This window comes from Sorex araneus, chromosome X (assembly GCF_027595985.1).
Source record: "Sorex araneus isolate mSorAra2 chromosome X, mSorAra2.pri, whole genome shotgun sequence".
NCBI classification, from domain to species: Eukaryota; Metazoa; Chordata; class Mammalia; order Eulipotyphla; family Soricidae; genus Sorex; species Sorex araneus.
In genome coordinates this window covers 9626443-9697899 of record NC_073313.1, presented here as the reverse complement: position 1 = coordinate 9697899, position 71457 = coordinate 9626443, and the positions used below count along the sequence as shown (strand labels likewise).

Sequence of the window (71457 nt, the reverse complement as noted above, 5' to 3'; positions counted from 1 at the left end):
TGAAATAATTGTGATCTATGAAAACAGGTTCAAAGAATAATGCTTCAGTTTAAAATATTATTTTCTAGAGTTGCAAAATTGGTTGAAAAACTTATTGTACCTGGCCACTCAACACCTCTTTTGCAAATCACAACACCTAATCAGAGAGAGAGAACAAAAGGGAATTCCCTGCCATAGTGGCAGGGTGGGGTGGGGGGAGACGGGTCTGGGGAGGGGGGGAGGGATGTTGGGTTTACGGGTGGTGGAGAATGGGCACTGGTGAAGGGATGGGTTATTGAACTTTGTATGGGGGAAGCATGAGCATAAAGATGTATGGATCTGTAACTGTACCCTCACGATGACTCTCTAATTAAAAATAAACTAATAAAATTAAAAAAAAAGAAGAAAAACTTATTGTACCTGTGTTTTATTTGATCTCCGAGACTTCTGGTAACTAAAATTTTTAAAGCTACTTATTTTAGGATTATAAGGGGTTAATCTCAGATGTCAGCTTGGGAGTTTTTAAAGATTTTCCCTGGATCCGCCCATCCCCCTGCATTCCCAGCTCAGCAAGCTCTGCCTCAGTCAGACTGGATATGCAGACCCTCCCTAACCTCAACAGTGAATTCTAATCACACTTTTGCTCAGCAGATAAGACTTGCTAATTTAGTTTGTTAACTCTTCTAGGTATCTGGCTCTTGTAACTTTGTAAATGAGAAAGGGCTTGGGAAACAACTGATCCTTATATTTGCATTAAAGTCTGACGAACACATAAAAAAGAAATGGTAGGAAACCTCCTTGTAGGAGGAAAGGTCTCTGCTTATATTTTAACAGATGACAGACCTACTTATACATTCTGGATCCTGCTACGGCCTCATCTAGAGTAAAATTCATCCTCCTGGCTCAGTCTCCAGACCACCTGAGACTCCAACCCTCCAAACTTCAGCCCAGAGCAGATCTCAGCTGGAAGTCACAAGAAAATCTGAAGAAGACTCAGCAAAACAGAACCCGCATGGGGAAGCACAGGCTGAACTGGCCTGAGGACTTAGTCTGGGATTTACGGTACCAACCTAATCCTGAACCTCAGAGAATTTTGTACACCAGTGTAGAATTCTTACTTTTTCATGGTAATCTATGAGTGTTTTAATCCTTAAAAAGTGTTCCTAGAAATCAGAATTCTAAAGATGTCTCCAGGTTAATATATGTTGTAAGAACTTTAGTTGTGAGTATCTTTAAAACTTTTTGAAAATCTATAAGAACTGATATAATGTTTGTGACTGCAGAGTAGTTTTGCCATGTTAAATAAGATGATTGTCAACTTGTGTCCAAACTTGTGAGATCATGTTGTACCAATTTCAGTGAGTTTAAACTTGTGGGATGACTATAGATGTATGTCTTAAGTCAGAAAGATAATGTATGGAGATATCATCAGTGAAAAGTAGAAAAGCAAAGTGTAGTTGGTTTTGAAATGGAAAAGTTACAGGATGTAATGGATGTAAAGGAAGTTTGAGGTTGTGTTTGGAGGAAAAGAAACTAATCAATCTATATTGTTGTAAAAACTCTAAATATATCTGTAGAATTGTTCTAGTATCCAGACTCCTGTTACAGTGCTCTTAGATAATGGAAAATCAATGTTTTCAACATGAAACTATATAAATTTTATGTGATGGTCACTGTGCTTCCCTGAATCCTATATTATGAAGGAGACTCTTTATCCCCACAGGTAACCCATCATCCCATTCAGGAGAGGAAGTTGATATCCACTCTAACCATAGCCATGCTGTTTGGAATTGGACTGGCAGCTGTTTGGAACTGGAATCAATTCTCTCACAACTCAGTGGAGTGGATTCTCATCCCTTCGAACAGCTACTGATGAGGACCTGGAGAGGATCGAAACCTCCATCAGTCATCTCGAGACATCCCCCAGTTCCTGTCTGAAGTGGTGTTGCAGTATAGGAGAGGACTGGACTTATTATTGTTGCAACAGGGGAGGATTATGTGCTGCCCTAGGGGAGGAATGCTGTTTTAATGCTGTTTTTTTGCAGATCACACAGGAGTGGTCAGCGATTCCATGACTAGCTCAGAGTAGGTCTTAAGATTACTTACTCCCCTTGTTGGGTCCACTGCCAGCTGTATCATTGTTAGTTACTGTTGGCCCTTGCGTTTTTAATCAAATCTTGGCTTTTATTAGACAACAAATTCAGCAACTAGAAGCCAAGCCTATACAGGTTCATTATCATTGGCTTTGATTTGCAGAACACTGACGCCTCTGTTCAGATTCATACCTCATTCATTTATATCCCAGTTCTCTACCTTGAAGGACGCCGGGCTCCCAGGGATTTCTTCTAGTGGATCAGGTTGCCAGGCAAAGCACTGCAAGGGAGGGCTGATACCCGGGCCCGGCTCCCTGTGAGGTATTCCGGTATAGCATAGAGGTTACTCCAAGACCAGGGACTGATGGGGCCTGTGAGGAGCCCCCTGCATAGACCCGATCATCACTTCCCTCCTCTCCCTGCAAAAATGGAGTCTTTTTGACACAAGGGATACCGGACAATGCCTCCCCTGACCACAGTTAATTTAAAACAAAACAGGGGGAGATGTAGGAAGCCAGATGTAGGAAGCCGTATTTCAATCCTGGCTCTTATCTTCAAGTAAGGCAGAGCCTGGCACTTCTCAAACAGGGGCCTAATTAAAATTTCTCTAACAAGGTTGCCGTTACTGACCTTACTGACCTTACCATTCCACTAGCCGAGACCCGTGCCTGACATGATAGATGATTGACTACTGCTTGTACGGGGTCCGGGCACACATATCATACCACTGCATGCCTCCCAGCAGGCAAGTATAAATACTGTAGCTGCCAGTGAATAAAGCTCTCTCTCTCTCTCTCTCTCTCTCTCTCTCTCTCTCTCTCTCCTCTTTCTTGTTGCTTTCTGTTTCTGCGTCTGTTCATTCGGCTGCGTCCCCTCCTCAGCCCCACAAAGGGTCCTACGTGCTGGACAGGGCGGGGCCCTCACATAGATGTACCAGAGATTCTTTAACCAGTCATCTGTTTTGGGGCACTCTGTTTTTTCCAGATTGTGGCTATTGTAAACAGTGTTGTAATGAACATAGAAATGCAGATGTCATTTCTACTATACCCTTTTGCCTCTCCAGGATATATTCCCAGGAGTGGTATTGCTAGATCAAATGAAAGCTCAATTTCTAATTTTTTGAGAATCGTCCATATTGTTTTCCAAAAGGACTGAACTAGTTGGCATTCCCACCAGAAGTGAAGAAAGTCCCCTTTGTCCCCACATCCACGCCAACACCTATTGCTTTTTTTTTTGGTGTGGGTCAGTATCTGTGGTGTGAGATGATATCTCATTGTTGTTTTGATCTGCATCTCCCTGATGATTAGTGATGTTGAACATTTTCTCATGTGCCTCTCAGCCATTCGGAGTTCTTCTTTGGGAAAGTTTCTGTTCATTTCATCACCCCATTTTCTAATCGAGTCGGCAGTTTTCTTCTTGTGGAGTTCAACCAGTGCATTGTATATCCTTGATATCAACCCTTTATCGGATGGGTACTGCGTAAATAAATATACTTTCCCATTCTGTAGATTGTCTTTGTACTTTGGTCACTGTTTCTCTTGAGGTGCAGAAACTTTTTAGTTTGAGATAGTCCCATTTATTTATCTCCGTTTTCGCTTCCTTGGCCAGTGGTGTGTCATCTTTGAAGATGCTATTGGCGTCAATGTCATGGAGGATTTTTTCGGCCATGTCTTCAATGTACTTTATGGATTCTGGTCTGCTATTGAGGTCTTTAATCCATTTTGATATGACTTTTGTACATGGTTATATGTGGAGATCTAAGCCCATTATTTTGCATGTAGCTGTCCAGTTGTGCCAGCACCATCTGTTAAAGAGGATTTCCTTGCTCCACTTCAAATTTCTTGCTTCCTGATCAAAGATTAGATGATCATATATTTGGGGGTGTATGTCAGAGTATTCAACGGTGTTCCATTGGTATGCAGCTCTGCCTTTGTTCCAGTACCATGCTGTTTTAATGACAACCGAGTTGTAGTAGAGTTTGAAGTTGGGAGGTTGATTCCTCCCATTTTCTTTTTCCCAAGAATTGCTTTAGCTATTTGTGGGGTCTTCTTGTTCCATATGAATTTCAGGAGCGCTTGCTCCATTTCTTTGAAGAATGTCAAGGGTATCCTTATAGGGATCACATTGAATTTGTACAATGCTTTGGGGAATATTGCCATTTTGACAATATTAATTCTTCCACTCCATGAGCAGGGGATGTCTTTCCATTTCCTCTTGTACTCTTTTATTTCCTGAAATAGCGTTTTGTAGTTTTCACTATGCAAGTCCTTTGCCTCCTTAGTTAAGCTGATTCCGAGGTACTTGATTTTTTGACGCACAATTGTGAACGGGATTGCTTTTATCATGTCACTTTCTTCTCTCTCATTATTAAGATATAGGAAAGCCATGGACTTTTGGGTATTGATTTTATAGCCTGCAACTTTACTCTACCAGCCTATTTTTTCTAGGATTTTCATTTTTTATTTTATTTATTTATTTATTTTTCTTTATTTATTTTTAATTAGTGAATCACCGTGAGGGTACAGTTACAGATTTACTCAACTTTGTGCTCTTGTTTCCCTCATACAAAGTTCCAGAAACGATCCCTTCACCAGTGCCCATTCTCCACCAGCAGTAAACCCAGCATCCCTCCTACCCTCCCCAATACCATCTCCCCACACCCTGCTCCGCCACTGTGGCAGGGTATTCCTTTTTGTTCTCTCTCTCTAATTAGGTGTTGTGGTTCGCAATAAAGGTGTTGAGTGGCCACTGTGTTCAGTCTCTAGCCCACATTCAGCCCGCATAACACTTGAGGTTTTAGAGTTCTATAAGTATAGTATTATATCATCTGCGAATAGTGAGAGCTTAATTTCTTCCTTTCCTACTTGAATGCCCTTAATATCTTTTTCTTGCCTAGTCGCTATTGAAGTACTTCCAGTACTATATTGAACAGAAGTGGAGGGAGTGGGCATCCTTGTCTCGTCCCTGTTCTTAGAGGGAAGGCTCTTAGTTTTTCCCCATTGAGGATGATTCTTGTAGCTGGATCTTCCTTGAACAGCACATATGGTTATATGTCTGCAGGCTGCAATACTTACAGAGTAAGTAAGTTCCACTTTCTGGACAGCAACCCAAATGGCTGTACATTTCCTCTCACCACTGCGTTTTATGTCCACTACTCACTACTTACCTCATCTCTCCTCATTCATGCCACAGCAAAATATTTGCTGCTTCTTTTCCTCCACTTGCCCCTTAATTGTTTCTGTTACCTGATTGGTATGCCCTCTTAGTGCATCTGATTGGAACAGCCAATAAGACTGAATATAAAAATGAAGGTGTGTGGTCACTATGGAATGACCAATGACATCACTCAAACCCTAGATGTTTTGAAAGATGATCCAATGCTCTTAAACAAATAAGATTTGCTGGCTGACCAGTCCAATTTTATTATGCAAACTAGGGTGTATAAGATGCTTCATCTGAATTCTGACTCCTCTGTCCACTTACTGGTCCCTCCCTCTTCCTTTCCTGCTAACAAAAGATTTTCAGTTCAACCAATGAACTCCAGCATTATTAAAATACCTGGAAAAAGATTAAAGTGATGAGTCACTGATAATTCCATACCTACTACTAACTCATCACTCAGTCAAGATGGAGGGGAAAATGAGGACATTCTCAGAAAAAAGAATGAAAGGAGACACTTTGGCAAGAAAGTAATTGGGCCCGAATCAAGGAATTGGTCCCAGATATAAGGTAAACAGAAACTTGTCAGCATGGGGGTAAGTGAAACTGGTTCTAATTTTTAAATTTCTATATTATGAAGGGCCTAGGGTACTAGCACAGCGGGTCAGGCATTTGCCTTGCACGTGGCTGACCCGAGTTTGATTCCTCTGTCCCTCTCAGAGAGCCCGGCAAGCTACCAAGAGTATCCCGCCCGCATGGCAGAGCCTGGCAAGCTCCCCGTGGCTTATTTATATGCCCAACATAGTCAGACCAAGTCTCACAATGGAGATGTTACTGGTGCCCGCTCGAGCAACTCAATGAGCATGGGACCACAGTGCTACAGTATATTATGAAGTTCACATATACCATGCAAGGTGAAAGAAGAATTAGGGTCAAGTGTTTGTTTTATGGGGGTGTGGGGTTACACCTGGCTGTGTTCGTGGCTTATTCCTGGCTCTGTGCTTAGGGATCATTCCCAAGGGTCTCAGTGGACTCCGTAGGGCGCTGGGGACCAAAAGCGAAACAAGTGCCTTCCCGACCTCTCAGGTCCTGGGTGAAGACTTTTCATTTCATTTATTTTTGGTGCCATGGACAAAGGCAAGGGTATATACATATGAACCACACACGCCAACACCGAGCTACAGCCCCAGCGCAGAGAGTAAAAGCAATGCTTTGTTTATTTGGGGAACATATCTGGCAATACTCAGGGGTGACTCCTGGCTCTGCTCTCAGGAATCATTCCTGGTGCGCTCAGGAGACCATACGGGATGCCAGGGATCAAGCCTCAGGGGGCAGCGTGCACAGCAAGTGCCTTCCATGCTTTCCTATACCTTTGGCAGTGCCTTGCACTACTCCCAGCTATGTGCTCAGAGACGACTCCCAGTCCGGGACCTTGTAGATCTGGGCATTGAACCCTGCCCCAGCATGTGAAGCATACACTCAGCCCTGCCCTTCGGCAGTCTCTGTGCTCCATTCAGTTTCAGGTTAAATGAGTGTCTGAGTGAAATGGTCAGGGTCACATGTGAAGAAAGAGGATGCAAAGAATTGAGAGGACCGGAAGAGAACACAGTCTTCATAGTTCGGAGGCCGCACAGTTGTGCAGAGTGTGAGAGGTGATGGCACGGGCATCCTGCGACACTGGGGGTGAGAGGAAGCAGCCCAGAGCAAAGGCTGCCATTGGGGCCACTCCACAACCGCCAGATCTCTGGAGAAGCAGGTTTTCCTTTCCTTCCCTGCCCCGGCTCCTGTCTGCAGCCCGCTTAGCTCATTCTTCCAACGCCCAAGGCCCTGTGGTAAATCTCTCCTGTCTGAAGCGTTGAGGCTTTTCCTGGGCAAGTCTGAAGCATGTGGTATTGGAATCCCGCATGATGCAGCCACTCTTCCGATAGCTGGCACAGCTGCACTCCTGCTGCCTCTGCTGCTGTCATCCCTGGCCCCACAGCAAGTGTGCAGCTCCCAGCACACGTGTGTGAGCCAGCCCCCGGCACGGCAACAAGGAAGGGAAGGCCAGGGACTGGGGGAAAAAGAAACGTGTTGGACCTGGAAAGAATTTACACCGGGGAAGGTACTTCCAGCACTGCACAGGGTTCTCAGTCCAACCGGGAGTGAGCCCTGAGTGCAGAATGAGGAGGAAGATTGAGCACCTGCGAGTGTGGACCCCCAAGTCAAACAGACATACAAATAGGATGTATGTTCCCATTCTATGTGGAACTCACTCACTTGAAACCACTGGCTGACATGAGCCCAACCCGGGTTCCATCCCCGGCGTCCTTGGTGGTCCCCCGAGCTCCTCCACGAGTGATCCCCCAGCACCAGCCAGGACTCGGCCCTGAGCACTGCCGGGCGTTGCCGCAAAGAATAGTTTAGACATTGGTAGGTGTCGCTTTGCGCCCCCGGCCATGGAGGAGAGGCAGCAACTCAGACCCGGGAATCAGCCCCCGCCCGCCCCTCCGCGCGGGTCCTGGCCTGTGGCAGCGGGTCAAGCGCGAGGCCCTGGGCGCTCAGCGGCCTCCCTTGGGCTCACACAGCACTCCCTACGGGAGAAGCAGCGGGTCCTCACGCAGCAGCACCGGGACGCCAAGGAGCTGAAGGAGAACCTGGACCGCCGGGAGCGCACCGTCTTCCACATCCTGGCCGGCTACCTGGGCGCCGACGGCCTGGCCGACTGCGAGCACTTTGTGAAGATGCGGTCGGCGCTGCTCATCGAACAGCGGGAGCTGGACGACAAGATCCACCTGGGCGAGGAGCAGCACAAGTGCCTGCTGGACAGCCTGCCGCCCGAGCGAGGCAAGTGACGGGCAGGAAGCTGCGCCTGCCCCCCGCCTGCCATGCACGCCCGAACCCCGACCTCTGCACCCCTGAGTCCGTCCCCGTCCCCTCAGCCCCGAGGGAGCCCCGCCCAGAGACGACCTGGCTGGGAGGCAGACAACCACCAAAGAGCAATAAGTCCCTGTGCGTGTGGGGCTGAGTTTGTTCCGTGTCCCCCTCCTCCCGAAGGCTCGCAGTGCCCCTCGTGCTCCCTAAGGGGACAGAAGGTGGCACGGGCTGTCGCAGGCCCCAAATCCAGCTGCCCACGGGGCCAGCAGCCTCTCCCCCACGGACTCTGACGCCCAGGAACCCCATCCTTGAGCGCCTGTTTCCAGAGCCCAGCCGGGCGTTTCCTGGGGTGCCTTTTCCTTTCCCTCTACCGGTGGGACGGGCTGGTCAGAATCCTCTGCTCTGCACGTCACTGCGGGGTCCCCCGCAGGGGGCTTTGGCGGTGGTTGGCGAGAGGGGCCGGGGAAGTCATGCCCACTGTACAGCCTGGCCCTGTGACACCAAGGCCCCACTTACATGGTTCTCGTGGGTTTCTCCAGCAGGCAGACCACTGCGTCACCCGCAGGGGTTCTGCTGCGCCCACGATGCAGCAAGACCGTCTGCTTGCCCGGCGGGGGGAAAGCGCTTGCACCCTTCGTCCCTGGGCACCTCTGTGTAGCAGAAGGCTCGGGAAAGGGGGTCCAGCTGCCGGGCTCCTGCACAGCCCCAGGGGCCAGTGTCCTCTGGGTGCAGAGGCCCCTGTGGTGGCCGCTGGCCTCTAGGCTCAATGCCACGAGGGAAGCGTTGAGGCGTGATTGATTGCGGGATCTGTTAGGGTGAAACTTCCCTCGCCCTCACCCACACAGCTCGGCACTGGCCCCCTCTCTGGCAGGGAACCCGGGCCAAAGCCGGCCACACACAGGTGTCTTAAAGGCCATTGGTGCACTCTGTGGACTCACTAGGCAATAAACACCCTTCCCGGCAGCCCTCCCTCACCACCACCAACCACGACCGGAGGCTGTGACCTGTTCCTGACACCAGTCATGTCACACTCAAGAAGCCCCAGAGCTGCCCTCCTGATTGTGACGTCCGAGAAACATGTTGATCTGTGATGATCCTGCCCTGTGGGACAGTGGCACACTTCTCATGCCTGGCCCCAATCTCTGAAATGTGAAGATTAGAATCTGTGTCCATCCCTGTCCACTCTCCTCTGTCTCTTGAGAACTTTCACCCACGGTGTTCTGGGATGGTCTTACAAATGCACAGCTGCCCTGTGCTCCCTGCCTCACCCCACTGTCGGGCAGTTTCCTTCTCGCTGTGTGGCCTGCGGGGTCCACAGATTCTGTGAGTCTGTGTCCATCCCTTTGTGTAGAAGCGCTGTGCTTGCCTAGGGAGGAATCTGGTGCTAATGATTCATGCGAGGTGTTCTGGGGTGGGCGTGTGTCCAGCTCACGGCTTCCCCCTGCCCCATCCGCCCGTCAACCCCTCCGTCCACACAGACTGTAACTCAACTCCGGAATGCCTCGGACAGCGAGATGGCCGTCTGCCGTGACTCCCGGGGCCCTTCTCCTGCATGGAAGGGGCAGAGTCTCACGTCCACCTTCGCCCTCAGCTTCTCATCCCGCTTGAACTTTTAACTAAATAAATAGTGTTTTTCATATCCCCTGCTCATGGTTAGGGAGAATCAACATTGTCAAAATGGCAATACTCCCCAAAACACTGTACAGATTCAACGCAATCCCTATAAGAATACCCATGACATTCTTCAAAGAAATGGGTCAAGCAATCTTGAATTTAATATGGAACAAAAAACGCCCACGTATTGCTAAAATAATTCTTGGGAAAAAGATGATGGGAGGTATCACCCTCCCCAACCTCAAACTTTACTACAAAGCAGTAACAATTAAAACAGCATGGTACTGGAACAAAGGCAGAGCCTCAGAGCAATGGAACAGGGTGGAATATCCCTACACACAACCCCAAAGGTATGACCATCTAATCTTCCATAAGGGAGCAAGAAATGTGAAATGGAGCAAGGAAAGCCTCTTTATCAAACGGTGCTGGCACAACTAGACAACCACATGCAAAACAATGGGCTTAGACCTCGACCTGACACCATGCACAAAAGTCAGATCAAAATGGATTAAAGACCTCAACATCAGACCACAAACCATAAGGTACATTGAAGACAAGGTCGGCAAAACCCTCCACGATATTGAAGATAAAGGTATCTTCAAAGGTGACACTGAACTAAGCAATCTAGTAGAAACAGAGATCAACAAATGGGACTACATTAAACTAAAAAGATTCTGCACTGCAAAAGATACAGGGACCAGAATACAAAGACTATCTACAGAATGGGAAAGGATATTTACAGAATACCCATCAAATAAAGGGTTGATATCAATGGTATATAAAGCACTGGTTGAACTCTACAAGAAGAAAACATCCAACCCCATCAAAAAATGGGGCGAAGAAATGAACAGAAACTTTACCAAGGAAGAGATACAAATGGCCAAAAGGCACATGAAAAAGTGCTCTACATCACTAATCATCAGAGAGATGCAGATCAAAACAACCACAAGATACCACCTCACACCACAGAGGCTAGCACACATGCAAAAGAACAAAAGCAACCGCTGTTGGAGAGGATGTGGGGAGAAAGGGACCCTTCTACACTGCTGGTGGGAATGCCGACTAGTTCAGCCCTTTTGGAAAACAATATGGACGATTCTCAAAAAATTAGCGGTTGAGATCCCATTTGACCCAGCAATTCCACTGCTGGGAATATATCCCAGAAAAGCCAAAAAGTATAGTCGAAATGACATCTGCACTTATATGTTCATCGCAGCACTGTTTACAATAGCCAGAATCTGGAAAAAACCCGAGTGCCCTAGAACAGATGACTCGTTGAAGAAACTTTGGTACATATACACAATGGAATACTATGCAGCTGTTAGAAAAAAGGAGGTCATGAATTTTGCATATAAGTGGATCGGCATGGAAAGTATAATGCTACGTGAAATGAGTCAGAAAGAGAGAAACAGACATAGAAAGATTGCACTCATCTGTGGAATATAGAATAACAGAGCAGGAGACTAACACCTAAGAATAGTAGAAATAAGTACCAGGAGGTTGACTCCATGGCTTGGAGGCTGGCCTCAAATTCTGGAGAGAGGGCAACTCAGAGAAGGGATCACCAACTATAATGTGGTCGGAGGCCATGAGGAGGAAGGGTGATGTGGGCCGAATGCAGACTAGAGACTGAACACATTGGCCGCTCAACACCTTTATTGCAAACCACAACACCTAATTAGAGAGAGAGAACAAAAGAGAATATCCTGCCAGAGTGGCAGGGTGGGGCGGGTGGAGATGGGATTGGGGAGGGAAGGAGGGATGCTGGGTTTACTGGTGGTGGAGAATGGGCACTGGTGAAGGGATGGGTTCTCAAACTTTGTATGAGGGAAACATGAGCACAAAAATGTATAAGTCTGTAACAGTAACCTAAGGGTGATTCACAAATCAAAAATAAATAAATTTTAAAAATCTAAATAAAAAATAAATAGTGTTTTGGGTGAACAAAGCCTGTCTTGGTGTATGATTTCAGTTTTGTTTGTTTTTTGTGGTGGGGGAGCGGGGCCTTTGGGGCCACACCCAGTGGTGATCAGGGACTGTGACCAGGGACCCTCTGTGGTCCAGGGATGAATTTGGATTGGTTGCATGTAAGGCAAATGCCGAACTCCCATCTGCGCTACCTCTCTGCCCAGGGTTTGTTTTTTCTTTTTCAGTTTTGTATTTGTTTGTTTTTTTTGGGGGGGCGGGTGCTGTTCATACCCAGTGAAGCTCAGGGGTTACTGCTGGCTCTGGACTCAGGAATTTCTCCTGGCGGTAATTAGGGGACCCTGTGGGATGCTGAGAATCAGATTCGTGCAAGGCCCATGTCTGTGCCCCCCACCCCCCATCCCAGCTGCCCTCTTGATAAGCACCTTTGTAGGTTGGGTTGTTGAAGTTTGGGTCTCTGGGTGTTGTTGACTGTGTGGCTTGGTTATTTGTCCCTATCACTTTCAATAAAAATCGTGGCACTGAAGCGATAGTAGAGATGGTAACCGGGAGAAGCCCTGAGCTGTGGGGCATTCACCCGCCACCCCCACAAAGGCCTGGGACACGGTGTGCAGCTCTGTGGCTTCTAGACTCCCAGTGTGCACAGGATCTCTGTGCCCTGGCTCTGCCCGTCTGTGCGTGAGCTCCCCTGTAGCCGGAGATGTGAGAGCAGCTGGGCGTCCGCTGGTGACATCTGCAGAGCAGGGTATGTCCCGGTGCCCCGACAGCCGGTCCCCGCAGCTCCCTGTGTGAGCTCCAGACAGGTGTGTGGGCGACTGGTTACCATGACCACCACACACCGAAGCTGAGTGGGTGTGTGGGGGGGACAGGGGGCACATCCCTGACTGACAACATTTTGTTTGGGGTGGGGCTCTGCCTGGCAGTGCTCAGCGCTTGCTCACAGCTCCGTGCTCGGGATCAGTCCTCATGGGCTGGGGGGACTCGAGGGGTCTGCCAGGGACTGAGCCCAGGCTGGCTGTGTGCACAGCCTGCGTGCCTTCCCTGCTGTGCTGTCGCTCTGGCCCCTAACCTGACATTTTGTTTTGTGGTTTGGCGTCATCGCTAGGGGACCCCTGGGCCAATGCGCCCGCTCAGTGTCGGAGGCCACTCCTGGTGGAGCTTTGGGGGGAGGGACCAATCACTGCTGGAATTCCAACTGGACTACCTGCACGCAAAGCACGTCCTGCCCTCCCCACCCCTCCGGCCGCAGCATGACAGATTTTAACAGCCAGGGAGATTGGGCCCTTGTGCAGAGGCACAGGCACAGCTTGGGCCAGGATGCACATTTGCACCCAGCACCAACAGTGCCCCTGACAAGCTGTGCTGGGGTGCAGAGAGGCACCTGCACGTGAGAGATGGACTGGGTGGGACAAGCAGTGGATGGCCCCGGGTGGAATTCCAGGGCAGCAAGTGGATGAAACGGGAGTCCCGGCACTGGGCCCACGAAGCTGACTGCAGTGCCCCCGGCCTCTCTGCTGGCGCTCCCTGGGACAGCTGGTGGCTGACACACAGGCATGGTGAGGTGGGTGTGGGGGCCAGCCCTGAGCAGCGAGCCCCACGCTGGTGTCACTTGGGGGCGGCGACGGTGGTGGCCCTGGGCATCTAACAAGAGTCCAGCCTGCCAGGCCGACAGTGCGTCACCGAGCACTGTCCTCGGAGCCTCGACTGCGATTCTCCCGAGGAGGCAGAGCCCGCGCTGGGGCAGCATCGTCTGCCTGACGTCATCGTGGGACGAGGAACTAAAGGGGGTGCGTGATGCTGAGATGGCCCCGGGCCCCTGCACAGTCCCAGTGTCTGTCCAAGGTGCGCATGTCGTAGCTGCAGGCCGGGGGCCTTGTCTGTGTCTGGCCTTGGTGGGTTTCTCCAAGGCAGGGCCCGGGACTGTGCCCAGGAGCAGTGCGGGGCGGCTGAGAGGCAGGTTCAGGCTGGTGGTGGAGGGAACAGAGAGAGCACGCAACGGGGAGGGCGCTGGCCTTGCCCACGGCCCAGCTGGGTTCCATCCCTGGCATCCAATATGGTTCTCCAGGCATGGCCAGGAGTGGTTCCTGACCCAACCAGAGCGTCAGCGGGTGTGGCCCCGAACACCCGGTCAAGAGGGAAACGGGCTGGGGAAGGGCAGCAGAGCAGCGCGGCTCAGCCCCGGTGTTGCTCCTGTTTGCCCCGGTGCAGAGCTAGGACATGGCGAGGTGCGCTGGCCCTGGGCGGTCCTGCTGCTGTCTCCGTGTGCCAGAGGCGGGCATGCTCAGGCGGCCCTGGGGGAGGGTGGGTAGCGGGGGCTGCTCCCGGAGAGTGGGTTTGTGTGAGTCTGGACGGCACCCGGGGTTGCTTCAGCCTGTGTACGCTTCCCCTCAGAATCCAGCTGATGCCTGGAACTCCTGCATGCCCCCCCTTCCCCCGCCCCGGGGAGCCTGTGACAGGTCGGCAGGGTTCTGAGGCGCCCCGCCTAGCAACGGAATCCTGCAGTCCTCGCAGGCGAAGGCGGCAAAATGGGCAGAGCAGAGCGTTATACTCAGGCCAGACTCGGCATGAAGTCCAGGAAGAGGTCGGACTCGGCCCGGCGCAGGGCGCTGAGCACCATGGAGACGGCCCTGAGGAAGAGGTGAGTGGGGCGCGGCTGCCCAGCGAACCAGGCTCTCAGCTTCCTCCCCGGGGGTCCCCAGATCCCGGGGTGCTCATGAGGCCTGGGCAAGGGGCAGCTGGCAGACAGGGACTGGGGGCGGGACCCTCACCTCCAGCCCCCAAGACAGAGTTGACCGTTTCCCCGCCGAGCTGACTGGAACTAGCAGCTGCTGACCTTGGTGCCCAGCCAACCCGCGTCCCCCGTCCCATTTATGCCCCCCTTCTCTTGCCCACTGCAGCCCTCCCACACACAGCGCCCTGCCATGTCTGCTGTCTGTGTGTGACTTCACTTCCCCCAACACACCGTCAGGAAGAGCCCAGCCTGGCCCACTTCATCCGGACTGCCTGTCCTTTGAGACCCCCCACCATTGCCCCCGGAACAGGAGGGCCCGGAAAATCCCATTCTTGCCACAGCCCCAAGGCCCTTGTTCATGGCCCCACCTGGGGAGAAGCCGCTGGTGCTGGCGTGAGTGCTGGTGCGGTAGCTGCCCTGCGCAGTGCCCCGGGAGGGGAGATGGTTTCAGGTGTTTTGCGTGCATGTGTGTCTGTGTGCATGTGTGTGTGCATCTGTGTCTCTATGTTTCTGTGTTTGTGTGCATTTGTGTGTGTGCCTTCATGTGTTTCTGTGTGTGTGCGTGTCTCTGTCTGTGTCTGTGTCATTTATGTGTGTGCATCCTTGTGTGTATCTGTGTGTCTTTATGTGTGCATCCGTGTGTGTATCTGTGTGTCTTTGTATGTGTGTCCGTGTGTGTATGCGTGCATGTGTCTATTTGCTTGTGTGTCGGTCTGTGCTTGTGCCTTTGTATCTGTGCATTAGTGTGTGTGCATGCTTGTGTGTGTGCATCTGTGTCTGTGTCTCTGTGCATTTATGTGTGTGCATCTGTGTGTGTATCTGTGTGTCTGTGTCTGTGTCTCCTTGTGTGTGTGCGTCCGTGTGTGTGCATCCATGTGTGTGATTGTCTGTTTATATGTGTATGCATCTGTCTGTGTCCCTTTGTATCTGTGCGTTTGTGTGTATGCATTCGTGTGTGTATGCATCCGTATATATGTGTGCGTCTGTGTGTGTATCGATGGTGTGTCTGTGTCTGTGTGAGTTTGTGTGTGTGCATCTGTGTCTGTGTGTGTCTGTGTAACTGTTTCTGTGTGCATTTGTGTGTGTGCGTTCATGTGTGTCTGTGTCTCTGTGTGTGTGTCAGTGTCTGTGTATTTATGTGTGTGCATCCGTGTGTGTATCTGTATGTCTGTGTCTGTGTGTTTCACCATGTGTGTTAGTGTCTGTGTGTGTGCATTCATGTGTTTCTGTGTGTGTGCTTGTCTCTTTCTGTGTCTGTGTGCATGTATGTGTGTGCATCCATGTGTATCTATGTGTCTTTTTGTGTGTGTCCGTGTGTGTATTCGTGTGTGTGTCTGTTTGCTTATGTGTGCGTCTGTGCTTGTGCCTTTGTATCTGTGCATTAGTGTGTGTGCATGCTTGTGTGTGCATCTGTGTCTGTGTCTCTGTGCATTTATGTGTGTGTATCTGTGTGTCTGTGTCTGTGTGTCCTTGTGTGTGTGCGTCTGTGTGTGTGCATCCATGTGTGGTTGTCTATTTACATGTGTGTGGATCTGTGTGTCCCTTTGTATGTTTGCATTTGTGTGTGCATTCGTGTGTGTGCATCCATAACTATGTGTGCATCCGTGTGTGTGTCCATGTGTGTGTGTGTCTGTGTGAATTTGTGTGCACGCATCTGTATCTGTGTGTGTCTGTGTATCTGTGTTTGTGTGCGTTTTTGTGTGTGCGTTCATGTGTGTCTGTGTCTCTGCGTGTGTATCAGTGTCTGTGCATTTATGTGTGTGCATCCGTGTGTGTATCTGTGTGTCTGTGTCTGTGTGTGTCGCCATGTGTGTGTTTGTGTCTGTGTGCTTGTGTGTGCATTCATGTGCTTCTGTGTGTGTGCGTGTCTCTGTCTGTGTCTGTGTGCATTCTTGTTTGTGCATCCGTGTGTGTATCTGTGTGTCTTTTTGTGTGTATCCGTGTGTGCCTGTTTGCTTGTGTGTGCGTCTGTGCTTGTGCCTTTGTGTCTGTGCATTAGTGTGTGTGCATGCTTGTGTGTGTGCATCTGTGTCTGTGGTTCTGTGCATTTATGTGTGTGCATCTGTGTGTGAATCTGTGTGTCTGTGTCTGTGTGTCCTTGTGTGTGTGCGTCCGTGTGTGTGAATCCATGTGTGTGTTTGTCTGTTTACATGTGTATGCTTCTGTGTGTGTCCCTTTGTATCTGTGCATTTGTGTGTATGCATTCGTGTGTGTATGCATCCGTATATATGTGTGCGTCTGTGTATGTGTCCATGGTGTGTCTGTGTCTCTGTGAGTTTGTGTGTGTGCATCTGTGTCTGTGTGTGTCTGTGTAACTGTTTCTGTGTGCATTTGTGTGTGTGCGTTCATGTGTGTCTGTGTCTCTGTGTGTGCGTCAGTGTCTGTGCATTTATTTGTGTGCATCCGTGTGTGTATCTGTATGTCTGTGTCTGTGTGTTTCACCATGTGTGTTAGTGTCTGTGTGTGTGTACATTCATGTGTTTCTGTGTGTGTGCTTGTCTCTCTCTGTGTCTGTGTGCATGTATGTGTGTGCATCCATGTGTATCTATGTGTCTTTTTGTGTGTGTCCGTGTGTGTATTCGTGTGTGTGTCTGTTTGCTTATGTGTGCGTCTGTGCTTGTGCCTTTGTATCTGTGCATTAGTGTGTGTGCATGCTTGTGTGTGCATCTGTGTCTGTGTCTCTGTGCATTTATGTGTGTGTATCTGTGTGTCTGTGTGTCCTTGTGTGTGTGTGCGTCTGTGTGTGTGTGCATCCGTGTGTGGTTGTCTATTTACATGTGTGTGGATCTGTGTGTCCCTTTGTATGTTTGCATTTGTGTGTGCATTCGTGTGTGTGCATCCATAACTATGTGTGCATCCGTGTGTGTGTCCATGTGTGTGTCTGTGTCTGTGTGAATTTGTGTGTGCGCATCTGTGTCTGTGTGTGTCTGTGTATCTGTGTCTGTGTGTGTTTGTGTGTGTATCCGTGTGTGTATCTGTGTGTCTGTGTGTTTGTCACCGTGTGTGTGTTTGTGTCTGTGTGCATATGTGTGTGCATTCGTGTGTTTCTGTGTGTGTGCGTGTCTCTGTGTGCATTTATGTGTGTGCATCGTGTGTTTATCTGTGTATCTTTGTGTGTGTGTCCCTGTGTGTGTATCAGTGTGTGTCTGTTTCCGTGTGTGTGCATCTGTGCGTGTGCCTTTGTATCTGTGTGTTAGTGTGTGTGCATGCTTGTGTGTGCATCTTTTTTGTCCGTGCATCCGGGTGTCTGTGTCTGTGTGTGCATTTGTTTGTGTCTGCGTGCGTGTGTGTCTGCGTCCGTGTATTTGCCTGTGTGTGTGTCTGTGTCTGGGTGTTTGTGTGTGTGCATCCATGTATTTATGCTGTGTGCGTTCGTTTGTGTCTGTGTGTGCGACTGTGTTTGTGTCTCTGTGCATTTATGTCCATCTGTGTGTGTATCTGTGTGTCTGTGTGTCCTTGTGTGTGTGAGTATGTGTGTGTGCATCTGTATGTGTCCCTTTGTATCTATGTGTTTGTGTGTGTGCATTCGTGTGTGTGCATCCATATTTATGTGTGCGTCCGTGTGTGTGTCTGTGTGTGTGTCTGTGTCTGTGTGAGTTTGTGTGTGTGCATCTGTGTATCTGTGTCTGTGTGCATTTGTGTGTGTGTTAGTGTGTGTCTGTGTTTGTGTGCGTGCATCAGTGTCTGTACATTTATGTGTGCCATCCGTGTGTGTATCTGTGTGTCTGTGTCTGTGTGTGTGTCCCCGTGTGTGTTTGTGTCTGTGTGCGTGTGTGTGTGCATTCGTGTATTTGCCTTTGTGTTTGTGTGTCTGTGTCTGGGTGTTTGAGTGTGTGTATCCGTATATGTATTCTGTGTGCGTCCGTGTGTGTGTGTATGTGTGTGTGTTTCGGCACTGTTGCCCAGCACAGCTCACAGCTGACACTCTCTCCCCCCGGCACGGGGGGTGCAGGTTGGATGGCTGTTATGTGGTCCCTACCCACTGCCACGGTCATGTCGGGCAGGTGGAGTGAGAGAGAAGACACCCAAGCCCCCATCGCGGGCAGCAAGGGGTCACACAGGGGTGGAGTTGGTATCACCCGTGTCCCCAGTCACATCCCCCAATTGCTCTGGGCTGAGTGGCCAGTTCCTTTGACCTTAGTGGTGGGGTTCGGGGCCAGTGTGCCCCGAACCCCACCCAGCTGAGGGCTTCTCGGCACGACTGCCTGCGCCCAACAGCCTGCTCGTGCTCTCAGCACACTGGAAGGTGGCGAGCAGCGAAGGGGAGGGAGGGGGTGAAGCCCAGTGGGGCCAGACTCCTGTCTTGCATCTGTTTTCTGGGACTGCCAGGACCCATTTCCCCAGCCTGCCCAGAACCCAGGAGCGGCCTGATGTTGCCACCTTGTGGGCCGTGGGCAAACTACACCTTCAGGAGCGAGGAGCATCCTCCCATCCCTGAACCCAGAAAATAGCCTACCCTGAGGGCTTCTATTGTGTCCCAGAGAATTCTGCTCTGCACGTGTGGTCCTTCACGTGAACATTGAACCCAGGTGTTTGGAGGGACACTGGGAGGCTGGAAAGTGTCCTAATGACCGCTGCAAGATTATTGTACGGGTTTGTAACATTTGGGGTTTTCGTCCGTTTGTTTGGGGGCCACACCCTGCAGTGCCCAGGGCTTACTCCTGGCTCAGTGCCCAGGGATCCCTCCTGGTGGGGCTTGGGGGACCGTATGGTGCTGGGGACCGAACCTGGACTGGTCACAGGCAAGGCCAACCGTACTTTGACCGAATTTTTAAAAGAATTTAAATAGAAAGAACCTTGATTTACACACTTACTGATACTTGGCTTTACTCATAAAATACTTATTTGCTTGACGCTAAATTTTTATTTGTTTCTTAAATTAAATCAGTTTTTTATGACGACTTTGTCATAAACAAAGTTGTTTATGACAGGTGCAAAGTACTTTAACAAAATCCTAGCACACAGAATCCAATGATTCATCAAAAATCTCATAGTCTATGACCAAGTAGGATTCATATTGGAGATGCAAGGATGGTCTAACACTCACAAGTCAATCAGCATAATACAAAGTATCAATAAAAGAAAAGAAAAAGGCCATATGATGATATCAATACATGCAGGGACCGAGCATTTGACAAGATCCAGCATCCGTTCATGATAAAAACTATCAATAAAATGGGAATTGAAGGAGCTCTCTCATTTAGTTAAAGCCATCTAGGGCTCCATTAGCCAGTATAGTCAAAAGCTTTCCTCTTGAGTCACAGTATTATTCTCCATGGGAAGAAAATAAAAGCCTTCCTCTAAGGGACAAGACAAGGATGCCCACTCTCGACACTCCTATTCAGTCTAGCACTGGAAGTTCTTGCCATAGCAGTTAGGCAAGGAAAAGATATCAAGGGCACCCAGATGGGAAAGGAAGAGGTCAAGCTATCACTCTTTGCAGATGACATGATATTCTACTTAGAAAATCCTAAAGACTACAAAAAAGCAGCTCCTAGACACAATTGGTTTGTATAGTAAAGTGGCAGGCCACAAAATCAACAATTCCTCAAGGTAGAGAGATAGTAAGAAAGAAATTGTCATAGAGGCAGGGGGTGCGGTGGGGGGTGGGATGGGGCTGGCGGGAGGGGTACTGAGAATGTTGGTGGTGGAAAAAGTACACTGGTAGAGAGATGGTGTTCGATCTTTGTATGACTGAACTCAATCATGAAAGTTTGGTAACTATATCTCAGGGGGATTCAATGAAAACAAAGTTCATGGTCAGGTTTCTGCCCTATAAAGTTCCAACACTGTCCCTTCGCCAGGGTACATTTCTCACCACCAATGTCCCCAGCTCCCCTTCCTAAGCAACACCAATCCCTATTCCAACACCAATCCCACCAGCAGTCTCAAACTTCCCTCCACCAGTGCTCCATCCGCCCCTGCCTCCCCACCCTGCCCGCCACCTTGACAGGCCCGTGACAAAGTTCAGTGGTTGCAGCTTAGATCTCTTGTGTTCAGTGTTGCTGAGTCTGAGGTTTGGCCGTGTGGCTGTACCCCTCACCCCTGTCACCAGGATCACCGAAGCCCTCAGCCCTGTTCCCCAGGACTAACTTTCTCGTTTATTCCTTCCCCCTCTGGATTTCTTTCCTTCCCTGCCCTTTTCCTCCTTGTGCTCTGGAATCAGGGTGACGTAGGCATCTCCCCACTCTTGACTGCATTGCATTCTGTCACCCAGTGGTTCTTTATACCACAGAGAAGTGAGGTCACCTGTGTCTGGCTTCTTCTGGCTGACGTCACTCAACATGAGATCTTCCAGTTCCAACCAGGTTGCAGCAAATTGCCTGAGTTCATTGTTCCTTGCAGCTGCGTAGTACTCCATGGTGTCTATAGAGCACATCTTTAGATTCATTCATCTGTTACTGGACACCTAGACTGATTCCATATCTTAGATAATGTACTGGTGTGCATATGTCCTCTTTTTTTTTTCTTTTTGGGTCATACCCGTTGTTGCACAGGGGTTACTCCTGGCTCTGCACTCAGGAATGACTGCTGGCGGTGCTTAGGAACCATATAGGATGCTGGGATTCAAACCCAGGTTGGCCATGTGCAAGGCAAACGCCTACCCGCTGTGCTATTGCTCCAGCCCCCATATGTCCTTTTGAGAGAGTGTTTCTATGCCCTGGGGTAGATGTCCCAAAGCCGTATTGCTGGTCATATGTCAGCTTAATTCTAAGTTTACTGAGAACCCTTCACACTGTCTTTACAGGGGTTGGACCAGACAACAGTCCCACCAGCTGTGGAGGAGAGCTCTTTTCCCACCACATCCCCACCAGCATAGATTGTTCCTACTATTTTTTGTTTGTTTGTTTGTTTGGTAATCAGCGATCCTTTATTTCTCTCTTAGCATAGCTGTGACTATGCATAGCACGACTTAGCTATGACATAGCATAGCATACTGGAGCGATAGCACAGCTGGTAGGGCATTTGCCTTGCATGAGACCGACCCGGGTTTGATTCTTCTGCCCCTCTCGGAGAGCCCAGCAAGCTACCGAGAGTATACTGTCCGTACGGCGGAGCCTGGCAAGCTACCCGTGGCATATTCCATATGCCAAAACTGGTAACCACAAGTCTCACAAAGGAGACGTTACTGGTGCCTGCTAGAGCAAATTGGTGAAAAACGGGACTACAGTGCTCCAACATAGCTGTGTAGAAACAGTGAAGGGTGGGAGTACACAGAATTTGGGTTGGACATCATCGTAACAATAAACAGATGTAAAGCCCCTCCTTCAGTGGAAGTTCTTCTAGGAGATTAACTCAAGAACAAAATCTCACCCGGGAGTTCATACTCTAGATTCCCAGGAGATCCGCTCAAGGATTCTATCTAAGGGCATATTGCTTTCTCCTTTCCTTAGCTAGTCTTTCATTCAAATAAAAAATCATTACATTGACTTCTTAGAATATTTCTAGTCATTTTGTATGAACACAGTAAGAGATATATTGAGCTTCAAAAGTGGCTCTTCCTGGGGACGTCTGGCTACATTCCCCAGACTACAGTATAGTAGGCCAGTTTAGTCTTTCTTAATCCCAGCGGGATTGGATGTCCCCAGGGGAAGCCATATGTCATTGTGGTATCAAAAAGGGACAAGCTAAGCACCATGAGAAGTTTAATAAGTTAAGAGCCCGGTCATGGAACAAACTGTGTCATAACCGCAAAAGGTACTGGCCATTACTACCTGGGGGAAGGTACTAGTGATGGCCAGTATCTTCCACCCTTATTTTGTCGAGCTGTTTGTTTGTTTGTTTGTTTGCATCATGAATGAATGTTGGATATCATCAAAAGCTTTCTCTCCATCAGTTGATTTGATCAGGCTCTTTCTTTTATTGATGTGGTGTATTGTGTCCACTGATTTGCATATGATGAACCACCCTTGCATCCCAGGTATGAATCACACTTGATCAGGGTGGATAATATTTTACAATATATTGTTGGATTTGCTTGGCTATATTTTCAAGATTTTTGCATGGATGTTCATCAGGGAGATTGGTTTGAAATTGTCTTTTCTGGAAGTGTCTGTTTCCTTTGGGTGTTTGTGTTATGTTAGCAAGATAGTAGGTGTTAGGAAGGATGTTTTGAAGACCTTAGAAAGTCTAGGCAGTGAAGTCACCAGTGAAACTGTCTGGACCAGGACTTTTGTTTTTGGGGAGATTCTTAATTACTGCTTTAATTTCTTTACTTGGGATTGGCCTGTTTAGGCTTTCTACTTCCTCTTCATTCAACTTTGGGAGAATATGTGACTCTAAAAATCTATCCATTTCTTAAGATTCTCCAGCTCTAAAGTTGTTCATAGAGAACTGTCATTATATTTTGAATTTTCAAAAGTCCGTTTTTTTACCAAAAAAAAGAGAAAGATCTTTTGAGGTTTGTATTTAGTTTGTTGATTTGGGCTTTTTTCTTCTTTCTTAACATAAGGCCTGCATTGCTATGTATTTTGTATTGCAGCTTTTGCTGTAACCCATAGATTCTGGTAGCTTGTGTCTTCATTGTCAAAATATAATGACAATGTCAGGAAAAGTTTGTATTCTTCCTTGATTTCTTGTTTGATTGAATGATTGTTTAGCAGTGTTTTGTTCAGCTTCCAAGTGTTGGAAGTTTTCCCCATCTTCTGTGGTTTATTTCTACTACATGGCATTATGGTCTGAGAAAGTACTCTGTAAAATTTCTATATTCGTAGGCTCCTTAAAGACTATGATCCTCGAGGGCTACTAATCACTTTTGGCACCCAGCGGTTTCTTGCAGAAATGCATCTAGACTGTGAACTGAGCTACAACCCCAGGTCACCCGGGGAGGGGTAAGGTTTTTCTCTCTCGGCCTTCCCTTTTGGTGAATTCTGGCAGAAATCTCTCTGGACTTAATTACTAAAATATCAGAAATCCAAAACCGTGTGGCTGCTCTTGCAGCCGTGCAAGCTCATATACTCTTCACTCTCAGCAACGAAAAACAAAATCATCAAACTATGCCTTTCCAGCAGGTTTGATTTTGAGGGAAAATTCTAAATAATAATAGTGAGTCCTCTGTTGAAATACTGAATGTACTCAAAGTATAGGGAGAGTAAAGTGAATATCATTAGCCACTCAGGTCGGGGGATGTAGGAAGAGGGGTGTATCGGGGTTCTTGGTGGTGGAACATGTGCAATGGTGAAGGGATGGGGGTTTGATCATTATATGACTGAGACTTAAACCTGAAAGCTTTGTAACTTTTTTCACGGTGATTCAATAAAATAAATATTAAATAAATAAATAAAATAATAATTAACCTTCCATTGAAAAAAATTTCCTGTTTATAACCGTGTCCTGGTGGGGTAAGAAAGTAACAATTTCATGTCATTAGATATTATGTTTTGAGTAGGATTCCTTTGTGCTGAGTTAGTTTAAGGTGATTGGATTTTAATTGAGAGAGTAATAATGTCTACCTTTTTAAAACCCAATTATCAAAAATCATATTTGCTTTCCTTATGCTTTTGCCTTCATATTCAATCCAAGAATAAAAATCGAAGCATCTCACCCACAAAGAATTTCTATATTTGTAAATCTATGTATGTCTGAGTTTTGCACTAACAGGGAATCTATCCTGGAGGATGATCTATGGACACAAGAGAAGAATGTGTATTCTGTTTCGGGGATTAAGAGCCCTGTATATGTCCAACAGTTCTTTTAGCCCCTTATCTAAATCTCTGGTCTCTTTACTAATATTCCAACTAGATGATCTGTGTAGGGTGAAAGTGGAGTGCTGATCTCTCCCACCACTCCTGTGTTTCTGTCAATGTGTTTCTTTAGGTTTGTGAGCCTTCCTGGGCCTTCATTTGGTACATAAATGTTGATGACAGTATTATTTTGGTCTTTTGTCCCCTTAACAATAAGTAGCGTCCACCACTGTCTCTGAGTACTTCCTTTATATTGAATGGAATTAGGTCTGATAGAAGTATGGTTGAACCAGCTTTTTCTGTCCCCCACTTCCAATGGACTTTTATGATTGTTTTTCATCCTTTCACTCTAAATCTGTATTTATCCTGTGTTTTTAGGTGTTTCCTGTAGGAAACAAGTGAATGCATTTTCTTTTCTGATCCATCCAACTACTCTATGACTCATTATAGGGAAGTTTATTCCATGGATATCGAGAGAGATTAATGATAGATAGGACTGTATTGCCACTTTTGTGAATGTGTGTGTGGAAGGAATCAAGTTGTTTTTGCAATTCCTATATTGCAAACCACAACACACCAAAGAGGAGAGAGAGCAAAAGGGAATGCCCTGCCACAGAGGCGGGGTGGGGTGGGGGAAGGTGTTGGGTTTGTGGGAGGGATGCTAGGACCATTGGTGGTAGAAAATGGGCACTGTTGGAAGGATGGGCACTCGATCATTGTATGACTGAAACATAAGCACGAAAGTTTGTACGTCTCTAAATGTACCTCACAGTGATTCCTGTAAACATTTTAAAAATTTTTTAAAAAGTTTCTGTGCCCTTAAGATGCTATTTCAGTGGTCATGAGAGTGAATAAGCAATCTCATTTGTATAGAGGGTTATTATGGACGCATTTGAGGCCAAATGTCAAAACAGACAACCCTTGGAGTTGGTGAAGTTCAAAGGGTAAAACTGTCTTCCAGTTGTTTTTCAAGTTGGTTGGAAGGGGGAAATTGTAGTCTGAGTCTGAGCAGATTTGGGTTGACTAACCAGGGGTCTTCCTTGGTCCAGAGGATCCAGGGAGTGGTCATGAGGCAGGGGACACTGGGCAGGAAGAGGGTAGGAACCCTTGACACACCTGGATGACTGAAGAGGCCAGCATCAGCATTATGGGACAGTAGGGGCACGTGCAGGGTAGGAGAGCTGGGTGGAGGGGACTTCCTCTGTCCACGTGATGTACGGAGAGGTCAGAGTGCCAGGGCAGTGGGATGGGAAGAGGGTAAGAGCCCTCTATGTTCGGGGGCTGGAGCAATAGCACAGTGGGTAAAATTTTTCTATCTTAGCTCAGGGTCTTTATCTGAGGATTTACTACGCTTTTCATCAGCATTTGAGCCTTTTGTGTTATTGGTTTCATTTGTTGAGTTTTCTTGACATCCAGGTTACCTTCCTATCTACTGTGGTGAGCTCCTACTGGAATTTCAGTCCTGTGCAATTTGAAAGTGTCCAGATATTTCAAAATATGTAGAACTGGGATGAGTCTGCAGAGATCCTTAGTGGAGCCATGGAGTGAGGTCCTTTGGCGTGGTGGCAGCTGTGGGGTGCAAGTGTGGCTAGCGGGTCATGCGAAAGTGTCCAGACAGGGACAGGACTCGGCCAGCCCCAGTCCTGAGAGTACCCACAAGTTTTCAGTGGGCGGTGGGTGGGAAATGGGGCAGGAAACAGAACTGGTATGCCCGTGAATTCACCTGCTTGGCATACATCTCCCTGGAGATTTAGTAACGCTGAAGAGTGGGGCTGGTGAGTGGGTCAGCATGGTGGCACGTTAGAGGACGGCCTGACTGCTGGGGCTTCTGGAAAGGTGGGGCATGGGTGGTACGTTTATTTCTTATACTGAGTCTGCAGGCTGCAGAGCCTGGGTTCTAGCTCAGAGAGTTATCTCTCTCTCTTTCTCACTCCTTTCTCACCCTTTCCTCTCTCATCGTGGCTGCATGGTCTTTTGCTTGGCCTGAGACCCAGCACTCAGGTTGTACTGGGTATGTGTATGTGGCTGGCCACAGTAAGAACAGCAGCGCTTCCTGTAAGGTCATGAAAAATACCTCGGGGTCAGAGTGGCAGTCTAGCATAGGCAGCTCCTGTTGTCCTCACTCAGCCAACCCAGATTGAATCTCTGGCACCCTATAGGGGCCCCTGAGCTCCACCAGAAGTGATCCCTTTGCATTGCTGGATGTGGCTAGGAAGGAAGGAAAAGGAAAGATGGAAGGGGAAGGAGGAAGGAAGGAATAAAGAAGGAGGAAGGCAGAACGAAAGAAGGAGGGGGAAGGAGGAAGGCAAAGAGAAGGAAGGGGGAGGAAGAAAGAACAAAGGAAGAAGGCAGGGAGGAAGGGACAGGAAGAAGGAAGGGGTAGGAAGGAAGAAAGGGAGGAAGAAAAAAAGGAGGTTGGAAGAAAGAGAAAGCAAGGAACAAGGAAGAAAGGAAACAAAAAGGAAGGAAGGGGTAGCGAGAAAGGGAAGAAAGAAAGATGAAGTACGAAGAGAGAAGAAAGAAAGGGGAAGAAGGAAGGAAGGAAGGAAGGAAGGAAGGAAGGAAGGAAGGAAGGAAGGAAGGAAGGAAGGAAGGAAGGAAGGAAGGAAGGAAGGAAGGAAGAGAGGGAGGGAGGAAGGAAGGAAGGAAGGAAGGAAGGGAGGGAGGGAGGGAGGGAGGAAGGAAGGGAGGGAGGGAGGGATGAAGGAAGGGAGAAAAGGAGGAAGGAAGAAAGGAAGGAAGAGAGGGAGGAAGAAGGGAGGGAGGAAGGGAGGAAGGAAGGAAGGATGGAAGGAATGGAGAAATGGAGGAAGGGGAAGAGGAAGGAAGGAAGGAAGGATGGAAGGAAGAGAGAAAGGAAGGAAGAAAGGAAGGATGAAGGAAGGGAGAAAGTGAGGAAGGAAGGAAGGAAGGAAGGAAGGAAGGAAGGAAGGAAGGAAGGAAGGAAGGAAGGAAGGAAGGAAGGAAGGAAGGAAAGAAGGGTAAAAGGAAGGGAGAAAGGAAGGAAAGAAGGAAGGAACGAGGGAGGAGAGGAGGGAGGAAGGAAGGAAAGAATGAAAGGAGAAAGAAGGAAGAAGATTGGAATGAAGGGGAAGGAGCTCTGTGTCTCAGGTACAGTGGACGTGGTGTCCATGCCAACAGTTTTAGTATTACACAGAGGCCGCCAAGTTGCTTTTCAGCATTTGGCCTCGTGAGGACACTGATATGGTGCCTTTGGCCCAGTGCCCTGAAGTGCAGCCCACTGTGTGGAGGGTCGGTGCGGGTGGAGGTTGGGGGCAAGTGTTGTCCCTGGCTCTTGGCATGTTGTTGGGGTGAGATGCCCGAGACAGAGGGTGAGGGTCCAGCGGTCTCTGCAGGCCCATGACTTGGATGTTCCACACCCAATCTGGCCTCGCCCCAACCCTGTGCCTGAACTCTCTCTCTCTCTCTGTCTCTCTGTCTCTGTCTCTCTCTCTCTCTCTCTCTTATATGCACAACACCATTGATGGCAGCAATTACACAAGAGTTAGGATATAGAATCAGCCAGTGTCCAACAGCAGATAAGTGGATTCTGAAGGAGCGGTATATAGACAATGGAATACCATGCAATTGCAAGAAACAATGCCTTAATCAAAAAGTTAATTTAAAAACTCAGACACTGATCTGCTACTAAAAAATTTAAAAAGTTTGCACAGAAGAAATTTTTTTTAAAAATATTTTTTTAATAGTGAATCATCATGAGGTACTTACATAGTTACAACTTTCATGTTTGTGTTTTAGTCATACAATGATCGAGTAGCCACCCCTCCACCAGTGCCCATTCTCCACCACCAATGGTCCCAGCATCCCTCCTACCACCCCCACCCCGACCTCCCCCCACCCAACCCCGCCTCTGAGGCAGGGCATTCCCTTTTACTCTCTTTCCTTTGGGGTGTTGTGGTTTGCAATAGAGGCATTGAGTGGCCATTGTGTTTGATCTATAGTCTACTTTCGGCACGCATCTCCCGTCCCAAGCGGCTCCTCCAAACACCTTTACTTGGTGTGGAACTCTCTCTCTCTCTCTCTCTCTTGCAGGCCGTGGAAGACTCCCGGACTGTGGAACACGCGGGTCCACCACAGCAACCTGCATGTGGCAAGCTTTGCTCTGCTCACTGTTGGCTTGATCATGTGCACCGCAGCCATGGGCTTCGCCGAGTGGCGGATATGGCACATGAGCAGTCCCCAAGGCCTGGCCCTCGTGGGCATATGGAAAGTCTGCATCTACCAAGTGCCGCGCACCCGCATCGCACCTTTCTGCCACAGCTATCCGTTCTTCGACAGTTACCTCCCTCCTTCACTTCAGAGAGTCCAGTACCTCCTGCTCCTCGGCGTTATTCTGGGGTACCTGGGAAAGGTCGCCCTCATCATGGCTCTCCGGAATGTGTTCATGGCGAAGACGTCCAAGACGAAGGATTATTTTCTGATGTCCGGGTTTCTGTGCACCGTTGCGAGCATCTGTGTTGTCCTGACTGTCATCTACACGTACCAAGCCGTAAGCAACGAGCAGGGCATTGACTTCCCACCGTCGTTTTCAATGCCCTCCAGGCCCGACTCACAGGAATTTGGCACTGCGCCTTTGGTAGCATCCCTGGGAGCCACCATAATGTTCCTGAGTGGTTTATTTTCCCTTTTCCACAAACTCCCCTGAGGGAATCACTTGCAGCCTTTCCCCAGAGAACTGTGAAGTGACTGGTGGCACTGTAAGGTGCCTGGACCTTCTGGGGAGGGTGACCACGATGATCTACCACACTGGCCAGAGCATGAGACCACCCCTGGGAGTGCTGAGTAGGGAGCAGCTGGCCGTTTCCTCCCGTGGTACTTCTCTGGTGGGTGGGACCAAGAAAGGTTCATTAAAAAAAAATTAGTCCAGCGGTCTGTGGGTCTTACTGGATCTGGAGTTTTAATTATTGGTGGATGGGGTTTGCGGAGATAGTCCAAGAATTAAGGTGTTTGTTGTACCTGTGGCCGACCTGGATTCTGTCCTTCAAGCCCCACTAGGAGCGATCCCCAAGTGTGTGTGCCAGGAGTAGCCCTGAGCACTGCCGGATGTGACCCCTAATATTCTGCTCCCAAAATAATTCATTGAGTAATTACTGTTGAGTAAATCATAAAAACTGTACACTGAAAGTATGGAAATTAATTTCTGGGAGGGGGCAAAGCTTCCTCTCAATGCCTTAGCAATTCTACTAACCAACCCATCCAATAGAAAAAAACAGACCTTGTTTCATAGGTCATGCTAAGAACATTTCCCCAGCATATGAAGCTTCCCCAAATCTGCAAAGGGAGAAGAGCATGAAAAACTCTCCCCACATCCATTGCTGGAAGGCTCAGCAGTTGTCACAAACCTGCTGTACTAGCTTCAGTACCTTTTTCTTCCCCTGCTTTAAATCCATTTTTCACATTTCAACTCATTGTAAAAATCTTGTTTCTACAGTGCCTGGGGTTCAAACCCAGAGCCTCATGCATGCAAGCTTCTGACACTGCATTACATCCCTAGCTCATGGTGTCCCATGTGATTGTGTGTTTCTCAGAAGGGTTTAAACTCTGGATTATCATGTCCCGCCATCAAATGAAGAAAACAATTTTCTTTAAAATGGGGATTGAAGATTGATTTTTTTGTTTTTTTTCGTTGTTGTTTTTGGTTCACACCTGGCAAAGCACACGGGGTACTCCTGGCTCCGCACTCAGGACATCACCGTCGGCACTCAGGGAACCCTATGGGAATCAAACGCGGGTCAACCGCGTGCAAGGCAAATGTCCTACCCACTGTGCTATTGCTCCAGCGCCCTGAAGATTGATTTGAACAGTTGAAACTTTATGGAGTAATTGTGAGCAATGATCCCTAAGAACATATCATTACCAGGTGTCAGTGATGGTTGATGGTAAGACTTGTTAGAAATCAAAGCATTTTTGATAAAATCTATTCAGGACTGAGTAATTTTCCTTTTAGGGAGAGTGAAGAAGGGCAGAGACATAGAGTTTACCTGTGGGGTCCAGTTTAATCTCTGGGAGCACATTCGGGCAATGGGCTCAGAGTCCCCAAAGGGGCACATAATCCCTTGAGCACAGTGAATAGGACGCCTATGCACTGCAAGTGGAGGGAGAGAAAATAGAAAGGGATGCAGAATGAGAGAAGAAGAGAGAAGGGGCAGAGGGCAAGAGAAAGAAAAGGAACCCGAGAAGGAAGAGGGCGAGAGAGATGACTAGAAGCAGGTTAGTATCTGAAAGAGAAGAATTTTCTTGCAGAAACAGATCTCAGAACAAAGCCAGTTTGAGAACATCAACTGGAGAAAAAATTCACATAGGGCTCTTGGCGTTGCACACACTTGACCCAGGTTCTGGCCCTGGCCCACATGCCCCTGTCAGGTGGGTTCCCTGAGCACAGAGTCAGTAGTAAGCCCCGAGACTGCTGAGTGGGCCCAAATAAACAAATGAGAACACAGGGAGGGACCCCTAAGCATGCCTCCAGGAGACCCCCAGGCACCATTGACTGCACCCTCAACACAGCCAAGGAAGGGGAAGGTTGTGGAAAGTGCCACACACTGGCACCGATCCAGGGCCAGAACCCAGGCCAGCTCTGGGTTCTTGTGATTAGGCGGGTCCTTGCATGAGCCTGTGTTCCAGGAAACTGTCCCCTTGAGAGCCTGGAGGCCCATAGTCATGGGATGGTGATGAGGGAGGGGGCTTCTCACAGCACTGCTGGCCTGTGGGAGTGGGGTCTTGGCTGGGGTGGGGAGGGCTGTCCAGTACTGCTGGATGCTTAGAAGCCTCCAGAGCACACTAGCCTTGACACTGCACTCTCCCTCTAGCTGAACCCTAACGTCTCCACACAGTTCCAAATGTCCTCTGGGGACAAAACTGTCTGCTACTGTCTCAGAACCTCCAAATTAGGGACAGCTGCTGACTCGGGACACACAATGACATCCGGAAAGGATTTTCAGAAGAGAATTTTGTTGGGTGTTTGGTTTTGTTTGTTTCTGGTCCACACCCGGCAGTGCTCAGGCTTCCTCCTGGTTATGCACTCGGGGATCACACCTGGCAGGGCTCAGGGGACCACAGAGATTGAATGAGAGTCGGCCATGTATTACAAGGCAAACGCCCTACCCACTGTACTCTCCCTCCGGCCCTGATGAAGTTTGTTAGGAAGTAAACTGCAGAGGTCCAAGAAACACAGCATCTGGTTTCCAGCATGTTTCTTGGTTTGTTTGGGAGCCGCACCCGACTCTGGCTTTTGGGGTCTCTCCCTGGGGTGCACGGGATCTCTGAGGGCACTGGGCCTGCAGTGCATGCAAAGATTGTCCCCACCCCAGTCCCATTCCGAGCAGGCTTGGAGGTCTCAATCCCGGGTGCCACACATCTGGGTTCCTCTGCTGGTACCTTCATGTGTGAGGCTCATCCGAACGTGAGGAGAGGAATCCCACCAAGGCCAACATCTAGAGACTTAAAAGCAAGCTCCTGGAAGAGAGCAACACAGAGTCTCTTGCCCGCGCGCCTGACTGTCTTCCCTGGGGCACCTTCGCGGTGATGGGCTCCAGCTTCCCTCCCCACCCTGAGCAGAGCTCCCTGCGGCCTAAGACCTCTGGAGCCTAGCCACAGTCATACTTGAAGTTAGTTAGATTAAATTTGGGGGGGATGTGGCAGGGGAATATCTGCCAGTTCTTCTGGCTCTGTGCTCAGGATTAAGTCTTGGTGGGGCTTATGGTACCACATGGGGTGTAAGGGATCAAATTCAGGTCAGTCTCATCTAAGGCTAAAGCCCTACCAACTGTACTCTCTAGCCCAAGCTTCAATTGTTTTCCAGAATTAAGACATGGATCCTTCCATTCAGAGCTTAGTGAATTGAACTGAAATTGGATAAACTGAAAGATTCACACTTATGCTGTACCGCTGTGGTTATGAATTATATTCATAATGACCAGAACCTAATTGCTATGAAAATTCCCATCCACAGATGACTGAATAAAGAAAATGGGCTCCACATACCCTAGAGAATATAACTGTAATTCTGAACTGAGGCTGTGTATTTTGGGACAACATGGATGAATAAAGTCAGGTGATTTAATGAATTAAGCCAGGAAGTGAAAGACAGTTGCCAGATGGTGTCACTCATGTGTAGGCGTAGACTATGACCAAAGGAAATTGAACTGGCCAAAAAAGCGGACAATCTTAGCTACAAGACTCAGTGGTTACCGGAAGTGCTGGGGTGGTGTGACAGGGCTGGGAGTGGGTACAATGGTAGAGAGGTATTTTTGGTGGTGGGATTGCTGCAGTGGGTACCCACCGGCTCTGGGTTCTTGTGAACAGTGTGTAAGATTATCATGCCTGTTGCAGTAAGGTTTGGTTAGACAGCCTGAGGCATTGAGATATGCACGCGAAAGAAATACTTTATGGAGGATCACAAACTGTCTCTGGTGTTGTGTTGTGCCCAGAGCAGCCTGTTCAGCCCCTCTTATTAACTAGCTTGATGTTCTAACCAATGATATTCCGCCACGTAGGCAGAATATGCAAATTAACTTACTCATGGGAAACAGTATCAAAGTCAGTTACACAGCCAGAAGCATCCTCAGTTAAAGTAACAGTAACAGAAAAACAATTTGAACATGCAAGCCTAGCTAGGCCTGAGATTGTGAGATGTTGTACACCAACTTTCCCCCTTTTTTGTTTAAAATGACCAGAAACAAACACCACAAACATTTTCACAAATCTTTCCAGCAATATCTCAATGCTGCTTTAAGAAAATCTAACCTTATTCTACAGAAATTCTTTCTCATTTTACAATAGAGTTTTCATATACAGAGTTCACACATAATAAGGAATATCCAGTTCCAGTCCTGGTCCAGAGATATTTGTCAGCGAAAACCAATTAGTCTCTAAACAAAAGCAACACTTTCATGCCATTTCTGGATGAACTCCACAGTCCAGGTTTTTCCACTATCAGGAACTGCCGAAACACTCCCGTTTAATATTAGATTCTTCTCTCATGGCCAAGAAGAATCATTGGCATTCATAAGAAAAATAGAAACTTTCTCCTCAACTTTCATAGATGTTCCAATAAAATATGCATGGAATATTATCCAGTCTTATATAATAAACCTGTTATCTATTAAAACTTATGTTTTGAACTAAAACAGTAACTTTTGAACCAGTTTTATATACAATTATTTCAATTCTCTTTTTATCAACTCAATATAATGCAGATACAAATTAAAATTATAATATAAATATTTAGAGAGAAAAATGTACTAGCATAACAAAAACTTGTACCATTTTTACAAAGCATGAGGATAACATCTTTTTCATTAATTTCAATAGTTTTTATATCTTAGATGTTGCAAATCATGAATCTTTTACACCAATCTTTAACAATTTTCATCTTGGTTTCACGCTCTAATTTTACAATTACTTTTTTAAAATTTTTATTTTTTACTGAATCACCATGTGGAAAGTTACAAAGCTATCAGGCTTAAATCTCAGTTACACAATGCTCAAACACTCATCCCTTCACCAGTGCCCATATTCCACCACCAAGAACCACAGTAAACCTACCCCCCACTCCCCACCTCCCCAGCCCCCCACCCGCCAGTGTAGCTCATAAATTTCACTTTACTTTCTCTTTACTTTGATTACATTCGACATTTCAACAAAAAATCACTATTATTGTTTGTAGTTCCCTCCCCCAAAGTCAGACGTGCTGGAAAGGAAGCATTTGATAATTTGTTTTCCATTGTTGAGAATGAAGAGATATGATGTCGTGTGGCTACAATAGCAGCCACGAGGTTTTGGATTTCTGTGTTTTAGTATTTTAGTAACTAAGTCCAAAGACATTTCTGCCAGAAGTTGCATCATTGCTAGATTGTACCTCTCTGCTACATTGTATTCCACATATGAGTGCAATCTTTCTATGTCTGTCTCTTTCTTTCTGACTCATTTCACTCAACATGATGCTTTGGTACATCTACGCAATGGAATACTATGCAGCTGTGAGAAAACATGAAGTCATGAAATTTTCATATAAGTGGATCAACATGGAAAGCATCATGTTGAGTGAAATGAGTCAGAAAGAAAGAGACAGTTCTTAATAAGCTCCAAAAACAGCAAAACTTATCAATATTTTTGGAGAACTTATTACTAACCTTTTTGATGGGACTGTTTGCCCAGTTACAAGGATTTGATTTCCACTTCTAATTTCAATCTGACTTCAACATTTAAAGCACTCAACATAGACAGACATAAATACAACAAAAATCACATGCATGTGCATTCTTGCATACCTGATCAATTGATCTGACCCTCCAAGAACCAGGGAAGAAAAACTGATGGACAGAGAAAGAAAGGGCAGTCCACAGGGTAAAAATTCCCTGTTGGCCGATTGGGGATTATCCCCCATTTCTCAGTCTAACTAGCCTGTCTCCTCCTTGTTAAAATTAGGTCAAAAAAGAAGCGCTTCTGTTTTTACAAAGCCGGCAAAAATTTTTATTTATTTATTTTTTAATTATTTTTTATTTTTAATTAGTGAATCACCGTGAGGGTACAGCTACAGATTTATACATTTTTGTGCTCATGTTTCCCCCATACAAAGTTCGAGAACCCATCCCTTCACCAGTGCCCATTCCCCACCACCAGTAAAACCAGCATCCCTCCCACCCTCCCCAGTCCCGTCTCCCCCCACCCCACACTGCCACTATGGCAGGGTATTCCCTTTTGTTCTCTCTCTCTGATTAGGTGTTGTGGTTTGCAATAAAGGTGTTGAGTGGCCATTGTGTTCAGTCTCTAGTCTACATTCCGCACGCCTCACCCTTCCCCCGCATGACCTCTGACCACATTTTACTTGGTGTTCCCTTCTCTGAGACGGTAAAAATTTTTAAGGAAGGAATCCATACCGAGGTTTTTTCATTTGCTATCCCTTATTCACTGAGAAGCTTCAGTGTTTTTGTAGGAAACCAAAAATGGTTTCTGTTTGCTGAACTGAAAGCAAAACCTCGTCCCCACCTTTCCACCTGGCCTAGCATCCAAGTCTCAGAGACTGGGACCCTGTAAAGGACTTTACATCTCTGATTAATTTTATCTAAATCATTCTAAATTCTATTAGAACTTATTTCTTCTGAGCTATCCTGAATTTCCCAACGTTTTTCCACTGATATCATTTCATCAGAGCAATTCAAAAAATTTCAAGGTGAACAGTGCTCTGGAATTTGCTGTCTAGAAGTATCTGTGTATATTCCCCCTTTTTGTCTAAGTAACATATCTTTAAGCGAACGATTTTCTCATTCAATAATGGCTTGTCCTGTACTGTTATATGGAATTCCCTTAATATGATTGATACCATAAGCAGGAAAAATCACGCATTTTTGAAGAGGTATAGGCAAGTGCATTATCAGTTTTTCTTGATAACAAGTACTGTTTTTCTTGATAACAATTACTGGTGAATTGCAGGGACTGAAAACAATATGTCCCAATTCCAACTGTTCTGTAACTCATTCATTTCAAGCCTTAAGTTTTTCTTTTGTTCAGGGCTACTGCTCAACACAAACAGGCTGAACCTTTTTTCAGACAATTGGGAGAGCTGTTCTTCGAGCATTGGCCCAAATTAAAAAGGCGATTGCTGAGACACCTCTTTTTCTTTCATATATTTCACACCAAGTTTTTGCAACAAATCTCGTCCCCATACGGTGATAGCTATTGGAGCAATAGATGGCTGGAGGACCGCCGTGTCTCCATCAGGATCACTACAATGAAGAGGTTGCACACTCTGTTGAACATCAGTGACCACTCCCATACCAGAAAAAGTAACGTCCACACACCGCTTTTGCCAAACCATAGACCAATGGCGAAAGGCGACAACAGTAACATCAACACCTGAATCTAACATACCCTCCAGTTTTGTCCCACCCTCAAAGCTCATAACTAAACTAGGCTTATCATCAGTAATCCTTTTTGCCCAAAATATTTCTGAATTAGTGCTTCCAAAGTCACCTTTTCTTTATATGCCTGTATTTTTTCTTAGTATGCACGGATGCAAAAGCAGTTGAACGTTATTCCCTTTTGTTTCTCTCTTTTCTTCTTCTTTTCTATCTATATTTCTTTATTCACTTTCTTTCTTTTTCTTTTTTCCCTTTCTTTCTTCCTTTCCATATTTCTTTTTCTTTCTTTCTTTCTTTCTTTCTTTCTTTCTTTCTTTCTTTCTTTCTTTCTTTCTTTTTGTCTTCTCTTTCTTTCTTCTTATTTTCTTTCTCCCTTTCTTTCTCTTTTTCTGTTTCCTCCTTTCTTTCTATCTATATTTGTTTATTCCTTTTCTATCTCTTTTTCTTCTTCCTTCCTTCCTTTCTTTCTATCTATATTTACTAATTCTCTCTTTCTGCTTTTTCATCTTCTTCCTTTCTTTCTATCAATATTTCTTTATTCCTTTTCTTTCTCTTTTTCTTCTTTTTCCTTTCTTTCTACCTACATTTCTATATTCCCTTTCTCTTTTTCTTCTTCCTTTCTTTCTATCTATATTTTATTTCTCTTTTCTTCTTCCTTCCTTCCTTTCTTTCGATATATATTTCTTTATTTATCTCTCCCTTTTTTTATTTCTAGGTACCAGGCCTTTAACTTCGAGCCCCGTGTTGAGTGTCATATGTTGCAGGAAGGTGTGGTTAGACATTTTGAGGCATTGAGATATGCGCACGAAAGAAATACTTTATGGAAGATCACAAACTGTCTCTGGTGTTGTGCCCAGAGCAGCCTGTTCAGCCCCTTTATCAACTAGCTTAATGTTCTAACCAATGATATTCAGCCAGGTAGGCTGAATATGCAAATTAACTTAGTCAACAGAAACAGTATCAAAGTCAGTTACACAACCAGAAGCATCCTCAGTTAAAGTAACAGTAACAGAAAAACCATTTGAACATCCGAGCCTAACTAGGCCTGAGATTGTGAGATGTTGTACACCAACACGTGTCCACCAGCAGAGAGCTCTTTTGTTATAGAATCTATTTAACTGTCTCTTTCCTGAACAGCTCATGTGGTTATATGCCTGCAGTCTGCAATACTTACAGAATGAGTAAGTTCCACTTTCTGGACAGCAACCCAAATGGCTGTTCCATTTTCTCTCACCACTGTATTTTCTGTCCACTCCTCACTGCTTACCGATTTTCTCTTCATTCATGCCACAGTAAACTACTTGCTGCTTCTGTTCTTCCACCTGCCCCTTAATTGTTTCTGTTTCCTGATTGGTATGTCCTCTGAGTGCATCTGATTGGAACAGCCAATCAGGCTGCATATACAAATGAAGGTGTGCACAAACTATGGTTTGTTGGGTTTTTTTTTTTTTGCTTTTTGCTTTTTGGGTCACACCTCGAGATACACAGACGTTACTCCTGGCTCTGAACTCAGGAATTACCACTGGCAGTGCTCAGGGGACCATAAGGGATGCTGGGAATTGAACCAAGGTAGGCCTCCTGCAAGGCAAACGCCCTACCAGCTGTGCTATTGATCCGTCCCTCTCAGAGAGCCTGGCAAGCTACCGAGAGTATCCCCCCCCCCGCTTGGCAGAGCCTGGCAAGCTCCCCGTGGCTAATTTATATTCTCAAAATAGTCACAAAAGTCTCATAATGGAGAAGTTACTGGTGCCCCCTCGAGCAAATCGATGAGCAACGGGACCACAGTGCTACAGTATATTATGAAGTTCACATAAAACATGCAAGGTGAAAAAAGAATTAGGGTGAAGTGTTTCTTTTATGGGGTTTTGGAGTCACACCTGGCTGTGTTTGTGGCTTATTCCTGACTCTGTGCTTAGGGATCACTCCCCAGGGCTCAGAGGACTTGATAGAGCGCTGGGGACTAAAACCAAGACAAGTGCCTTCCCCAAGTCACAGGCCCTGGGTGAAGACTTTTCACTTCATTTATTTTTGGTGCCATGGACAAAGGCAAGGGTATATACATATGAACCAAACACGCCAACACCGAGCTACAGCCCCAGCCCAGAGAGTAAAAGCAATGCTTTGTTTATTTGGGGGCCATATCTGGCAATACTCAGGGGTGACTTCAGCTCTGCTCTCAGGAATCATTCCTGGTGGGCTCAGGAGACCATACGGGATGCCAGGGATCAAACCTCGGTGGGCAGCGTGCACAGCAAGTGCCTTCCATGCTTTACTGTATCTTTGGCCCCTGGAGAAAAAGGGTGTTTTTGATGTCTTCATCAGTGATTAGCTTTAAGCTACAGAAGATGGACAGCGGGTGTGTGTGTGAGAGGGGGCTATATCTGGCAGTGCCATGCACTACTCCCAGCTCTGTGCTCAGAGACGACTCCAAGTCCGGGACAAGGTAGATCTGGGCATTGAACCCTGCCCCCAGCACGTGAAGCATACACTCAGCCCTGCCCTTCGGCAGTCTCTGTGCTCCATTCAGTTTCAGGTTAAATGAGTGTCTGTGTGAAATGGTCAGGGTCACATGTGAAGAAAGAGGATGCAAAGAATTGAGAGGACCGGAAGAGAACACAGTCTTCATAGTTCGGAGGCCGCACAGTTGTGCAGAGTGTGAGAGGTGATGGCACGGGCATCCTGCGACTCTGGGGGTGAGAGGAAGCAGCCCAGAGCAAAGGCTGCCATTGGGGCCACTCCACAACCGCCAGATCTCTGGAGAAGCAGGTTTTCCTTTCCTTCCCTGCCCCGGCTCCTGTCTGCAGCCCGCTTAGCTCATTCTTCCAACGCCCAAGGCCCTGTGGTAAATCTCTCCTGTCTGAAGCGTTGAGGCCTTTCCTGGGCAAGCCTGAAGCATGTGGTATTGGAATCACGCATGATGCAGCCACTCTTCCGATAGCTGGCACAGCTGCACTCCTGCTGCCTCTGCTGCTGTCATCCCTGGCCCCACAGCAAGTGTGCAGCTCCCAGCACAAGTGTGTGAGCCAGCCCCCGGCACGGCAACAAGGAAGGGAAGGCCAGGGACTGGGGGGAAAGGAAACGTGTTGGACCTGGAAAGAATTTACACCGGGGAAGGTACTTCCAGCACTGCACAGGGTTCTCAGTCCAACCGGGAGTGAGCCCTGAGTGCAGAATGAGGAGGAAGATTGAGCACCTGCGAGTGTGGACCCCCAAGTCAAACAGACATACACATAGGATGCATGTTCCCATTCTATGTGGAACTCACCCATTCAAACCACTGGCTGAATTCTTAGTTGTTTTGGGAAAGGAACTCTGCAGGAATTTCTCTGCAGGAATGCCGGCGGTGCCTGGAGGTTAGTCTCCCTGCTTGCTGACATGTCACTCGTCTTTGGGTGATTTGCTCTGAACGAAGATGAAGTCCTTTCCTTTCAGTGTCTGATTGTCTGATTTGTATTGATGTTCGGGAAAGGGACGAAGTTAGTCTTACTGTGGTTCTGGTAGATTCTTTTCCTGTGCTTCCCATGTGATCTGCATGCATTGACCCCCCCCTTCCACCTCCTTATAATTTACCCACCGTTTTGAAGGCTGTGGTTAGTTCTCATATAGAAATATCGTCGTAGGTGCTCCATTTGGTCAGTGCTCGCTTTCACATGGAGACCGGATCCACGCCCTGGATATGGTCCCCTGAGCTCCAACAGAATGTGTCTGCGGGGGCTCAGACAGCAGAAAACTGATTTCTTTATCTTAGCTATGCTCTACCTTCTGCCCAGCCCAGCACCTACTTGGTTTATGGGGTTTTTTTTCGGTTTTTTACCCTTTTCTTTGTATGTTTATTGTATGTTTAAGACGCCCTCCCAGCGGCTCCTGCCGCCCCATCGCGAGCCTGCATAGTCACACAGCTGCTGTGGCCTCCCTGAGCGCCCCCGCTCACCTGGACGACCCCGCTCACCTGAGCGCCCCCCTGAGTGCTCACCTGAGTTCCCTCCTGGGTGCTCACCTGGACGACAGTGCTTACCTTGCCAAATCCGCTCAGCTGAGCTCTGCCCTGGAAGAAAGAAAGATGAAGTACGAAGAGAGAAGAAAGGAAGTGGAAGAAGGGAGGGGAAGAAGAAGGAAGGAAGGAAGGAAATAAGGAAGGAAGGAAGGAAGGAAGGAAAGAAGGAAGGAAGGAAGGAAGGAAGGAAGGAAGGAAGGAAGGAAGGGAGGGAGGGAGGGAGGAAGGACGAAAGTGAGGGAGAAAAGGAGGAAGGAAGGAAGGTAGGTAGGAAAGGAGGGAGGGAGGGAGAAAAGGAAGAAGGAAGGAAGGAAGGAAAGGAGGGAGGGAGAATGGAAGAAGGAAGGAAGGAAGGAAAGAAGGAAGGAAGGAAGAAAGAAAGGAAGGAAGGATGGGAGGGAGGGAGGGATGGAGGGAGGAAGGGATTGAGAAAAGGAGGAAGGAAGGAAGGAAGGAAGAAAGGAAGGAAGGAAGGAAGGAAGGAAGGAAGGAAGGAAGGAAGGAAGGAAGGAAGGAAGGAAGGAAGGAAGGAAGGAAGGAAGGACGGGAGGGAGGGAGAGAGGGTGGGAGGAAGGAAGGAAGGAAGGAAGGAAGGGAGGGAGGGAGGAGGGAGGGAGGCAGGGAGGGAGGGAGGGAGGAAAGAAGGAAAGGAGAAAGAAGGAAAAAGATTGGAATGAAGGGGAAGGAGCTCTGTGTCTCAGGGCAGTGGACGTGGTGTCCATGCCAACAGTTTTAGTATTACACAGAGGCCACGAGTTTGAGCTTCAGCATTGGCCTCGTGAGGACACTGATATGGTGCCTTTGGCCCAGTGCCCTGAAGTGCAGCCCACTGTGTGGAGGGTCGGTGCGGGTGGAGGTTGGGGGCAAGTGTTGTCCCTGACTCTTGGCATGTTGTTGGGGGTGAGATGCCTGAGACACAGCGTGAAGGCCCAGCGTCTCTGCAGGCCCGTGACTTGGATGTTCCACGCCCATTCTGGCCTCACCCCATCACTGTGTCTGAAATATCTCTCTCTGTCTCTGTCTCTCTGTCTCTGTCTCTCTGTCTCTCTCTTTTATATGCACACAATTGATGGCAGAATTTACACAAAAGTTAGGATATAGAATCAGCCAGTGTCCAACAGCAGATAAGTAGATACTAAAGGAGCGGTATATAGACAATGGAATACCATGCAATTGCAAGAAACAATAACTTAAGATAAAAGTTAATTAAAAAAAATCAGACACCGACGTGCTACTAAAAAAATTTAAAAGTTTGCACAGAAGAAATTTTTTTTAATTCTTTAATAGTGAATCATCATGAGGTACAGTTACATACTTACATGTTTCATGTTTGTGTTTAGTCATACAATAATCGAGTACTCACCCCTCCACCAGTGCCCATTCTCCACCACCAATGGTCCCAGCATCCCTCCTACGACCCCCACCCCGACCTCCCCCCACCCCACCCCGCCTCTGTGGCAGGGCATTCCCTTTTACTCTCTTTCCTTTGGGGTGTTGTGGTTTGCAATAGAGGCATTGAGTGGCCATTGAGTTTGATCTATAGTTTACCTTTGGCATGCATCTCCCGACCCAAGTGTGTCCTCCAAACACCTTTAGTTGTTGTGGAACTCTCTCTCTCTCTCTCTCTCTCTTGCAGGCCGTGGAAGATTTCCAGACTGTGGAACACGCAGGTCCACCACAGCAACCTGCATGTGGCAAGCTTTACTCTGCTCACTGTTGGCTTGATCATGTGCACTGCAGCCATGGGCTTCGCCGAGTGGCGGATATGGCAAACCCAGAGCCTCATGCATGCAAGCTTCTACCACTGCATGACATTCCTAGCCTATTTTGTCCTGTGTGATTGTGTGTTTCTCAGAAGGTTTTAACCTCTGGATTATCATGTCCCTTCATCAAACGAAGAAAAAATTTGCTTTAAAATGGAGATTGACGATTGTTTTTTTTGTTTTTTGGGGGTTACACCCTGCGATGCACACGGTGTACTCCTGGCTCTGTACTCAGGAAATCCCCCTGTCGGTACTCAGGGGACCCTATGGGAATCAAACCCGGGTCAACCGCGTGCAAGGCAAATGTCCTACCCACTGTGCTATTGATCCAGCCCCCTGAAGATTGATTTGAACAGTTGAAACTTTACCGTGTAATTGTGAGCACTGATCTCTAAATGCATTTCATTACCAGGTGTCAGTGATGGTTGATCGTAAAACAGCAAAGCAGTTTTGATAAAGTCTAATCGGGACTAAGTAATTATCCTTTTATGAAGTGTGAAGTTCAGAGAAGTAGGGTTTGCTTGTGCGGTAAATTTAATCTCTGGGAGCACATTCGGGCAATGGGCTCAGAGTCCCCAAAGGGGCACATAATCCCCTGAGCACAGTGAAAGGGACGCTGAGCACTGCAACTGGAGGGAGAGAAAATAGGAAGGGATGCAGAATGAGGGAAGAGAGAAGGGACAGAGGGAGAGAGAAAGAAAAGGAACCTGAGTAGGACAAGGGCGAGAGAGATGACTAGAAGCAGGTTAGTATCTGAAAGAGAAGAATTTTCTTGCAGAAACATATCTCAGAACAAAGCCAGTTTGAGAACATCAACTGGAACAAAAATTCACATAGGGCTCTTGGCCTTGCACGCAATTGACCCAGGTTCTGTCCCTGGCCCACATGCCCCTGTCAGGTGGGTTCCCTGAGCACAGAGCCAGGAGTAAGCCTGAGCACTGCTGAGTGGGCCCAAAAAATGAATGAGAACAGCGGGAGGGACCCCTAAGCAAGCCCCCAAGAAATCCCCAAGCTCCATTGACTGCACCCTCAACACAGCCAAGGAAGGGGAAGGTCGTGGAAAGTGCCACACACTGGCACCGATCCAGGACCAGAACCCAGGCCAGCTCTGGGTTCTTGTGATTAGGCCCGGTCCTTGCATGAGCCTGTGTTCCAGAAAACTGTCCCCTTGAGAGCCTGGAGGCCCATAGTCATGGGATGGTGATGAGGGAGGGGGCTTCTCACAGCACTGCTGGCCTGTGGGAGTGGGGTCTTGGCTGGGGTGGGGAGGGCTGTCCAGTACTGCTGGATGCTTAGAAGCCTCCAGAGCACACTAGCCTTGACACTGCACTCTCCCTCTAGATGAACCCTACCGTCTCCACACAGTTCCAAATGTCCTCTGGGGACAAAACTGTCTGCTACTGAGAACCTCCAAATTAGGGACAGCTGCTGACTCGGACACACAATGATATCCGGAAAGGATTTTCAGAAGAGAATTTTGTTGGGTGTTTGGTTTTGTTTGTTTCTGGTCCACACCCAGCAGTGCTCAGGCTTCCTCCTGGTTATGCACTCGGGGATCACACCTGGCAGGGCTCAGGGGACCACAGAGATTGAATGAGAGTCGGCCATGTATTACAAGGCAAACGCCCTACCCACTGTACTCTCCCTCCGGCCCTGATGAAGTTTGTTAGGAAGTAAACTGCAGAGGTCCAGAAACACAGCATCTGGTTTCCAGCATGTTTCTTGGTTTGTTTGGGGGCCGCACCTGACTCTGGCTTTTGGGGTCTCTCCCTGGGGTGCACGGGATCCCTGAGGGCACTGGGCCTGCAGTGCATGCAAAGATTGTCCCCACCCCAGTCCCATTCCGAGCAGGCTTGGAGGTCTCAATCCCGGGTGCCACACATCTGGGTTCCTCTGCTGGTACCTTCATGTGTGAGGCTCATCCTAACGTGAGGAGAGGAATCCCACCAAGGTCAACATCTAGAGACTTAAAAGCAAGCTCCTGGAAGAGAGCAACACAGAGTCTCTTGCCCGCGCGCCTGACTGTCTTCTCTGGGGCACCTTCGCGGTGATGGGCTCCAGCTTCCCTCCCCACCCTGAGCAGAGCTCCCTGCGGCCTAAGACCTCTGAAGCCTAGCCACAGTCATACTTGAAGTTAGTTAGATTAAATTTGGGGGGGATGTGGCAGGGGAATATCTGCCAGTTCTTCTGGCTCTGTGCTCAGGATTAAGTCTTGGTGGGGCTTATGGTACCACATGGGGTGTAAGGGATCAAATTCAGGTCAGTCTCATCTAAGGCTAAAGCCCTACCAACTGTACTCTCTAGCCCAAGCTTCAATTGTTTTCCAGAATTAAGACATGGATCCTTCCATTCAGAGCTTAGTGAATTGAACTGAAATTGGATAAACTGAAAGATTCACACTTATGCTGTACCGCTGTGGTTATGAATTATATTCATAATGACCAGAACCTAATTGCTATGAAAATTCCCATCCACAGATGACTGAATAAAGAAAATGGGCTCCACATACCCTAGAGAATATAACTGTAATTCTGAACTGAGGCTGTGTATTTTGGGACAACATGGATGAATAAAGTCAGGTGTTTCCAGAGACTAGCACACATCCAAAAGAACAAAAGCAACCGCTGTTGGAGAGGATGTGGGGAGAAAGGGACCCTTCTTCACTGCTGGTGGGAATGCCAACTGGTTCAGCCCTTCTGGAAAACAATTTGGACGACTCTCAAAAAATTAGATATTGAATTCCCATTTGACCCAGCAATACCACTGCTGGGAATATATCCCAGAGAGGCAAAAAAGTACAATCGAAACAACATCTGCACATGTATGTTCATCGCAGCACTGTTTACAATAGCCAGAATCTGGAAAAAACCCGAATGCCCCAGAACGGATGACTGGTTGAGGAAACTTTGGTACATCTATACAATGGAATACTATGCAGCTGTTAGAAAAAAGGAGGTCAAGAATTTTGTAGTCAAGTGGATGGGCATGAAAAGTTTCATGCTGAGTGAAATGAGTCAGAAAGAGAGAGACAGACATAGAAAGATTGCACTCATCTATGGTATATAGAATAACAGAGTGGGAGACTAACACCCAAGAACTGTAGAAATAAGTACCAGGAGGTTGACTCCATGGCTTCGAGGCTGGCCTCACGTTCCGGGGAAAGGTCAACTCAGAGAAGCGATCACCAACTACATTGTAGTCGAAGGCCATGTGGGGGAAGGGAGTTGCGGGCTGAATGAGGGCTAGAGACTGAGCACAGCGGCCACTCAACACCTTTATTGCAAACCACAACAGCTAATTAGAGAGAGAAAACAGAAGGGAATGCCTTGCCACAGTGGCAGGGTGGGGTGGGGGGGAGATGGGATTGGGGAGGGTGGGAGGGACACTGGGTTTACGGGTGGTGGAGAATGGGCACTGGTGAAGGGATGGGTTCCAAACTTTGTATGAGGGAAGTATAAGCACAAAAGTGTATAAATCTGTAACTGTACCCTCACGGTGATTCTCTAATTAAAAATAAATAAATTAAAAAAAAATAAAGTCAGGTGTTTCAATGAAATAAGCCAGGAAGTGAAAGAGAGTTGCCAGATGGTGTCACTCATGTGTAGGCGTAGACTATGACCAAAGGAAATTGAACTGGCCAAAAAAGCCGACAATCTTAGCTACAAGACTCAGTGGTTACCGGAAATGAGGGGGTGGTGTGACAGGGCTGGGAGTGGGTACAATGGTAGAGGGGTATTTTTGGTGGTGGGATTGCTGCAGTGGGTACCCACCGGCTCTGGGTTCTTGTGAACAGTGTGTAAGATTATCATGCCTATTGCAGTAAGGTTTGGTTAGACAGCCTGAGGCATTGAGATATGCACGTGAATGAAATACTGTATGGAGGATCACAAACTGTCTCTGGTGTTGTGTTGTGCCCAGAGCAGCCTGTTCAGCCCCTCTTATTAACTATCTTGATGTTCTAACCAATGATATTCCGCCACGTAGGCAGAATATGCAAATTAACTTAGTCAACAGAAACTGTATCAACCTTTTGGCACGGCTGCCGCTCGAGCATGATAGAAGAGCCCAAAAGAGCGCCCTTGGACTCCAGTAGCCCACTGAAATACTTCCAGAATGTGAACTGAGACCGTACGCAGGGCTGCGACAGTGGGAGCCGGTATTTCTCTATTTTTTTTTCTTTTTGGGTCACACCCAGCGATGCTCAGGGGTTACTCCTGGTTTTGCACTCAGGAATTACTCCTGGCAGTGCTTGGGGGACCATATGGGATGCCGGGGATCGAACCCAGGTCGGCCGCGTGCAAGGCAAATGCCCTACCCGCTGTGCTATTGCTCCAGCCCCTTCCTCTATTTTTTTAACCTCTCTCTCTCAACCCCTTCCTCCTGAGCACAACACAGCTTCCACCGCTTTTTGAGCACAAAATGGTGACGCCGAGCCTGCTCTCTCTAGGTTTTTTCATCTTATGAGCACCATAAAAGGGTAAAAGATTGCAGTGATGTAATTTCTGGCTGTACTTTCCCTGGACTTTATACAGAAACCCAAAACCTCGCAGGCACTGCCGTGGCCGTGCGACCTAATGTCATCTAATCATCAGCAATATGAAATGGTTCCTTTTTTTAAATTTTATTTTATTAAATCACCGTGTGGAAAATTATAATGCTTTCAGGTTTAAGTCTTAGTCATACAATGCTGAAACAACCATCCCTTCACCAGTGCCCATATCCCACCACTGAAAAAAAAGAACAAAACACAGTACGCCTCCCATCCCGCCCACCCCCGCACCCCCACCCCTTGTAACTGATAAATTTCACTTTACTTTCTATTTCTTTTGGTTACATTCAATATTTAAACACAATCCTCACCATAATTGTTAGGAGCACCCCACTAGAGTCAGACCTGTTCTGAAGGGAAATGAGTTCGCACAGCCGCGGTAGCAGCCACGCGGTTTTGGATTTCTGTATTTTAACAATTAAGTCCAGGGAGATTTCTTCCGGCTATTGAATCATTGCAAGCTTGTAAACCCCATCTGTGGTCGTCATAATATGGCGTCCCCACTTCCTTCATCCCCTGGAAGGAACAGGCGAGAGAGAGAAATACCTTTCCCCTCCTGGGCAGGCATGGGGTCGTGGCTTGGTTCTCAGGCTGGAGACATTCTGCAAGTGGCTGCCCATGTTGAATTTGGTTCAGCTGGGTCTGGATTCACGTTCGTACAGCTGCAGAGGAACCGCACGTGCGTGGGCCCCCGTGGTCACATCTCAGCAGCGGTAAGAGGGGCCGGTGCCTCCCACCTTCCCAAGAGCACCCTCGCGTCCTTTTGCTACAGTTTTTGTCGTGTAATCCCATCTGTGCTCATCATAATATGACGTCTCCACGCCCTTCATCCCCAGGAAGGGACAGGCGAGAGAGAGAAATAGAAATGGTTTCTTTTTTAACGGGTCGGACTTTGGGGGGAAATCCTAACAAGAATAGTAAGTCTTTTGTTGAAATATTGAAGGCAATCAAAGTGGTAGCCATCTCTCTAGACTGAACTAAGCCATATCCCCACGCCGGCTGAGGAGAAGAAATATCCTTCTTTCTCGGGAAGAAACGCGGCGTGGCATTAACCATAGTATGATGTCCATTAAGCAGACACGGACCTGGTGGCGTGGGAATGGGATATAAGGGAAAAAATTATTATGTACATGGAACAGTGGGACGCTGGTGGAATCTTGAGCCGGGGCCGATACCAGCGCACTACTTTTGGTTCCAGAAACTGCTTGCAGACGTTCTACTAGACTATCAACTAAGCCATAGCCCCACGCTGGCTGATGACGGGAAATAACCATCTTTTTCGGTTTTTTTTTCACTTTGTCAGGCAGTGTGGCGATTACTAAACAGGCATGAACTCGGTGGCGCGGGATGAGGGGGGGAAAAAGAAAAGTTATGTAACAAACAGCGGGACTTAATATCTCTACATTTTCAGCAATGGAGAACTATCAAATGCTTCCTTGGCAGTAGGACTGTCTTTTTCTTTTTGGGGGGAAACCCCAGCAACAATAGTGAGTTATGTGTTGAAACATGCAATGTAATCAAGATAAAGCGTAAACAAAGTGAAACTTATCACTTACAAGGGCGGGGACTGGGGGGGAGGGGGCAGCAGGTATACTGGGAGGGGTTGGTGATGGAATATGGGCACTGGTGAAGGGAAGGGTATTTGAGTATTGTATAACTGACATAATCCTGAGAACTATGTAACCTTCCACATGGTGATTCAATAAAAAAAAAAGAAACAGTATCAAAGTCAGTTACATCACGGGAAGCATAGTCAGTTAAAGTAACAGTAACAGAAAAACAATTTGAACATGCAAGCCTAGTTAGGCCTGAGATTGTGAGATGTTGTACACCAACTTTCCCCCTGTTTGGTTTAAAATGACCAGTAACAAACAACACAAACATTTTCACAAATCTTTCCAGCAATACCTCAATGCTGCTTTAAGAAAATCTAACCTTATTCTAAAGAAATTCGTTCTCATTTTACAATAGAGTTTTCATATACAGAGTTTACACATAATAAGTAATATTCCAGTTCCCGTCCTGGTTCAGAGATATTTGTCAGCGAAAACCAATTAGTCTCTAAACAAAAGCAACACTTTCATGCCATTTCTGGATGAACTCCACAGTCCAGGTTTTTCCACAATCAGGAACTGCCGAAACACTCCCGTTATTAGATTCTTCTCTTATGGCCAAGAAGAATCATTGGCGTCCATAAGAAAAATAGAAACTTCCTCCTCAACTTTCATAGATGTTCCAATAAAATATGCATGGAATATTATCCAGTCTTATATAATAAACCTGTTATCTATTAAAACTTATGTTTTGAACTAAAACAATAACTTTTGAACCTGTTTTATATACAATTATTTCAATCCTCTTTTTATCAACTCAATATAATGCAGATACAAATAAAAATTATAATATAGGGGCTGGAGCGATAGCACAGCGGGTAGGGCGTTTGCCTTGCACGCGGCCGACCCAGGTTCTAATCCCAGCATCCCATATGGTGCCCTGAGCACTGCGAGGAGTAATTCCTGAGTGAAAAGCCACGGGTAACCCCTGTGCATCACTGGGTGGGTGTGACCCAAAAACCAAAAAACAATTATAATATAAATATTTAGAGAAAAATGTACTAGCATAACAAAAACTTGTATCATTTTTACAAAGCATGAGGATAACATCTTTTTCATTAATTTCAAGAGTTCTTATACCTTAGATGTTGCAAATCATGAATTTTTACACCAATCTTTAAGAATTTTCACCTTGGTTTCACGCTCTAATTTTACAATTCTTTTTTTTAATTTTTATTTTTTATTGAATCACCATGTGCAAAGTTACAAAGCGTTCAGGCTTAAGTCTCAGTTACACAATGCTCAAACACCCATCCCTTCACCAGTGCCCATATTCCACCACCAAGAACCACAGTAAACCTCCCCCCCACCCACCCACCTCCCCAGCCCCCCACCCTGCCTTTCTTGCTGATAAGTTTCACTTTACTTTCTCTTTACTTTGATTACATTCAATATCTCAACAACAAACTCACTATTATTGTTTGGAGTTCCCCTCCCCAAGTCAGACCTGATGGAAAGGAAGCATTTGATCAATTGTTTTCCATTGCTGAGAATGAAGAGATATGAGGTCGTGTGGCTACAATAGCGGCCACGAGGTTTCGAATTTCTGTATTTTAGTAACTAAGTCCAAAGAAATTTCTGCCAGAAGTTGCATCAATCTAGATCTTTCCTCTCTGCTACATTATATTCCACATATGAGTGCAATCTTTCTATGTCTGTCTCTTTCTTTATGACTCATTTCACTCAACATGATACTTTGGTACATCTACACAATGGAATACTATGCAGCTGTTAGAAAACATGAAGTCATGAAATTTTCATATAAGTGGATCAACATAGAAAGTATCATGTTGAGTGAAATGAGTCAGAAAGAAAGAGACAGACATAGAAAACACCCAAACTTTTCAACATTTTTGGTAGAACCTATTACTAACCTTTTTGATGGAACTGTTTGCCCAGTTACAAGGATTTCCACTTCTGATTTCAATCTGACTACAGCATTTAAAGCAGTCAACACAGACAGACATACAGAAAGACAACAAAAATCACATGCATGTGCATTCATGCATACCTGATCAATTGATCTGACCCTCCAAGAACCAGCGAAGAAAAACTGATGGACAGAGAAAGAAAGGGCAGTCCCCAGGGTAAAAATTCCCTAGCGGCCAATTGGGATTATCCCCTCTTTCTTAGTCTAACTAGCCTAATCTCCTGCTTGTTAAAATTGGGTCAAATTCTTCAAAGAAATGGATCAAGCAATCCTAAAATTCATATGGAATAACAAACGTCCAAGGATAGCTAAAACAATTCTTGGGAAAAAGATGATGGGAGGCATCACCCTCCCCAACCTCAATCTTTACTACAAAGCAGTAACAATTAAAACAGCATGGTACTGGAACAAAGGCAGAGCCGTAGACCAATGGAATAGGGTGGAATATCCCTACACACAACCCCAAATGTATGATCATCTAATCTTTGATAAGGGAGCAAGAGATGTGAAGTGGAGCAAGGAAAGCCTCTTTAACAAATGGTGCTGGCACAACTGGACAACCACATGCAAAAAAAAAATGGGTTTAGACCTTGACCTGACACCATGCACAAAAGTCAGATCAAAATGGATTAAAGACCTCAACATTAGACCACAAACCATAAGGTACATTGAAGACAAGGTCGGCAAAACCCTCCACGATATTGAAGATAAAGGTATCTTCAAAGGTGACATGGAACTAAGCAATCTAGTAAAAACAGAGATCAACAAATGGAACTACATTAAACTAAAAAGCTTCTGCACCGCAAGATATACAGTGACCAGAATACAAAGACTATCCACAGAATGGGAAAGGATATTTACACAATACCCATCAGATAAGGGGTTGATATCAATGGTATATAAAGCACTGGTTGAAGTCTACAAGAAGAAATCATCCAACCCCATCAAAAAATGGGGCGAAGAAATTAGCAGAAACTTTACCAAGGAAGAAATACGAATGGCCAAAAGGCACATGAAAAAGTGCTCTGCATCACTAATCATCAGAGAGATGCAGATCAAAACAACCATGAGATACCACCTCACACCACAGAGACTGGCACACATCCAAAAGAACAAAAGCAACCGCTGTTGGAGAGGATGTGGGGAGAAAGGGACCCTTCTACACTGCTGGTGGGAATGCCGGCTAGTTCAGCCCTTTTGGAAAACAGTATGGACGATTCTCAGAAAACTAGAGGTTGAGCTCCCATTTGACCCAGCAATACCACTGCTGGGAATATATCCCAGAGAGGCAAAAAAGTACAATCGAAACAACATCTGCACATGTATGTTCATCGCAGCACTGTTTACAATAGCCAGAATCTGGAAAAAACCCGAATGCCCCAAAACGGATGACTGGTTGAGGAAACTTTGGTACATCTATACAATGGAATACTATGCAGCTGTTAGAAAAAAGGAAGTCAAGAATTTTGTAGTTAAGAGGATGGGCATGAAAAGTTTCATGCTGAGTGAAATGAGTCAGAAAGAGAGAGACAGATATAGAAAGACTGCACTCATCTATGGTATATAGAATATCAGAGTGGGAGACTAATACCCTAGAACTGTAGAAATAAGTACCAGGAGGTTGACCCCATGGCTTCTCGGCTGGCCTCACGTTCCGGGGAAAGGGCAACTCAGAGAAGCGATCACCAACTACATTGTAGTTGAAGGCCATGTGGGGGAAGGGAGTTGCGGGCTGAATGAGGGCTAGAGACTGAGCACAGCGGCCACTCAACACCTTTATTGCAAACCACAAGAGCTAATTAGAGAGAGAGAACAGAAGGGAATGCCCTGCCACAGTGGCAGGGTGGGGTGGGGGGGAGATGGGATTGGGGAGGGTGGGAGGGACGCTGGGTTTACGGGTGGTGGAGAATGGGCACTGGTGAAGGGATGGGTTCCCGAACTTTGTATGAGGGAAGTATAAGCACAAAAGTGTATAAATCTGTAACTGTACCCTCACGGTGATTCTCTAATTAAAAATAAATAAATTATAAAAAAAATAAAAAAAATAAAAATAAATAAAATTGGGTCAAAAAAGAAGTGCTTCTGTTTTCACAAAGCCAGCAAAAATTTTTAAAGAAGGAATCCATACTGCATGTTTTTCATTTGCTCTCCCTTATTCACTGAGAAGCTTCAGTCTTTTTGTAGGACACCAAAAATGGTTTCTGTTTGATGAACTAAAAGCAAAATCTCATCCCCACCTTTCCATCTGGCCTAACATCCAACTCCCAGAGACTGGGAACCTGTAAAGGACTTTATGTCTCTGATTAATTTTATCTAAATCATTTTTAATTCTATTAGAACTTATTTCTTCTGAGCTATCCTGAATTTCCCAACATTTTTCCGCTGATGTGATTTCATCAGATCAATTCAAAAATTTCAAGGTGAACAGTGCTCTGGATATTTGCTGTCTAGAAGAATCTGTGTATATTCCCCTTTTTGTCTAAGTAACATCTTTAAGCAAACAATTTGTTCGTTCAATAATGGCTTGTCCTGTACTGTTATACGGAATTCCCTTAATATGATTGGCACCATAAGCAAGAAAAATCACGCATTTTTGCAGAGGTATAAGCAAGTGCATTATCAGTTTTTCTTGATAACAAGTACTGGTGAGTTCCAGGGACTAGAGCTGCAAACAATATGTCCCAATTCCAACTGTTCTGTAACTCATTCATTTCAAGCCTTAAGTTTTTCTTTTGTTCAGGGCCATTGCTCCACAAACAGGCTGAACCTTTTTCCAGACTATTGGGAGAGCTGTTCTTCGAGCATTGGCCCAAATTGAAAAGGCAATAGCTGAGACACCTCTTTTTCTTTCATATATTTCACACAAACTTTTTGCAACAAATCTCGTCCCCATAGGGTGATAACTATTGGAGCAATAGATGGCTGGAGGACCGCCGAGTCTCCATCAGGATCACTACAGTGAAGAGGTTGCACACTCTGTTGAACGTCAGTGACCACTCCCATACCAGAAAAAATAGCATCCATACAACGCTTTTGCCAAACCATAGGTCAATGATAAGTGGCAACAACAGTAACATCAACACCTGAATCTAACACACCTTCCAGTTTTGTCCCATCCTCAAAGGTCATAACTAAAGTAGGCTTATCATCAGTAATCCTGTTTGCCCAAAATATTTCTGAATTAGTGCTTCCAAAATCACCTTTTCTTTTTATGCCTGTATATTTTTCTAGTATGCATGGAAACAAAAGCATTTGAACTTTATTCCCTTTCTCTCTCTTTTCTTTCTCTCTATCTATATATCTTTATTCCCTTTCTTTCCCTTTTTTTCTTTTCCCTTTCTTTCTTTCTTTCTATACTTCTTTTTCTTTCTTTCTTTCTTTCTTTCTTTCTTTCTTTCTTTCTTTCTTTCTTTCTTTCTGTCTTCTCTCTCTTTCTATCTTAATTTATTTCTCCCTTTCTCTTTTCCTTCCTTTCTTTCCATCTACGTTTCTTAATTCCCTTACTTTCTCTTTTTCTTCTTCCTTCCTTTCTTTCTATCTTTATTTCTTTATTCTCTTTCCTTCAGCTTTTTCATCTTCTTCCTTTCTTTATTTCTCTCTATATTTTTTTATTCCCTTTCTTTATCTTTTTCTTCTTTTCCTTTCTTTCTATCTACATTTCTCTATTCCCTTTCTCTTTTTCTTTTTCCTTCTTTTCATTCTATCTATATTTCTTTATTCCCTTTCTTTCTATTTTTGTTCTTCATTCCTTTCTTTCTATCCATATTTCTTTATTCCCTTTCTCTTTTTCTTCTTTTTCTTCCTTTCTTTCTACATTTCTTTATTCCCTTTCTCTTTTTCTTCTTCTTATTCCTTTCTTTCTATCTATATTTCTTTATTCTCTTTCCTTCTCTTTTTTTCTTCCTTTCTTTCTTCCTATCTATATTTTGATTCCCTTTCTTTCTATTTTTCTTCTTCCTTTCTTTCTTTCTATCTATATTTTATTTCTTTTATCTCTCTTTTCTTCTTCCTTCCTTCCTTTCAATATATATTTCTTTATTTTTTAAAATTTATTTATTTTTAATTAGTGAATCACCGTGAGGGTACAGTTACAGATTTATACACTTTTGTGCTCATGCTTCCCTCATACAAAGTTCGGGAACCCATCCCTTCACCAGTGCCCATTCTCCACCACCAGTAAACCCAGCATCCGTCCCACCCTCCCCAATCCCATCTCCCCCCACCCCACCCTGCCACTGTGGCAGGGCATTCCCTTCTGTTATCTCTCTCTAATTAGCTGTTGTTGTTTGCAATAAAGGTGTTGAGAGGCCTCTGTGCTCAATCTCTAGCCCTCATTCAGCCCGCAACACCCTTCCCCCGCATGGCCTTCGACTACATTATAGTTGGTGATCCCTTCTCTGAGTTGCCCTTTCCCCAGAATGTGAGGCCAGCCTCCAAACTATGGAGTCAACCTCCTGGTACTTATTTCTACAATTCTTGGGTGTTAGTCTCCCACTCTGTTATTCTATATACCACAGATGAGTGCAATCTTTCTATGTTTGTCTCTCTCTTTCTGACTCATTTCACTCAGCATGAAACTTTCCATGCCGATCCACTCATATGCAAAATTCATGATCTCCTTTTTTCTAACAGCTGCATAGTATTCCAGTGTATAGATGTACAAAAGTTTCCTCAACCAGTCATCCGTTCTAGGGCATTCGGGTGTTTTTCCAGATTCTGGCTATTGTAAACAGTGCTGCAATGAACATATAAGTGCAGATGTCATTTCGACTATACTTTTTTGCCTCACTGGGATATATTCCCAGTAGTGGTATTGCTGGGTCAAATGGGAGCTCAATATCTAATTTTTTGAGAATCATCCATATTGTTTTCCAAAAGGGCTGAACCAGTCGGCATTCCCACCAGCAGTGTAGAAGGGTCCCATTCTCCCCACATCCTCTCCAACAGCGGTTGCTTTTGTTCTTTTGGATGTGTGCTAGTCTCTGTGGTGTGAGGTGGTATCTCGTGGTTGTTTTGATCTGCATCTCTCTGATGATTAGTGATGTAGAGCACTTTTTCATGTGCCTTTTGGCCATTCGTATTTCTTCCTTGGTAAAGTTTCTGCTAATTTCTTCGCCCCATTTTTTGATGGGGTTGGATGATTTCTTCTTGTAGAGTTCAACCAGTGCTTTATATACCATTGATATCAACCCCTTATATGATGGGTATTGTGTAAATATCCTTTCCCATTCTGTAGACAGTCTTTGTATTCTGGTCACTGTATCTTTTGCGGTGCAGAAGCTTTTTAGTTTAATGTAGTCCCATTTGTTGATCTCTGTTTTCACTAGATTGCTTAGTTCCGTGTCACCTTTGAAGATACCTTTATCTTCAATACCGTGGAGGGTTTTGCCAACCTTGTCTTCAATGTACCTTATGGTTTGTGGTCCAATGTTGAGATCTTAAATCCATTTTTATCTGACTTTTGTGCATGGTGTCAGGTCAAGGTCTAAGCCCATTTTTTTGCATGTTGTTGTCCAGTTGTGCCAGCACCATTTGTTAAAGAGGCTTTCCTTGCTCCATTTCACATCTCTTGCTCCCTTATCAAAGATTAGATGATCATACATTTGGGGCTGTATGTAGGGATATTCCACCCTGTTCCATTAGTCTATGGCTCTGCCTTTGTTCCAGTACCATGCTGTTTTAATTGTTACTGCTTTGTAGTAAAGTTTGTGGTTGGGGAGGGTGATGCCTCCCATCATCTTTTTCCCAAGAATTGTTTTAGCTATCCGTGGGCGTTTGTTGTTCCATATGAATTTTAGGATTGCTTGATCCATTTCTTTGAAGAATGTCTTGGGTAACCTTATGGGGATCGTGTTGAATCTGTTTAATGCTTTGGGGAGTATTGCCATTTGACAACATTTATTCTCCCTATCCATGAGCAGGGCATATGTTTCCATTTCCTCATGTCCTCTTTTATTTCTTGGAGTAGTGTATATATTTCTTTATTTATCTCTCCCTTTTTTTATTTCTCGGTACAGGGCCTTTATCTTCGATCCCCGTGTTGAGTGCCATATGTTGCAGGAAGGTGTGGTTAGACAGTTTGAGGCATGAAGATATGCACATGAAAGAAATACTTTATGAAGGATCACAAACTGTCTCTGGTGTTGTTCCCCAGAGAATCCTGTTCAGCCCCGTTTATTAAGTCACTTAATGTTCTAACCTATGATATTCCGCCACATAGGCAGAATATGCAAATTAACTTAGTCAAGGGAAGCAGTATCAAAGTCAGTTACATCACCGGAAGCATCCTCAGTTAAAGTAACAGTAACAGAAAAACAATTTGAACATCCAAGCCTAGCTAGGCCTCAGACTGTGAGATGTTGTACACCAACACATGCCCACCAGCAGAGAGCTCCTTTGTTACAGAAGCTATTTAACTGGCTATTTCTTGAACAGCTCATGTGGTTATATGCCTGCAGGCTGCAATACTTACAGAATGAGTAAGTTCCACTTTCTGGACAGCAACCCAAATGGCTGTTCCATTTCCTCTCACTACTGTGTTTTCTGTCCTCTACTCACTGCTTACTGATTTTCTCTTCATTCATGGCACAGCAAATTACTTGCTGCTTCTGTTCTTCCACCTGCCCCTTCATTGTTTCTGTTACTTGATTGGTATGTCCTCTGAGTGCATCTGATTGGAACAGCCAATCAGGCTGCATATACAAATGAAGGTGTGGGCAAACTATGGTTTGTTTTTTTGTTTTCTTGGTTTTTCTTCTTTTTAGCTATTTGCTTTTTGGGTCATGCCCCGAGATACACAGGGGTAACTCCTGGCTCTGCACTCAGGAATGACCACTGACGGTGCTCAGGGTCATTAAGGGATGCTGGGAATTGAACCAGGGTTGGCCTCCTGCAAGGCAAACATCCTACCCACTGTGCTATTGCTCCAGCCCCGAGTGTCAGCTCACCATGGAATGACCAATAACATCACACACACCCCTTAGAGGTTTTGTAAGATGATCCCATGCTCTTAAACAAATAAGGTTTGCAGGCTGGCCAATCCAACTTTATAATGTGACTTAGTACATATGAGCTGCTTCATCTGCATTCTAACTCCTCTGTCCACTTTCTGGTTCCTCCCTCCTCCTTTCCTGCAAATAAAAGATCTACAGTTCAACCAATGAACTCCAGCCTTATTAAAATACCTTGAAAGAGATTAAAGTGATGAGTCACTGATAATTCTATACCTACTACTAACTCATCACTAAGTCAAGATGGAGGGAAAAATGAGGACATTCTCAGAAAAAAGAATGAAAGGAGACAATTTGGCAAGGAAGTAATTAAGCCAGAATGAAGGAATCGGACACAGAAATAAAGTAAACAGAAACTTTCCAGCCTGGGGATAAGTCGAAGTGGTTCTAATTCTTAAATGTCTACATTATGAAGGGACTGGAGTGCTAGCACAGAGGGTGTGCCAGGGATCAAACCTTGCACGTGGCCACCCGGGTTTGATTCCTCCATCCCTCTCAGAGAGTTCGGAAAGCTACTAAGAGTATCCCGCCTGCATGGCAGAGCAGCAAGCTCCTCATAGCTTATTTATATGCCCAAAACAGTCGCAACAGGGCTCACAATGGAGATGTTACTGGTGCCCGTTCGAGCAAATCAATGAGCAACGGGACCACAATGCTAAAGTATATTATAAAGTTCACGTATAACATGTAAGGTGAAAGAAGAATTAGGGTCAAGTGTTTGTTTTATGGGGGTTTGGGGTCCCACCTGGCTGTGTTTGTGGCTTATTCCTGGCTCTGTACTTAGGGATCACTCCCAAGGGGCTCAGGGGACTAGGTAGAGCGCTGGGAACCAAAACCAAGACAAGAGCCTTCCCGACCTCTCAGGTCCTGGGGGAAGAATTTTCATTTCATTTATTTTTGGTGCCATGGACAAAGGCAAGGGTATATACATATGAACCACAGATGCCAACACTGAGCTACAGCCCCAGCGCAGAGAGTAAAAGCAATGCTTTGTTTATTTGGGGGCCATATCTGGCAATACTCAGGGGTGACTCCTGGCTTTGCTCTCAGGAATCATTCCTGGTGGGCTCAGGAGACCATACGGGATGCCAGGGATCAAACCTCGGTGGGCAGCGTGCACAGCAAGTGCCTTCCATGCTTCACTGTATCTTTGACCCCTGGAGAAAAAGGGTGTTTTTGATGTCTTCATCAGTGATTAGCTTTGAGCTACAGTAGATGGACAGCGGGTGTGTGTGAGGGGGCTATATCTGGCAGTGCTTTGCACTACTCCCAGCTCTGTGCTCAGAGATGACTCCCCGTTCGGGACCGTGTAGATCTGGGCATTGAACCCTGCCCCCAGCACGTGAAGCATACACTCAGCCCTGCCCTTCGGCAGTCTCTGTGCTCCATTCAGTTTCAGGTTAAATGAGTGTCTGTGTGAAATGGTCAGGGTCACATGTGAAGAAAGAGGATGCAAAGAAATGAGAGGACCGGAAGAGAACACAGTCTTCATAGTTTGGAGGCCGCACAGTTGTGCAGTGTGTGAGAGGTGATGGCACGGGCATCCTGCGACACTGGGGGTGAGAGGAAGCAGCCCGGAGCAAAGGCTGCCATTGGGGCCACTCCACAACCGCCAGATCTCTGGAGAAGCAGGTTTTCCTTTCCTTCCCTGCCCCGGCTCCTGTCTGCAGCCCGCTTAGCTCATTCTTCCAACGCCCAAGGCCCTGTGGTAAATCTCTCCTGTCTGAAGCGTTGAGGCTTTTCCTGGGCAAGCCTGAAGTTTGTGGTATTGGAATCACGCATGATGCAGCCACTCTTCCGATAGCTGGCACAGCTGCACTCCTGCTGCCTCTGCTGCTGTCATCCCTGGCCCCACAGCAAGTGTGCAGCTCCCAGCACAAGTGTGTGAGCCAGCCCCCGGCACGGCAACAAGGAAGGGAAGGCCAGGGACTGGGGGGAAAGGAAACGTGTTGGACCTGGAAAGAATTTACACCGGGGAAGGTACTTCCAGCACTGCACAGGGTTCTCAGTCCAACCAGGAGTTAGCCCTGAGTGCAGAATGAGGAGGAAGATTGAGCACCTGCGAGTGTGGACCCCCAAGACAAACAGACATACACATAGGATGCATGTTCCCATTCTATGTGGAACTCACCCATTCACACCACTAGCTGAATTCTTAGTTGTTTTTGCAAAGGAACTCTGCAGGAATTTCTCTGCAGGAATGCCGGCGGTGCCTAGAGGTTAGTCTCCCTGCTTGCTGACATGTCACTCGTCTTTGGGTGATTTGCTCTGAACGAAGATGAAGTCCTTTCCTTTCAGTGTCTGATTGTCTGATTTGTATTGATGTTCGGGAAAGGGACGAAGTTAGTCTTACTGTGGTTCTGGGAGCTTCTTTTCCTGCATTTCCATGTGATCTGCAGGCATTGTCCCCGCTTGCCCTCCTTATAGTTTACCCACCGTTTTGAAGGCTGTCGTTAGTTCTCATATAGAAACACCGTCGTAGGTGCTCCATCTCGTCAGTGCTCGCCTTCACGTGGCCTACCGGTTCCGCCCCCAGGATATGGTCCTCCGAGCTCCATCAGAATGTTTGTGTGGGGTCCCCAGCAGAACAACAGCAGCAGAAAACTGATTTCTTTATCTTAGCTATGCTCTACCTTCTGCCCAGCCCAGCACCTACTTGGTTTAGCGTTTGGTTTTTTGTTTTTTATTTTTATTTTCTTTTTTTTACCCTTTTCTTTGTATGTTTATTTGGGCTGGTGGGGGGTGGGGGGCGCCTGGCAGTCCTCAGGTGCTGCTCTGTGTTTGCTCACGGGACTCCTGTGCTGCCTGGGGTGCCCGGGCTTGACGCGTGCACCAGCCTGATGCTGGCCATATCCGTGCACCTAGGAGGGAGAGGGGGAGGGGCGCTGGAGAGCCGCTGGGGTTGGTTCCCTCCCTGCATCCTTCCGGTCTGTGGGCACCGCAAGTTGGGGCTGCCCCTCAAGACCCCCCTGCCCCCAGCCGCTGGGCTGCAGATGGTGTGGGGGAGAGGGGCCAGGGCGCGCTGCAGGGCTGGGCGTCCCGACCACAATGGCACGGGCCGTCCTGGGAGTCCGGCGTCTCACCCGTGTCCTTCCTCCCCAGACACGTGGATGCCCCCTGTGGGGCAGGTGTGCCGCCGCCACGGAAGCCCGGGCTTGTCCCTGAGGAGGATCCTGAGCAGGACACGGAGGGCCGCGGCTCAGCACGGATCCTGCCACGTGACCGCCACGTGACTGAGACAATCAGTAAGCAGTGAGTAGTTGACAAGAAACAAAGTGGTGAGAGGAAATGGAACAGCCATTTGGGTTGCTGTCCAGAACGTGGAACTTACTTATTCTGTAAGTATTGCAGCCTGCAGGCATATAACCACATGAGCTGTTCAAGAAAGAGCCAGTTAAATAGCTTCTGTAACAAAGGAGCTCTCTGCTGGTGAGATGTGTTGGTGTACAACATCTCACAATCTCAGGCCTAGCTAGGCTTGCATGTTCAAATTGCTTTTGTTATTGTTACTTTAACTGAGGATGCTTCCGGTTATGTAACTGACTTTGATATTGTTTCCCTTGACTAAGTTAATTTGCATATTCTGCCTACGTGGCAGAATATCATTGGTTAGAACATCAAGCTAGTTAATAAGAGGGGCTGAACAGGCTGCTCTGGGCGCAGCACAACACCAGAGACAGTTTGTGATCCTCTATAAATATTTCTTTTCTGTGCATATCTCAATGCCTCAGCCTTTCTAACAAAACCTTACTGCAACATATGGCGCTCAATGCGGGGCTCAAAGATAAAGGCCCGGTTCGGAAGAAATAAAGAAAGGGAGAGGTAAAGAAAGAAATGAAGAAAGAAAGAAAGAAAGAAAGAAAGAAAGAAAGAAAGAAAGAAAGAAAGAAAGAAAGAAAGAAAGAAAGAAAGAAAGAAAGAAAGAAAGAAAGAAAGAAAGAAAGAAGAAGAATAAGAGAAAGAAAGGGAATAAAAAATTTAGATAGAAAGAAAGGAAGAAGCAAAAGAGAAAGAAAGGGAATAAATAAATATGGATGGAAAGAAAGAACAGAAAAAGGAAAAAGAGAAAAAACAAAGAAATATAGAAAGAAAGAAAGAAATGCAAAAGAAGAAATAGAGAAAGAAAGGGAATAAATAAATATAGATAGAAAGAAAGAAAAGAAGAAGAAAAGAGAGAAAAAAAGGGAATAACGTTCAACTGCTTTTGCATCCGTGCATACTAAGAAAAAATACAGGCATATAAAGAAAAGGTGACTTTGGAAGCACTAATTCAGAAATATTTTGGGCAAAAAGGATTACTGATGATAAGCCTAATTTAGTTATGAACTTTGAGGGTGGGACAAAACTGGAGGGTATGTTAGATTCAGGTGTTGATGTTCCTGTTGTCGCCTTTCACCATTGGTCTATGGTTTGGCAAAAGCGGTGTGTGGACGTTACTTTTTCTGGTATGGGAGTGGTCACTGATGTTCAACAGAGTGTGCAACCTCTTCATTGTAGTGATCCTGATGGTGACACGGCGGTCCTCCAGCCATCTATTGCTCCAATAGCTATCACCGTATGGGGACGAGATTTGTTGCAAAAACTTGTGTGAAATATATGAAAGAAAAAGAGGTGTCTCAGCAATCGCCTTTTTAATTTGGGCCAATGCTCAAAGAACAGCTCACCCAATAGTCTGGAAAAAGGTTCAGCCTGTTTCTGTTGAGCAGTGGCCCTGAACAAAAGAAAAACTTAGGGCTTTATATGAATGATTACAGAACAGTTTGATTTGGGACTTATTATTTTCAGCTCTAGTCCCTGGAATTCACCAGTACTTGTTATCAAGAAAAACTGATGATGCACTTGCTTATACCTCTGCAAAAATGCGTGATTTTTTCACTGCTTATGGTGTGAATCATATTAAGGGAATTCCATATAACAGTACAGGACAAGCCATTGTTTGTTTTTGTTTTTGTTTTTTTTTCTTTTTGGGTCACAACCCAGCGATGCTCAGGGGTTACTCCTGGCTTTGCACTCAGGCATTGCTCCTGGCGATGCTTGGGGGACCATATGGGATGCCAGGGATCGAACCCGGGTCGGCCGCGTGCAAGGCAAATGCCCTACCGCAGTGCTATTGCTCCAGCCCCGACAAGCCATTATTAAACGAGCAAATTGTTCGCTTAAAGATATGTTACTTAGACAAAAATGGGGGAATATATACGGATTCTCCTAGACAGCAAATATCCAGAGCACTGCTCACCTTGAATTTTTTGAATTGCTCTGATGAAATGACATCAGCGGAAAAACGTTGGGAAATTTAGGATAGCTCAGAAGAAATAAGTTCTAATAGAATGAAAAATGATTTAGATAAAATTAGTCAGAGACGTAAAGTCCCTTACGTGGTCCCAGTCTCTGGGAGTTGGATGCTAGGCCAGGTGGAAAGGTGGGGACGAGGTTTTGCTTTTAGTTCAGCAAACAGAAACCATTTTTGGTGTCCTACAAAAAGACTGAAGCTTCTCAGTGAATAAGGGATAGCAAATGAAAAAACAGCGGTATGGATTCCTTCTTTTAAAATTTTTGCTGGCTTTGTAAAAACAGAAGCACTTCTTTTTTGACCTAATTTTAACAAGCAGGAGACAAGCTAGTTAGACTGAGAAACGGGGGATAATCCCAATCGGCCGATAGGAAATTTTTACTCTGGGGACTGCCCTTTCTTTCTCTGTCCATCAGTTTTTCTTCCCTGGTTCTTGGAGAGTCCAATCAATTGATCAGGTGTGTATGAATGCACATGCATGTGATTTTTGTTGTCTTTCTGTATGTCTGTCTGTGTTGAGTTCTTTAAATGTTGAAGTTAGATTGAAATCAGAAGTGGAAATCCTTGTAACTGGGCAAACAGTTCCATCAAAAAGATTAGTAATATGTACTCCAAAAAATCTTTTAAATTTGGGTGTTTTTGGAGCTTATTAAGAATTGTAGGGGCTGGAGTAATAGTACAGCGGGTAGGGCATATGCCTTGCACGCGGCCGGCCCGGGTTCGATTCCTAGCATCCTATATGGTCCTCTGAGCACTGCCAGGGGTGATTCCTGAGTGCAGAGCCAGGAGTAACCCCCGTGTGTTGTCAGATGTGACCCAAAAAGCAAAAAAAAAAAAGACTTGTAAAATGCAAGCATGAACCCAAGGTGAAAATTGTTAAAGAATGGTGTAAAAGCTTCATGATTTGAAATATCTAAGGTATAAGAACTATTAAAATTAATTAGAAAGATTTTTTCTCATGCTTTCTAAAAATGGTCAAGTTTTTGTGATACTAGTACATTTTTGTCTCTAAATATTTATAATTTTTGTTTGTATCTGCATTGTACTGAGTTGTTAAAAAGAGAATTGAAATAATTGTATATAAAACAAGTTCAAAAGGTACTGGTTTAGGGCTGGAGTGATAGCATAGCGGATAGGGCATTTGCCTTGCACGCAGCCGACCTGGGTTCAAATCCCAGCATCCTATATGGTCCCCTGAGCACCGTCAGGGGTGATTCCTTAGTGCAGAGCCAGGAGTAACCCCTGTGCATCGCCAGGTGTGACCCAAAAACCCAAAAAAAAGGTACTGGTTTAGTTCAAAACATATGTTGTTTTTTTTAAAAAATTGTATTGAATCTCTGTGAGATAGTTACAAGCTTTCATGTTTGGGTTACAATCTCACAATGATCAAACACCCATCCCTCCACCAGTGCAAATTCCCTACCACCAATATCCCGGGTATACCCCCCCTTCCCCTCCCTCTCACTGCCTCTATGGCAGACAATATTCCCCATACTCTCTCTCTACTTTTGGACATTATGGCTTGCAACACAGACACTGAGAGGTCATCATGTTTGGTCCATTATCTACTTTCGGCATGCATCTCCCGTCCCAACTGTTTCCTCCAGCCATACATTTTCTTAATGATCCCTTCTCTATTCCATCTGCCTTTTCCCCATCCACTCATGAAGTACCCCTCCAGCTATGGGGCAATCCTCCTGGCCCTTCTATCTATGGTCCTTGGGTGTCAGCCTCATGTGATATTATTCTATGCTCTACAAAGGAGTGCAGTCCTTCTATGTCTGTCCCTCTATTTCTGACTCATTTCACTTAGCATAATAATCTCCATGTCTATCCATTTATAAGCAAATTTCATGACTTCATTTTGCCTAACAGCTGCGTAGTATTCCATTGTGTAGATGAACCTAAGTTTCTTTAACCAGTCATCTGTTTTAGGGCACTTGGGTTTTTTCCATACTTCAGCTATTGTGAACAGTGCTGCAATGAATATATAGAGACAGATGTAATTTCTTCTGTGCTTTTTTGCATCCTTGGGTTACTCCTGGCTCTCTACTCAGGGATTACTCCAGGCAGTGCACAGGGGGACCATAGGGGATGTCAGGGATCGAACCCTGGTCAGCCATGTGTAAGCCCTCCCTGATGTACTATGATGAGGCTATGTTATCATGTAGGATAACATAGCCTCAATTAGTTTAGGTTTATTGGGTTACTCCCATCACAGTGCTCCCATCCCTCTGTGTTTATTTGTAAAGTCTTTCTTTGTGTTCTCTTAACTTGTAAATATTGTTTTTTCCTTCTCCTTGAGTCCTTTGAATAGTTTATTCAGAGCCATGTCCTTTGTATGGACACAGGAAGACTTAGCAAATGCTATGCTTTTGTAAACTGGGAGTCATTTGACTCTACATGATATTTTCCTTCTGGGCATCTGTTGTCTCGACCTAAGCCTCAGCTTCCTTTACTTCCTAGCACCCCCAAAAGTAGGGTCCCGACGAGGGATGAGATGGACCCAGGGCAAGCAGTGAGTTATGTGCTATCCTGGAATCGAGATGGGCCTGGCCAAAGTGCCTAATGCTTAACTATAAGTTAAGAGCTTCATCATGGACAAATGCTGTCATGATCCAAACAGTGATAACTAGATTCGGATCCTGCTAGGATTCGGAGTGATTAATCTGGCCTGAGTGCTGTGGTCTGAGTCTGTGGCAAGATGTTGCCAGGAGAACTGCCCTACAAGCCTCAATGTATTTCTTACTGTGTCCATACAAAAGTAACCACTATTAAGATGTGAATAAGTTCTTGGCCTAGAAAAGGAGAAAAACCTTAAGAGGTATTTTGCCTGCTGGCAGTCAGGAAGGGCTTTGGAATGCCCGACCCTCAGGAAGGGCTTTTTGATGTTGATTTTGCTAGCTGACCGTGTGTAGCCTAGAGGGCAAGGTGAAGAAAGACAAGCAGGGGGAGAGAAGGAGGTTCGAGCAGCAGAATCCAAAGGGAAGGAGGATCCAGAGAGCAGGATGGAGGAGTGCGGAGCTAGGAAGGAAGAGGCGCGTGGAGTGAATGGAATAAACGGCAACTGATCAATCAACTGGCTTGGCCCTCGTTTCCTCTTCTGTCTGCCCCAGGCCAGTCCGGCTGGGAGAGCGGCCCAGAACCAAACCCCCGAGCACGGGGGGCAGCCGACGGGGAGAGCTGCCAGGGCTCTTCCCTGGTCATCCACTGGCAGATGTTTTTCACACTATCGCTTCGGCCCACAAGTATTTCCTTTCTCATAACCTATTTCAATCCCATTGGGATGCCTCAAGACGTGCATACCTGGCCCCTGTCATTCTACACTCCTGGCTCCACACATCTCTCTCTACTATTTTCAGTCTCTGGATCCCCACGCCCAGGGGTTGAGACAATGTCTTCCAATTTATCCTGTTCAAATTGAACTCTCTCATCGGCTCTGTCTTTTCAGTCATCTAATCCTACTGTAGAGCCTGGCACGCTCCCCATGACGTATTCAATATGCCAAAAACAGTAACAAGTCTCACAATGGAGACATTACTGGTGCTCGCACAAGCAAATCGATGAACAACGGGACGGCAGTGCTACGGTGCAGTGCAGTCCTCCTCAGAGTTGTCAAAATCAAACACTGCATTGCTCATCGACATTACTAGATGTCTGTGGGAAAGCAAAGTCACTGCCAGAGGCCCCCGTGTGCTGCTAAGGGAAGATGAAGGGCCCCAGAGACACTCAGCAGGCTCAGGGTTGGGTGCAGTCTTTGCATGCACTGTAGGCCCAGTTCCCCTCAGTACCCCATGCACCCCAGGGAGAGACCCCAAAAGCCTGAGACAGGTGCGGCCCCAAAACAAACCAAGAAACATGCTGGAAACCAGATGCTGTGTTTCTTGGACCTCTGCAGTTTACTTCCTAACAAGCTTCATCAGGGCCGGAGGGAGAGTACAGTGGGTAGGGCGTTTGCCTTGTATTACATGGCCGACTCTCATTCAATCTCTGTGGTCCCCTGAGCCCTGCCAGGTGTGATCCCCGAGTGCATAACCAGGAGGAAGCCTGAGCACTGCCGGGTGTGGCCCTGAAACAAACAAAACCAAACACCCAACAAAATTCTCTTCTGAAAATCCTTTCCGGATGTCATTGTGTGTCCTGAGTCAGCAGCTGTCCCTACTTTGGAGGTTCTCAGTAGCAGACAGTTTTGTCCCCAGAGGACATTTGGAACTGTGTGGAGACGGTAGGGTTCAGCTAGAGGGAGAGTGCAGTGTCAAGGCTAGTGTGCTCTGGAGGCTTCTAAGCATCCAGCAGTACTGGACAGCCCTCCCCACCCCAGCCAAGACCCCACTCCCACAGGCCAGCAGTGCTGTGAGAAGCCCCCTCCCTCATCACCATCCCATGACTATGGGCCTCCAGGCTCTCAAGGGGACAGTTTCCTGGAACACAGGCTCATGCAAGGACCCGGCCTAATCACAAGAACCCAGAGCTGGCCTGGGTTCTGGTCCTGGATCGGTGCCAGTGTGTGGCACTTTCCACGACCTTCCCCCGTCTTGGCTGTGTTGAGGGTGCAGTCAATGGTGCCTGGGGGTCTCCTGGAGGCTTGCTTAGGGGTCCCTCCCTGTGTTCTCATGTGGTTTGTGGGCTCACTCAGCAGTGCTCAGGGCCTACTCCTGGCTATGTGCTCAGGGAACCTGCCCGACAGGGGTATGTGGGCCAGGGATAGGACCTTGGTCAATTGCGTGCAAGGCCAAGAGCCCTATGTGAATTTTTGTTCCAGTTGATGTTCTCAAACTGGCTTTGTTCTGAGATATGTTTCTGCAAGATAATTCTTCTCTTTCAGATACTAACCTGCTTCTAGTCATCTCTCTCGCCCTTGTCCTACTCAGGTTCCTTTTCTTTCTCTCTCCCTCTGTCCCTTCTCTCTTCTCCTCTCATTCCCCATCCCTTCCTATTTTCTCTCCCTCCACTTGCAGGGCTCAGCGTCCCTTTTACTGTGCTCAGGGGATTATGTGCTCCTTTGGGGACTCTGAGCCCATTGCCTGAATGTGCTCCCAGAGATTTAACTGGACCCCACAAGCAAACTCTATGCCTCTGCCCTTCTTCACGGTTCCTAAGAGGAAAATTACTTAGTTCCGATTAGATTTTATCAAAAATGCTTTGATTTCTAACAAGTTTTACCATCAACCATCACTGACACCTGGTAATGAAATGCTCTTAGGGATTGGTGCTCACAAATACTCCATAAAGTTTCAACTGTTCAAATCAATCTTCAGAGGGATGGAGCAATAGCACAGCGGGTAAGACATTTGCCTTGCATGCGGCTGACCCAGGTTCAATTCCCAGCTTCCCATATGGTCGCCTGAGCACTGACAGGAGTAATTCCTGAGTGCAGAGCCAGGAGTACCCCGTGTGCGTAGCCAGCTGTGACCCAAAAAAAGCAAAAAAAAAATCAATCTTCAGTCTCCATTTTTTTTGACTCTTAATCGGTACTTTATTGTTATTATTTTCCTTTTTTTTATATTTTATTGAATCACCATGTGGAAAGTTAAAAGTTCTCAGGTTTATGTCTCAGTTATACAATGTTCAAACACCCGTCCCTTCACCAGTGCCCATATTCCACCACCAATAAAAAAAAAGCATACATCCCACCCCTCACCCCCCAAACCCCCCCTGGCGTAACTGATAAATTTCACTTCCTTTTCTCTTTACCTTGATTACATTCCATATTTCAACACGAAACTCACTATTGTTGTTGTTGGAGTTTCAACACAGACTCACTATTTTTGTTGGGATTTATCCCCCAAGAATACAGCCCTATTGACAAGGAAATATTTGATAATTAGTTTTACACTGATGAGAATGAAGAGATACGCGGTTTACAATTTCTGTATTTTAGTAATTAAGTCCAGGGAGATTTAAGTTGGAAATAGAATCATTTCCCTTCCTGGAGCAGCACAGAGGAAAAGCTTAGTTCACAGTCTGGATACATGGTTGCAAGCACTCGCTGGAACCCCAAGTTATATAGCTGGCTCTGGATCCTGCTCGTTCTGCAGCCACGCGGCTGTGCAAAGGCATGGCCACCCGTGTCGAATCTCGGCCGGAGCCCGACCTCCTGGCCTGGCCCGAGACTGCCCAGGCGTCCCGGTGTTTCAAGTTCAAAGCTCATTTTTTTTCCGTGCCACAAAGTTCATACCAGCTCAAAGGTTCCATAAAATGTCGGACAACACGCCTCCTCCTCCGGGAGGGAAGAGAGACCAAGGAAGAAGGATATTTCCTCTGTTAGCCGGCGTGGGGCAAAAGCTTAGTTCACCTCAATCCCCATTTTAAAGCAAATTGTTTTCTTCATTTGATGAAGGGACATGATAATCCAAAGTTTAAACCCTTCTGAGAAACACACAATCACATGGGACAACATGAGCTAGGGATGTCATGCAGTGGTAGAAGCTTACATGCGTGAGGCTCTAGGTTTGATCCCCCGGCACTGTAGGAAAAAGTTCTTAAAAATGATTTGAAATGTGAAAAATGGATTTAAAGCAGGGGAAGAAAAAGGTACTGAAGCTAGTACAGCAGGTTTGTGACAACTGCTGAGCCTTCCAACAATGGATGTGGGAGAGTTTTTCATGCTCTTCTCCCTTTGCAGATTGGGGAAGCTTCATATGCTGGGGAAATGTTGTTAGCATGACCTATGAAACAAGGTCTGTTTTTCTCTATTGGGGGGGTGGTTAGCAGAATTGCTAAGTCATTGAGAGGAAGCTTTGCCCCCTCCCAGAAATTAATTTCCATACTTTCAGTGTACAGTTTTTATGATTTACTCAACAGTAATTAATCAATGAATTATTTTGGGAGCGGAATATTAGGGGTCACATCCGGCAGTGCTCAGGGTTACTCCTGGCACACACACTTGGGGATCGCTCCTAGTGGGGCTTGAAGGACAGAATCCAGGTCGGCCACAGGTACGACAAACACCTTAATTCTTGGACTATCTCCGCAAACCCCATCCACCAATAATTAAAACTCCAGATCCAGTAAGACCCACAGACCGCTGGACTAATTTTTTTTAATGAACTTTCTTGGTCCCACCCACCAGAGAAGTACCACGGGAGGAAACGGCCAGCTGCTCCCTACTCAGCACTCCCAGGGGTGGTCTCATGCTCTGGCCAGTGTGGTAGATCATCGTGGTCACCCTCCCCAGAAGGTCCAGGCACCTTACAGTGCCACCAGTCATTTCACAGTTCTCTGGGGAAAGGCTGCAAGTGATTCCCTCAGGGGAGTTTGTGGAAAAGGGAAAACAAACCACTCAGGAACATCATGGTGGCTCCCAGGGATGCTACCAAAGGCGCAGTGCTGAGTTCCTGTGAGTCGGGCCTGGAGGGCATTGAAAACGATGGTGGGAAGTCAATGCCCTGCTCGCTGCTTACGGCTTGGTACGTGTAGATGACAGTCAGGACAACACAGATGCTCGCGACGGTGCACAGAAACCCGGACATCAGAAAATAATCCTTCGTCTTGGACGTCTTCGCCATGAACACATTCCGGAGAGCCATGATGAGGGCGACCTTTCCCAGGTACCCCAGAATAACGCCGAGGAGCCGGAGGTACTGGACTCTCTGAAGTGAAGGAGGGAGGTAACTGTGGGGGGAGGTCGGGGTGGGGGTCGTAGGAGGGATGCTGGGACCATTGGTGGTGGAGAATGGGCACTGGTGGAGGGGTGAGTACTCGATTATTGTATGACTAAACACAAACATGAAACTTGTAAGTATGTAACTGTACCTCATGATGATTCACTATTAAAGAATTAAAAAAAATTTCTTCTGTGCAAACTTTTAAATTTTTTTAGTAGCACGTCGGTGTCTGATTTTTTTAAATTAACTTTTATCTTAAGTTATTGTTTCTTGCAATTGCATGGTATTCCATTGTCTATATACCGCTCCTTTAGTATCTACTTATCTGCTGTTGGACACTGGCTGATTCTATATCCTAACTTTTGTGTAAATTCTGCCATCAATTGTGTGCATATAAAAGAGAGAGAGAGACAGAGAGACAGAGACAGAGAGACAGAGACAGAGAGAGATATTTCAGGCACAGTGATGGGGTGAGGCCAGAATGGGCGTGGAACATCCAAGTCACGGGCCTGCAGAGACGCTGGGCCTTCACGCTGTGTCTCAGGCATCTCACCCCCAACAACATGCCAAGAGTCAGGGACAACACTTGCCCCCAACCTCCACCCGCACCGACCCTCCACACAGTGGGCTGCACTTCAGGGCACTGGGCCAAAGGCACCATATCAGTGTCCTCACGAGGCCAATGCTGAAGCTCAAACTCGTGGCCTCTGTGTAATACTAAAACTGTTGGCATGGACACCACGTCCACTGCCCTGAGACACAGAGCTCCTTCCCCTTCATTCCAATCTTTTTCCTTCTTTCTCCTTTCCTTCTTTCCTCCCTCCCTCCCTCCCTGCCTCCCTCCCTCCTCCCTCCCTCCCTTCCTTCCTTCCTTCCTTCCTTCCTTCCTCCCACCCTCTCTCCCTCCCTCCCGTCCTTCCTTCCTTCCTTCCTTCCTTCCTTCCTTCCTTCCTTCCTTCCTTCCTTCCTTCCTTCCTTTCTTCCTTCCTTCCTTCCTTCCTTCCTCCTTTTCTCAATCCCTTCCTCCCTCCATCCCTCCCTCCCTCCCATCCTTCCTTCCTTTCTTTCTTCCTTCCTTCCTTCTTTCCTTCCTTCCTTCCTTCTTCCATTCTCCCTCCCTCCTTTCCTTCCTTCCTTCCTTCTTCCTTTTCTCCCTCCCTCCCTCCTTTCCTACCTACCTTCCTTCCTTCCTCCTTTTCTCCCTCACTTTCGTCCTTCCTCCCTCCCTCCCTCCCTTCCTTCCTTCCTTCCTTCCTTCCTTCCTTCCTTCCTTCCTTCCTTCCTTCTTTCCTTCCTTCCTTCCTTCCTTATTTCCTTCCTTCCTTCCTTCTTCTTCCCCTCCCTTCTTCCACTTCCTTTCTTCTCTCTTCGTACTTCATCTTTCTTTCTTCCAGGGCAGAGCTCAGCTGAGCGGATTTGGCAAGGTAAGCACTGTCGTCCAGGTGAGCACCCAGGAGGGAGCTCAGGTGAGCACTCAGGGGGTTGCTCAGGTGAGCGGGGTCGTCCAGGTGAGCGGGGGCGCTCAGGGAGGCCACAGCAGCTGTGTGACTATGCAGGCTCGCGATGGGGCGGCAGGAGCCGCTGGGAGGGCGTCTTAAACATACAATAAACATACAAAGAAAAGGGTAAAAAACCGAAAAAAAAAAAACCCCATAAACCAAGTAGGTGCTGGGCTGGGCAGAAGGTAGAGCATAGCTAAGATAAAGAAATCAGTTTTCTACTGTCTGAGCCCCCGCAGACACATTCTGTTGGAGCTCAGGGGACCATATCCAGGGCGTGGA

The 71457-nt window shown here is 46.5% G+C and overlaps 2 protein-coding genes across 2 annotated transcripts in view; one reads left to right on the top strand and one right to left on the bottom strand.

Annotated features, from left to right (window-relative positions):
• Nucleotides 1-13955: 13955 nt before the first annotated feature.
• LOC129399632 (claudin-34-like) lies at nt 13956-28707 on the top strand. The gene is made up of 2 exons (XM_055120060.1): nt 13956-14265; nt 28095-28707. Exons 1-2 carry the CDS (start codon nt 14153-14155, stop codon nt 28705-28707), a joined length of 726 nt encoding a protein of 241 aa, XP_054976035.1. The 5' UTR covers nt 13956-14152.
• A 40609-nt stretch (nt 28708-69316) lies between these two features.
• The window catches only part of LOC129399631 (claudin-34-like), a 24697-nt gene continuing 22556 nt past the window's right edge, over nt 69317-71457 (bottom strand). Inside the window, exon 3 of the mRNA XM_055120059.1 lies at nt 69317-69661. Within this exon, the coding sequence (XP_054976034.1) occupies nt 69317-69661 (345 nt within the window). The remainder of the gene's footprint in view (nt 69662-71457) is intronic.

What these genes read in the sequence shown, in the direction of transcription:
- LOC129399632 (XM_055120060.1), top strand. Translation starts at nt 14,153, where the DNA reads ATGGGCAGAGCAGAGCGTTATACTCAGGCCAGACTCGGCATGAAGTCC. An exon ending in GAGACGGCCCTGAGGAAGAG is followed by an intron (nt 14,266 to 28,094) that starts GTGAGTGGGGCG and finishes TCTCTCTTGCAG; the next exon opens with GCCGTGGAAGACTCCCGGAC.